The sequence below is a fragment of the Chelonia mydas genome, chromosome 2, assembly GCF_015237465.2.
Source record: "Chelonia mydas isolate rCheMyd1 chromosome 2, rCheMyd1.pri.v2, whole genome shotgun sequence".
NCBI classification, from domain to species: domain Eukaryota; kingdom Metazoa; phylum Chordata; order Testudines; family Cheloniidae; genus Chelonia; species Chelonia mydas.
The window spans coordinates 237,885,094-237,957,182 of NC_057850.1; the positions used below are offsets into that span (position 1 = coordinate 237,885,094).

The 72,089-nt window shown below is 40.8% G+C and overlaps 1 long non-coding RNA gene across 1 annotated transcript; it reads left to right on the forward strand.

Annotated features, from left to right (window-relative positions):
* Positions 1–20,693: 20,693 nt before the first annotated feature.
* LOC122464767 lies at positions 20,694–45,479 on the forward strand. Its single transcript, XR_006289116.1, has 4 exons — positions 20,694–20,832; positions 33,268–33,380; positions 37,189–37,314; positions 45,340–45,479. It is a non-coding gene; the product is annotated as an uncharacterized LOC122464767 (long non-coding RNA).
* Positions 45,480–72,089: the final 26,610 nt, after the last annotated feature.

Here is a 72,089-nt window from a genome sequence, read left to right on the forward strand (position 1 = left end):
GCCCAGTTTTTAAATGGGATTTAGGCACTGCTTCACTCAGCATTGCAAGGCCGAAGTGATTTAGATGGCTAAAGATTTTTGAGAATCTAGGCTTTAGTGTGTCCTAAGTGCCTAAGTCATTTTTGAAAATGTGATAAGTCACTTCGGCCTTTCAATGCTGAGGGGTAGTGCCGAAATACCTTTAAAATGGGACTTAGGATTCTAAGTGTAACAATCTTGGGATTCATTAATTAACAAACCAGTGAATGAGAAGGGAATAAAACTTAAATAAAACAAACTGTAAAGTGTTTCTAGTGAACTGGATGGATAATTGGAGGGACCTGCTTGTTTATCCAGATCAAAGACCCCAAACTAGAACAAGGATGGTCTAAACTTTTCATTGTGTGCTAGTTCTGAGTTGATGCTGTTATGAATTTGTGACCATAGAAGAGACCCCTCTGTGGGGATATGAAGGACTGCTCTTGCCAGACCCCATGTTAAAGCTTATCTCTGGTAAGCTTATTAGCATGTGTGTAGGGACTATTATTGTTTAATATGTTTTCTCTGTAGTACGTTTACCAAAGAATAAATAAGCTTGCATAGAAAAGAGCTGTGTGGTAGCTTAACTGGGGACAGCTGCATTGCTGTCAGGCTCTAGAGAGAAAGCAAGCAGGTCTGCTTACACAGACTACCTTTTGGTGGGAATAACCATCAGGGCAGGGAACTGTTCTGCTAGGGAATTCTGGATCAGGAGGAAGAGTGACGTGCGTCTCCACCCAAGAAGGCCAAGTGCCATGGAGCCAGAAGCTGGACAGTGGGTGCCCTTGCTGAACATTTAGGCTCAGACTAAATGTATACTGCAAATAAAACCAGTAAGTGGACCAAATTATATATAAAAAAATGCCACCGTGGCTAAACAGAGGAAAAGGGGTGGTTACAGGCAAAAAAGGAATACTTTAGGATTTGACTTCCAGTTTTTACTGAAGAAAATAGAAAGGTGCATAAACTCTGGCAAGTCCAGTGTGAAAATTTTAGACGGGCCAAAAAAGAATTTGAAGAGCAACTATCAAAAGTCACAAAAAACTAACAGCAAAAAAATGTTATGTACCTCAGAAGCAGAAAATTAGCCAATCCATGGGATGGGATGATGATTGAGGTGCTAACGGAGTGTTGAAGGAAGACAAGGCAGTTGTGGAGAAACCAATTTAATTCTTTGCATTGATCTTCACTGAAGAGGCTGTGAGGGAGATTCCCACAGCTGAGCCATTCTTTTTTAGGTGACAGATCAGAGGAATTGTCCCAGACTGAAGTACGAGTAGAGGAAGTTTAGGAACAAAATTGATAAATTAAGCAGTAATAAGTCAACAGAACCAGATGGTATTTGCCCAGGAGTTCTCAAAATTCAAATATGAAATTGCAGAACTACAAACTGTTGTATGTTGCTTAACCTATTGCTTAATCAGCCTCTGTACCAGATGCCTGGAGGATAGCTAATATAACAATAAATAAATACAAAAATTTAAAAAGGATCCAGAAGCATTGCTGGAAATTAGAGCCCAGAAGGCCTAACTTCAGTACCAGGCAAATTGGTTGAAACTATAGTAAAGAAAAGAATGATCAGATACATGGATGAACACGATATGTTGGGGAAGAGTCAACATGGCTTTTGTAAAGGGAAATCATGTCTCACCAATCTCTTAGAATTCTTTGATGGGGTCAATAAACATGCAGACAAGGGTTATCCAGTGGATATAATTTACTTGGACTTTCAGAAAACCTTTGACAAGGTCCCACACCAAAGGATCGTAAGCAAATTAAGCAGACATGGGATAAGGTGTAAGGTCCTTTCATGGATCAGTAATTGGTTAACAGATGGGAAACCAAGAGTAGGAATAAATGGTCAGTTTTCATAATGGAGAGAGGTAAATAGCAGGGTCCCCCAAGTGTCTGTACCGGCACTTATGCTGCTCATCATTTTCATAAATGATCTGGAAGAGGGGGTAAACAATAATGTGGCAAAATTTTCAGATGATACAAGACTATTCAAGATAGTCAAGTCCAAAGGTGACTGCAAAGAGCTACAAAGGCATCTTACTGAACTGAGTGATAGGGCAACAAAATGGCAGATAAAACTCAGTCTTGATAAATGCAAAGAAATACACATTGCAAAACAATCCCAACTATACATGCAAAATAATGGGGTCTAATTTAGCTGTGACCACTCAAGAATACAGTGTATACAATTAACTTAGGCTTGAATAGAGACTGGTAGTGGATGGGTCATTACACAAAGTAAAACTATTTCCCCATGTTTCCCCCCCCGCCCCCCCCCCCCGCCCCCATTCCTCAGACGTTCTTGTCAACTGCTGGAAATGGCCTACCTTGATTATCACTACAAAAGGTTTTTTCCCCCCGGCTCTCCTGCTGATAATAGCTCACCTTACCTGATCACTCTCGTTACAGTGTGTATGGTAACACCCATTGTTTCATGTTCTCTGTGTATATAAATCTCCCCACTGTATTTTCCACTGAATGCATCCCATGAAGTGAGCTGTAGCTCACGAATAGCTTGCCTTATTCCTTCTCCCAGCCCCGTTCCCATCCTGCTTTAGCCTTGTTTCCTTATGCTCAAATAAATTTGCTTATGCTCAAATAAATTTGTTAGTCTCTAAGGTGCCACAAGTACTCCTTTTCTTTTTACATATTTGTGTAGTTCTAGGTATAATCTGATGATTTTCATACCTGGCAAAAAGCTTTTTACAGCATAGTCATAGCATGCTGTCATAGCATGACTTTGTTCCCCTCTCTCCATAGAAGAACCACAGAACACAAAGGGAAAGCTTTCTTCCCAATTTTAAAAAGTTCTAGCCTTCTCATTGGCTCTTTTGGTCAAGTGCCTTTTCTTTACCTGTGGGACTTTTTAACCCTTTACGGGTAAAGCAAGCAGCCACCAAGAGGGACTTTATAGCTAACTGGCTGGCTGGGTGTCCATAAAAAGGAGCTACCCCCTCCCCCACTTCATTTATCACAGCACCCTCTTCATCCTGAGACCAACTACATTCACAATCCAGATTCACCAAGTCCTAGACAATGCCAGCACCCAGACTGGTAGCTCCAGGCAGAAGTCCATTGACATGGTGGCCCCAGGCCGAGGTGGAGTGGGCAAGGGCTGAATTTCACATGGGAAAGGGTTGGTTTGGGCACAGAGGTCACAGGACCAGATGTAAGTTGCTACCAAAGTGAAGACTGGGTTGACCATGAAGTACATACATGTGCCCCTTATAATACAGAATTCCATTATGAAGAGTAAAGGTTGAGGCATTCTGGTCATTGACATTGTCTAAGGCTTGGTGGATCTGGATTATGAAAGGATTGTTGGGCAGCAGGGAATGCATGGAGGGTAGTAGCAGTTCAGACTGTGGTACCCAAAATAAAATTTGATGGTTTGAGGATCACGGATGGAGCCTCTTGACCAGGTTCACAATGCCCCTCCTTCTGGGATAATGCATCGGCCTTCCCATTTCTGGTCCTGGGGTGGTAAGTCACTATGAAGTTGAACTGTGTGCAGAAAAGGGACCAGCAGGCCTGTCACTGATTCAGTTGGTGTGCAGTCTTCAGTAATTCCAAGTTCTTGTGGTTCGTGAGAACTTGGATTGGGAACCTGGTGCCCTCCAGGAGATGCCGCAATTCCTCAAAGCCTGTTTTAATGGCCAGTAGCTCTTTATTGAGGATGTCATAGTTTTGCTCCACTGGGCTGAGCTTGCATGAGCAAAAGGTGCAAGGTTGAAGAGGTTGAAAGTCTTTGGAGGGGGAAAGGGACCAACCCAGGCCAGAGCCCCTTATTGGAGCTGGGCCTTGATACTTCCCAACCCCAAAGCTGGTCTGACCTTTGCAGGATATCCCAAGGCAAAGTATCCGCTGCCGCACTGCCCCCCAATACAGACACAGCCTCAAAGTTCAGTGTCAGTATTTCTCAGCCCTAAACAGGTGTGGGCAGGCCTGGTCAACATACATGGTTTCTGGAGTGGGGTTCACGGTTGAGGGGTTTGAGGCCAGGGAGTCATCAGTGCTCAAGGGTCTGGGTCACATTCATGGTGATGCTTGGTGAGATGGTCGTAAACTCTGACACATAGGTCAATCAGGTCATCAGGATGGGGCAGTGGCTTGACCAATGCCACTTCATTTTTAATATCATTCAAACCCAGGAGCGTATCAACAGGAGGAAGCAGCCTTGGTTTAGGAAACCTCAGAACTGACCATTAAATTTGTCTGGGAGTGGGGCCTTTGACTCCCAGTAGGCTGGAGCCAGGGTAGCTGGTGTAGCTGACTGGGCTTTTAGGGACTCATTCTGTGCTTGCAGAGTGGGCACCTGCACCTGCAAGTGCTGTACAGCCCCCACCAGGGAAAAAATGGCCTGAGTGGGATCTATGCTGGCAAGGTGGGCCCCTAGCATTTATATTGGGCAGCTCAAACTGGAGTTGTCTGGTCTGTGGGCCATCGCTCCTACCAGTCAGAGTAGGGTCCAGGAATGAGCCCAGGGTCAATACTGGAGGGACGGAAGCTGAATGCCTGAGTGAGAGAGTAACTAGAGTTGTAAGCCAGAGGCAGTGCAGAGGTTAAAAGCCACAAGTTTGAAGGGAACAGGGCTGGAGCAGGTGGTAGGTAGAGCGAGCAGCTTTGGAAACAAGGCTAGAGCAGGATGGGAACGGGGCTGGGAGAAGGAATAAGGCAAGCACAGCTGCAGGCATGGTACAAGTTGAGCAGCCGATGATTTGTTGCAGGCACAAGGCTTCAAAGCAGGGCGGCTAAACCAGCACCAAGGCAGGTTCTGTGGCTACTGACACCTCAAAGGCAGTGCAACTGAGCATATTGGTTGTCCAGCAGCAAAGCTAGCCAGGGAGCAGGCAAACTGCTTATCTTAGCTGGCACCACAGTAGACAAAAGGTAGGTGTGTTGTTCCCTCCATTTTATAGATGGGAAAATAAGCAGTTTTCACTAGGAGCTGGGCAGCTAACTCCCTTAAGCACTTCTGGAAATCATAGTCTAACTGACTTGCTCAAGGCCACACAGGAAGTCTGCAGATGTGGGAAATGAACCCAGACTTTCTAAGCCTCAGGTGAGTATTGTAAGCACAGCACCCTCCTTCCCCTCAATACAAGCATATCTTTTAAGCAAGTATGTGTATGTAAAAATGATAAGGTGCAAGAAATCTTCTGTTCTCCCCTCTCTACTACAGGAACTATGCACAACACCACCTTTGCACAGAGGGAATGCAGAATTACTGCCACAGCTGGTCCTAGCCTTTCCAGGGGGGGACAGTCCATACAGGACAACCATGTGTTTCCTTGTTTTCTTTAGAGGGCTTCTTTGGTAGTTCTGGTCCGCCAACGTTGGTAACATCCATCTATGCCCAGCCCCGGTTTTGCTGAACAGAGGTTAATTTTCTATAAAACCCAAATATCTTCTACTGTTTTCAGCCGTCTCCAGTCTTCCTTCTGTGCACAGTAGTTTGTTAATCACCTGTTCTCTGAAGGATCACATTTTCTTCTGTTTCTTGCATATATATTTATTTGGATCAGAAGAAAAAGAAAAAAATAGGCACCTATTGCAAGTTTGAGGCACCCATTGAAATTATGTATAAAAACTGAAGCAAAGGAAAGAAAAACCAGCAGCAATTTCCACCATGTGCAGCACTAACTAATTAACTTTTACTCACATACACACACCAAAGAAAATACTCACCCTCCCTAAATATTACTTAAATATCAGGTAAGATCCCCTGCCCCGAAAGTGAGTAGATCTGGGTCAATTCAGACCAGCTAGGGAGCAAGTTCTAAGAGCTTCCTGAACTTTGCCCCTGGCAGGTGGCAACCCCCTCTCTTAGGCTTGAGTGCCTCCACTGTATCAGTTGGCACTATAATAGACTTGCATCCTCTGTGATGTATTGAAAACCGTTAAAATTGTGACCCATCACTTTAAATTCTCAGGGGGTTTCCTAGTCCAGCTGCATACAGGGATGTCTGCAAGTGTGCAATGGCATCTGTGAGCCCACAGGCAGCCTAAGGTAATAGATGAGTTGTGCCTCTGTTTTAGGGAGCAGCCTGCTTTCTCTCTCTGTTCTTCGATTTTTGTGTGTTATTGTTCTGCATTCATAAGGGAAAAAGGAGTGTTCCATTTCAGCCTTCCACCAAGGGTACTTATGTTTTAAATCTAACTTCTTTGTGTATGTGCTGTGAACATACTACTCCTGAACAGGGACCGAAGGGGATGCAGAACACACTGACCATAAAAGAACACTGAAGAGGATACAACATTCTCTGCTTTTTGTCTGCTGAAGGGGGCACAGGGCTATTTCCTAGGCCACTAAAAGAAAGTAGTGCATGTGCTTGGAGAAACACAATGGTCAGGAGGGTGGAAGTGCTCCCTACCTCTGCCACCACTGCACAGAATCCATTTCTAAGGGACAGCAGAGCAGTGCTAAGTTAAAAGATTAACATGCAGTTGTCTTGTAGGAAGGCAGTTGCTGCATAATTAAAGGTCACATTTTCAAAAGAGCTCAGGTCCCAGCTAAACGCAGTAGGCAGATTTTCAAATGTTCTCAGTACTCAGCAGGTGCCATTAAAACAAAAGAAACTGGTGGACACTGAGCACATCTGAAAATCTGGATATTGCATTTAGATAACTACTTGAAAATCAAGTCCTATAAAAAAAAAAGAAGTGAACAGTGATCCTTCTCTCTCTTCTGGAGTGAAAAAAATATCAAATTTTTTCTGTGGCTTAAAAAATAAAAAAAAAAAACCTACAATTTTCCAAAGCTCGCAATCAAGGGGAATTGGAACTGTAGTCTCAGTACTCCAGATACTTTTTTCCAAATGATAATTGTTAATTATCATCAGCTGTTATAATTTCATTTAATACGGTGCTTTGACTAGCTAGTTCACATCTGAGAAACTAAACACAGTTTATTCTCAGTTCACCTCTTAGCAGTTCAAAACAAATCTCATAAATCCTGGGATATTCATGTCCAAAGAAGCTGATGGAAACTGAAACCTTTTGATTTTAGGCAAACTATTTCAAAGTGGTTTTTTCTCTCTCTCATTCTTTCAGATGGTTCTGAGGTTTGCTGGTAAACTTGGTGCCATTTTTTAACTTTAATGCCTGACTCTCTGATAACAGAAGAGAAAAGCTGCAGAGGCAGAGTGGTCTGTGGATAGGTGCCTGGACTGGGAATCAGGAGACCTAAATTCTGTTTCTATTTCTGGCTCTGCTACTGACCTGTATTTTGACCTTTGGCAAGTCACTTCACCCTGACTATTGAAACAAGCCCTATCCTAGACAGTTTACCATCTCTTAAAGTCTACATATGGTGCTGAACACAGTGTGGCTCTGGTCTTAGTTGGGGCTTTAGGTCCTATGATAAAACAAATACATAGTAAGCAGAAATGGGATCTGTGCTATAAAGTTGTATCTGAATTTTGAACCACCCAGAGATAGAAGGTGTTCCTACTGCATCCAGTGTTTTAATGATAAAATAAGTAATGAATACCACTCACACAGCATATTACAACAGTGGGTAACTATTTTAATTCCTCATTTTAGATATGGGGAAAACAGAGGCCCAGAGAGGTTAAGGGACTTGCCCTTCTTGGTTTGGTCCATTACAGAGAAAAGCTAGGTGTGCAGTTCATCTCCATTTGTGAAACCCCTCATACTAAAAGGCATTTTTTCCAGAGAGCAGAGGATGGTTGGGTCTAGGGTTATAACTCAGACTCTTAGGTCCTGATCCTGCACCATTAAAGTCAATCACTGCTTGGTCATTGATGCCAATGAATGTAGGCTCAAACCTATATATGGTGAAAGGCCACTAGGTCATCACTGAAGAGCTAGGATCTGGAGTCTTTACATAGACAAAAAATTCCCATTGGCTTCAACTGAAGTTACTGGTGCATAAGGTGTGCAGGAGGAAGCCTGTCCTTCCTTTGAACTTGGTCTTAATGGTGAAGTAGCTTTAAATTCAAGTACTATGTTTCATTTAAGATTAGAAACAATTAGGAAAATTAATTATGATGTATACAATTCCATCATACCTTGAAAGATTCAACTGGTTCTAACAGGAAGATTTCAGCATTGGTCAGGATCAGGTCAAGCTGATGAAGGGACAACCAGGAGGATGTTAGAGAGAAAAGATGGATGTGGGTAGGAAGGAGGGAGGCAGGTTAGGAACAGTGAGGTCAGTTTGCAGGTTATTAGCATAAAGATAGTAGCTGAAAGCATGTGAATGGATGAGATCACTCATAAAGGGTATCAGGTGAGAAAAGGGCTTTAATTAAAATGCATACAATTAATGGTGCCATCATGCACAAACATGTAGATGCACATGTTTGGGTCATATAGGGTTTGATCCTGCAAAATGTTCAGCTCTCTGCCCCAGCCCAGCAAAACATTTAACTGTGGGCTTAACTTTAAGCCTGTGCGTAGTCCCACAAAGTCTGTATTCAATGAGACTGCTCCTCTGCTTACAGCTGAGTGCTTTGCTGGCTCATGGATGGAAGCTCTGGAGAGGATTGAGCCCTAACTGTATTTATTATGAGAATAGAAAAATCTCCCTCCAACAAGGGAAAGGAATGGCTAGACCATCTAGCATGTAATTCACCTCACTACCAGCTTTGAAGAGTTAGAGGCTCTTCAACAATTTGTGAGAAAAGAAATACTATTTATGGTACTGAATGGTATGGGTAACACAGACCATCTATCCAGCTACTTATTGTTGGAGACAGAGGCACCTTGATTAAAAATTCACTGACATGCAGACAGCATACCTTTATCTTGTTCTTCATGTTGTTGCACTGCAGTGATGCCTTTTTCATTATCCCTTTTGCCTTTCCCATTTACCTTCACAGAACAGCACTTAGAGCCTATAAAATATCTTGCTATCTCACAGCCAGTGTTCTTTGTTTCGTTGTTTTAAATTCACTTGATAATTACTCAATCCCTCCAATTTTTGGCGGTTAGTGTGCTAATTTGAGACTTTGCACTACACAAGTGATTAATCTCAGCCAATTTGAGCACCCAAAGTTGCACAGTTAGGGGTCTAACTCTGATTTGTATAAGCAGTTCTGAGTTTCAGGACAGGCACCTGATGCTATTCTTGATAATTGGACCTTAACTAGTATCAGACATAGAAGAAACTTGTCATGTACATGTTCTGCCATTACAGAATGGTAGAAGAACTTTGGGAGCCTCACTATCATTCATATTAAGACCCCTTTACATAGTGTACAGGGCCTAAAGGTGTGTGTAAATATTTATGCCTACTTTAGGGCCCTTAACACTGTCAGAGTAGTGTATGTGAAGAGTCCTTAGTGTGAATGAAAGGTGAGCCTGATTCTCTGCCGAGTTAAACCTTCCCAAGTTTCATTTATTTTAACTTACACAGGAAGTATAGGTCATGTTTGGTATTTAACTGTATAATAATTTCAAAAATGGTCAAAGTACACAAAGGCAGACCATCATGATCAGCTGTGCTTAGGGCAATATTTGAAACAAACTAAGAAAAGTTGTGTGTACACATCCAGAGTGAATTGGAAACTATCAATTTCTAGTTAGAAACTATTATAGCTTTGCTTTACAAAAGTATTCAGCAACCTGTAGAAATCTATAGCAGGGATATAATTTTTATTAACTTGAATTTTAAAGTTTTATAGAAAGGACATACATCTTTCGCATTTGATAAGTAGTAGAGTAATTTCTATAGAAGTCTATTTAGTATGTATATTGCTCTGTTTGAAAAAGCCCCTAGAACAAGAAAAACTAAGGCCCAGCTCCCTTCAGCTTTCAATGAGAGTGGAGTGCCTAACTGCCCTTTGTGCTTTTGAAAATCTCCCCCGAAAATGCAACTTTTTTCCATGTGTTGATAACTGGTTAACAGAATAGGAAGTAAAGTGTTTCTATAGATACAAATCAAACTGATTTATTTCAATAAATGTTGCTATGACTCCAGTCATATTTTAGATGGAAATGGTGATTTCAAATATGAAAGGCAAAATTTACAAGTTGGGTTTGTATTTGATATTATCCTGTACTTCCCATACCTCCCACTATAGCAAAATACATTCGAGTAGTAGTACCACCAATATACACCCCTCCACCCACCCCCCAAAAAATCAAATCAAGTCTAGAAATGAAAGGCAACTCTCCTGTATCATTGGCAAGATACATGGCCAACACTTAATACATACAGAATAAAAATCTGAAATATAGTTCAGACTTGAAAGGTTCTATTTCTATGCATCATTTATTTTCTCCTAAATAAATCCTGGTTGTTAGCTCCTGTTACTGTATTTTCTGTAGTACCATATGCTTTAAAAAAAGCAAGCAAAAGGAGCATGAAGGAACACATTGGACTTATCTACATACATGGATCCAAGAGGGTTTATTTTTAGGTCAAATGCATAGATCACATCAAGTAGTTTTGTTCCCTCACACAAGGTAAGGTAACTTCCAGCTGTCAACGGGCTGCTAATAAAATGTACTGTTCATCCAAACCGGACAGGTACAGGGGCTCTACCCTACATATTCTGTTATTTTAAACAAACAACACACACCAATGTAGTTAGAGAGGTAAGTCTCTCAGAAGTAAATCCTGTAATGGAATCCACTTAGGTGGATTTTTGTGCCTGCATAGATGCAGTAGCAAGATAAATCCCTCATGAAGGTGATAAGTAGAGGCAGGCAAATAATTGATTTTTCAGTTCTAAAAAATAATAAATACATGGTTTTGAGTTGAAGAAAATGTTGCATTCAGTTTGAGAACATTAAACTGGTTTTAAATAAAGCCAAATGAAATTTAAGATACGGGGCTGGATTCATAGAATCCCAGTGAGTGTGGTGTCCCTCCTCTTCCCCATACCTAATAGTTTGATGCTTAGAGCACTCACCTGGAATGTGGGGAAACAGGATCCAATCCCCTGTCTGGAGCAGGGCCTTGAATGCTGCTCTCTAACATCTGAGACAAATGCTCTAACCAGCAGGCTATTTGGTGTTCTGGGCGGGGGTCTCAATCTCTCCTGTTGAGGCTGTTCCACTTCATATGAAATACTTCAGTATTCATTGGGCCATAGAGAATATGAAAATGAGGCTCTAGTCTGGTGGCCAGGGCACTCACAGGGGGCCGGGGGTGGGGGGGAATACCTATGCATATTTCATTATTTATACAGAGTAGAACAGCTTCAACAGCAGAGACTGAAGGAGACACACACCAGAATACCCACCTCACCTGGCATGCTGGAGACCCAGGTTCAAGTCCCTGTCCTAGAGCAGGGATTTGAACTGAGAGCTCACCTCCCACATGGGCACCCCAGTCACCAAGCTATTGGGTGTAAAGTGGATGTCATAGGAAAGGAGCATCTCCCTAGCTTCTAAATAGTCACTGCCACACCCAGTCTCCTTTAAGAAGGTTTATTCTCTTAACACAGGTACATAAAGCAAATGAAGACAGTCCTTCAGCTCACCCCTTTCTCTCAGGCTTCAAGGCCACCCCTCTCATTCTCTGACAGTCCTGCTCCTGGCAGCCTCCCAGTTGTAGTCAGCTCAGCTCTCTTCCTGGAGTAATAACCCCAAAGATGCTTCCCTGAGCACCTAGTCCCTTACTCTAGGGATCCACCACAGGCATTAGCTCTGCTCTGCTCCTCTCTTCTTTGTTCCACTATATCTTCCCCATATGTAGCCTGTCGGAATTACTATCTTCTGCCTCCTTATTTCCTGACCTCCAGCAACCCTTTATAGGCCTAGATGTAGCCCAGCCCCCTTTAATTAGCTGTATTTGGTTTACCTGCTCTGACACAGGATGCTGCTTACAGGGACCAACTCCCCTACGACAGGGGATACTACTATCTACCCCTCAGTTTTGCTAACCTAGTCTGACATTTCTGAAATTTTAGTTTTAGTTGACTGAAACAATTCTCTGAAATCGACACAAATTTATAAAACGTTTTAGTCAGCCCAAGTCTGCTATTTTTTGGGGGGTGAGGGAGAGAGTTTTGCCTAAACAATGTCACTTAGTTCTACTGGTAAGTGCCTATAAAGAGATGAGCAAAGAGCCCTCAGCTTCCATTAAAATCAATGAACTTGGCAGGTGTTATTGCATCGCAGGAGGTGCTCAAAGTCTTTCAGGTGCAGAGCCTTAAAACCTGGGTTCAGCAAGGTATTTGGGCCCCAATTTAGCAAAGCTTTTAAGCACATGCTTAAGTCTGTCAACTTTAATGGGAATTAAACACATGCTTAAGTGCTTTGCTTAATATGGATGGATTTAACTGTGCATCCATGTTTTGCTGAATTGGGGCCTTTAGTACATTCCTAACTTGGTCCATAGGTTTACCAGCTGCACCAATAACATGCATATATTATATTGTAGGTGCAGGGGCAAATTCTGCTCTGACTTACACCAGTGAAAATCCAGAATAACTGCTTTGAGTTACCCTGATATAAAACAGAGAGTGAAATCTGGGCCACAGTGTAATGATATATTATAGAATATGTGGTTGTTGTTTCTATAATATTTTGTTAGACCTGTTTTTGTGCACTATGTAATTAATATTCTTTTATGAAATATAACAGACATATGTAGAAATGAAGTGAAATCAGATGAAATGAACATCTGTGTGGGGACATTTTCTAGCAATCACCCTTCCCACACAATGATATTTCTATTGGTTCCCATGTTATTAGCAGAGGTGTACATAATTATATGGTAAATATTGGTTCATCACAGATCACAATAGGCTAATATAGTGCTTTTATGATTCATAGGTCTTTTCAAAAGGTATTTATTGCATATATTATAGAGATAGCATTGAAAATGTGGATCACCAGACTCTGTTATTAAGTAAGTAATTTTTACTGCTCTTTAAAACATTTAAGAGACCCGACCTTACCACAGAAAACACAGTATAGGCAGATTTTTTTGAAAGCCCTTATCTCTGCATTTGTACATACAGTTCCATATGTCCTATAGCATGCAATTAAAAGATACAGTATGAGGGTATAATCCTATTTAATCATGCAATGGAACTCCCATTGGCTTTAAATAAAGTTTTGCATGAAGGATGACTGCTAGAGTTGTCACTAGTGATGTTCCTCCATCCTGCAAAGACTAAATCATGGTAAAAGAAATATTAGTTTTCAGTACTCATTTTCACATATTTCTTACTATGTGCTTACACACCAAGAGTTAGAATTTCAGCCTGGCATAAATTGGGTTACCTCTATTTCAACAGAGCTACAACAACTGAGGATTTGGTCCCAAGTTCCCTATTTGGACTATGCATTCTAATTTGGTATGCAGCAATTACTCTAAATAGTACTTGCATTAGTTCAACTTATTTAACAAGATTACCCCCAAAGAAAGGCAACTTTGAATATGGATAGTAAAAACTCTACTGTGAATTAGTGGTAAATCTGTATCAAAAAGAGCTTGGAGGTTCCATTTGCAAAAATCCCCAAAAGGTTGATTAACCCTATTCAATTTTTGTAGAGCCCTATTGGTTTCAACCATATTAATGTCTAAATCAGTGGTTTTCAGACTGTGGGTCGCGACCCAGTAATGGGTCACGGAATGTAAGCACTGAGTCGCGGTGGCTCTGATCAGCACCACTGACCGGGCCATTAAAAGTCCCATCAGAGGTGCTGCCATGCTAAGGCAAGCTAGTCCCTACCTGTTCCGACACCGCGCTGTGCTTCGGAAGTGCCAGCAGCAGGTCCGGCTCCTAAGCGGGGATGGGGGAGCCCCTTCCTGCACCCCAAACTCCTCATCCATGGCCCCACCCCAGAGCCTGCACCCCCAGCCCAGAGCTCTTCCCCCCCTCCGACACCCCCACCCTCTGCCCCAGCCCAGAGCCCCCTTCCACACCCTGAACCCCTCATTCCTGGGCCCACCCTACAGCCCTTACCCCCACACCCCAACCCTCTGCCCCAGCCCTGAGCCCCTCCCACACCCGAAACCCCTCATCCCCAGCTCTGTTGGGTCGCAGGCATCAACCATTTTCTTCAACTGGGTTGCCAGAAAAAAAGTTTGAAAACCATTGGCCTAGATGACTTTTCCATTAGAGGGCTTAATCATTAAAAAAAGTATATCACAAGCTTCTTTGGAATACAAAATGATTTGTGGTAGTTCTCATCTAATGTATATTTTAATCCCTGATAATAATATAACAATGCCAGAGAGATACTCACTTCTGAGGCTGAGGTTCCAGAACTAAGCGGTGAAGTAATATGGGTATGTGATTGGAGCTGGCCATAATTACATGACTGATGCTAACCATGGAATGAGAATAGCTTTTCAGTAGGTGTAGACGGTGGATGGCTCAGCACAGCAAAATAGATTTAATTGACTTGAATGTCCATGACTCATTTGCTTCAAACTCTGGTTTAACAGAAGTCAGAGAATGAAGTTTGAAAAAGTTCTTCTTTCATCTCATTTGCAAATATCTTTTTCTTTAAAGTTAAGCAGAACTTTTTTTTGGCGCACCTTCCAACTTTCATGATGCATTCATCTTCAGCGCTTATCATTATAAGACTCACTATTGAATTTCACACTGAGGTTTGATGTTTGCATAACCACACCATAACTTTGTGGTGGTCTTCCTCCTCCCAGCCCAAACACAGCTCTCTCCTGTCTCCTCCCTGTCCATCTTTGCTTCTCTTTTGCCTATCCTCTTCTTCCCTTGAACCTCTCCCAACCCTGTGACTTCTTTACATTTAATGGTATCCCAACTCCTTCTAAATCATGCAAAACCTTGGATTCATATGGGCTAGATTTTTTCAAACTCAAGGAGGCCTAAAGTTCGTCTCCCAAATCTGAAACTATCGGCATGAGTTTTTTCTGCTAGGCAAGGGGAGTAGGAAGTTGGCAAAAACTTGAGAATTTAATAAAATATAACAAAAGTCTGTGTCTTAAAAATGGTGGATTATCCATGACTGAAGAATCTGGACCTATACTAGAAGTCTTTAATAGCTCCTTTAAAGGGGTGGCACATTTATATATTTGAGTAAATTCTCTAGCACTTAGTTGCGAGGTTTGGGTAGGACCTGATATATCAACTAGTCATTACTGTTTTTCTTTAAAGGCACTCTTACTCCAAATACAAGACCTTTACAACAATCATGTTATGCAAGTATCCTCTGTTACCAATGTTCTCCTTCATATGTCTATCATTCTTCTATACATATTTCTGTGGGTCTGCCAGGAGACTATAACCTTGGCTATTGTTTAATACATTTTTCCCTTGAAACATCCAAAGACTGCATCATTTCTTTCTAGAACCTGCACTTTAGTTCACACAATTTATTGTATATATCTGGGGAGATATATACTTTTTCTTTAAACATTACAGTTTATCCTTTTACACTTCAAAGTTTATTTTGACAAGAGCAAAGACACAACCAATCCCCATTAGAAAACTCTCTTCAAGAGCAAATTAAGAGGCAATGTCACTCTTCATATTCAGGTTTACAAGAAATTTTGACTCACCAATCTGAACATAGAGCTCTTAACACCCTTTGACCGTACAGGTTCTACCTTTTTCCCAAATTGACAACTAATATTTCGAGGAGAGATATTATTGAGATTCTACAGAAGAGGACCACTTACAAATTGGTCCTTTTATTGCTAAGCTTTTAACTGTCAACTTGCAAATCAGATTTATTTTCTCAAAGTGTTCCACTTACTATAGTTACAAGTAACATCAACAATTAGCAAAAGTGAAATGAGGTAGCAAATAGTATTCTCTCTTTTTCAGTTTTACTGTGTGCAATTGAAAAACCATTATTATTTATTTATTTAATTGCATTTAGTGCATAGAGACCCTATTTGAGAATGGGATTCCATTGTTCTAGGCACTATATAGATATATAATAAGACAGGCTGTACCCCCAAGAGCTTAGGACCAGATCTTCAGAGATATTTAGGTTCCTACCTATGACGGGTGTCCCCTGGGATGCCACCTGGAACTGGGCTACCATCGAGCCCCTGACCCACCAGTCTGGGCTCCCTCTCACACTGTGCTGCTGTGACAAGCTGCAAAGCCCTCCAGCCTGCATTTTCCATAGCATTCACACAGATAGGGACACACCCAGCTGCAGTTACACACAGGATCTCTAACTACCAGCTTCCCAGCCTGGGACCCCAAAGCAGTACCATCCTGCCCTGGTCAAATCTGGCCAGTACATGGGTTTAATACCCAGTTCACCTCTCCTTCAAATGTGAAGAGAATAATGCACACTTGTGGTAACCAAGGAGAGATTTTCCCCAAGCACTCCAGTCAAATTTCACTGGTTTAGATTAAACAAAGATAAGTTTATTAATTACAAAAGATATATTTTAAGTGATTATAAGTTTTAGCAAACAGATCAAAGCAGATTACCTAACAAATAAACAAAAATGCAAACTAAGCTTAATATGCGAGATAGATTGGATATGAATTAGTAGATTCTCATTCTAAGAGATGATACAAGCAGACTGAAGATTCTTAAGGGGCAAGCTGCACTTGCTTTACAGCTTGGAATCCCCAGGTGTTTCATACACAGGCTAGAAATCACTTTAGCCTGGGTCCAGGACTTCCCCTAGTTCAGTCTTTGTCTTTCAGATGTTTCCAGGAGTCCTATAGTGTGGGGAGTGACAAACCCCAGATGATGTCACTCCCTGACTTATATAACTTTTGCATATGGCAACAACCCTTTGTTCCAAAGCTTGGTTCCGAGACCAGTCTGTGGAAAAATACTGACATCCCAAGATGGACTCCAGCGTCTTGTGGCCTGGTCACATGTCCTTGTATAGTCATAGCAGCCATAACTCACAGGCTGTCTGTAGCATTCTCAGGAAGGCTCACCAGGTGTGAGATAAGCTTCTCCTAAGGCCTATTGTTTTCCATAATGGCTCATTGCCCTGACTAGGCCCTTCCCAATCAGCTATCTGGACTGACAGCATCTTGTCTAGTGGCCATTACCCAGGTGTAACTACATTTGAAATACAGATACATAGTCAATATTCATAACTTCAGATAAAAATGATATATGCATACAAATAGGATAATCATATTCAGTAAATCATAACTTTTCCAGTGACTGATCTTTACAAAATGCATCAGAATTATGCCATAATCCTATCATAATAATATCACTGTGAGGAATATGGGGTGCAGTGTCACACTACATTCTACTGAAATCAAGTCAAAGGAGGGGAGGGGAAGCAGAGGAATAGAGAGATGAAGTGATTTCCTCAGGATCAAACACAGCAGCCGGAACAAAACCTATGTCTCTAGTCCTAAGTATCTGGATAGTGTTTAACCCACTGGACCACAATGTCTCTCACATTTTTTGAGCACACTTTCCTTTTATAGTCCATTTGCCAATTTCTTCCTGGCTGAAAACACTGTCATAAACATCAACAGAAAATAAAAACCCTTCATTTTTTTTAAATGGGTAAGTCATTTGGGGCCAGATTTTAAAAAGGATTTAGGTGTCTAAATAGGCAGAGACCAGACACCCAAGTCCACCAAATCCCCAAGGTGCCTATGTTTCTTCTGGTCAGCATTTTCAAAGCAGTCTAAGAGTTGCTGCCAACTCAAGGCAAAGTGCTGCTCTGAGCGCTAGTCAGAGCCCTGGAATACACTGGTGGCCACTACCACATCCTCAGAATACTGGATGTTTTGGTAGTTCCAGAAACAATGTGGGACCTTGCACTCACGATGCCTGCAAATCTTGCTGGCAGGGGCAGAGCAGTGATCTCTTCAAAATGGTGTCCTCCAGGCTAGATACCCAACAGACCACATCCAGTTCTGTATCAGACAAAAGCAGGACTGTCTGGTTTAAGCTGGACTAATGACCTGTCTATCTGGAGGCCTCAAAGCAGGCTTTTTAAACACTGGGACCCAATCCTGTAAATGTGCCATGAGCACATCTAAGACCTGGTATCTGTCAGATCCTACACAAGCAGGGCAGGATGCATACCACAGAGAGGGGACAAGGTGGACAGCATAGGACCCACACAGACATCTGGGGGCACAGGGAAATGTAGGGTGAGCATGAGGGAGAGTTTAAGCTGCTGGGCATGGGCTACCTGAGCAGCTGACCTGGCTTCGAGGCCTAATTCCAGGAGAGATTTGCGGCCGAGGATCCCGAACATCAGGAGGTGCCTATCTCTGGACCATCAGCCACTTATTAGGCCTTGTCTACACTACAACGTTTTGATCGCAAAAGCTGCCTTTTGCTGACAACACAGGGGAGGTGTACACACTACAAAACTACTTTTTGTGGCAAAACAAAACCAGCTCAATGAGAGGCATAAAACCTTTTGCCGCAATGTTAAAGTGACAAAGTGTCAATGTAGACACCGCTGTTTGTTTTGTCGACAGAACTGGCTTCCGCCAGTATCCCACAATGCCCGCTGTGACTGCTCTGCTCACTGTTTTGATCTCAGCTGCCCTGCAGGCATGCGCCCCTGACCCCCTGCCCTTTCAAAGCTCCAGAAAGTATCTGATAGATGAGCTTGCTGCTCCATTTGGGGAACAAAGAGCAAATCGTAGGAATGCTCCTATCCTGCCCTGCATTAGGAACACAGTAGCTGGCAGACGGCTGCTGCAGGCGGGGAGGAGTCGGGAGGGGAATGGGGCGGGAGCAAACAGACTGCCATGCTGCTTTGACATTTCTCAGCACCGAGAGTTCACAGCTGCTCAGAATGCCACTCCCTGCAGCTGAGGAGGCTGCAGGAGAACTCGGAGGGAAGCACAGACCATAGGCGGGCAGATAGAGCAGGCTGCTTCGGGAGAGACTGCGGTGCGGAGCAGAGCTGCAAGCTGATGTGTGGCTGTGTCCCCCTGCCTCAGGATAGGTCGGTCAGCCTGCTGTCTCCCTGCCCCAGGCACACCACTCTCCTCTCCCTCCCGCCACACACTTCAGTTGAAAAGCAGCGGGCAATCTAGTAGGATGTCCATGGAACTATGCGGGTGAGAAACCTGCATCACGTGACGCTGTACCTGCCCCATGAGGCACTGCAAAACCCCTCCCAAAGAACCCTGTGGCCAGTTGCATAGTGGGATAGCTACCCACAGTGCACTCGCTAGTGTGGATGTGCTCTGCCGACACAAGGACCTAGTCTGGATATGCAACAGCGATTTTAATAAAAGTGGCATAACTTTCGCCGACAAAACTTTTTAGTGTAGTCATAGTCTTAGGAACCTCAGCCTCTCTACTTGGGATTTCAATCCAGGCTAGTTTAGGCAGTTATTTGCTCAGCTGACTGACTTCTTAAAATCCCTTAGGAGTTTAACTATCACCAAGCACTCTCTAGGGAGCATAGGTGCATAGCCACCTAAATTTCCAGAAGCAGTGAGCCATCTGCAAGTTAGGTGTTGCTCACCCCAGCCATGTAACCCCTAAATCCCTTGGAAAATCTGTCTCTGAATATCTTTGAGCCTCAGTTTCCTATCTGCAAAATGAGGGACAGTGGTGTTTGACTGAATCCATTAATACATACAAAGGACTCAGACACTATGGTGATTTAAATAGCTACATAAACTCTTGCTGCTGGGATCTGGACCACCTATAATGTGCAGTTGTCTTGTAATTCTGTGTTCTGGCCTCTGTCAGTTTGTTCCTTTCAGTTATAGTAAATCTGGGAAAATTAATTATGAATTATATATACACATACACGTTCAGAGTCAGAACCTTTTGGCTGAAGTAATACAGAAAAAAATGTTCATACATTTAGTCATTACATTAATCATAATGTTCTGAGTGTTTTTTTTAAACTAGATCTTGAAGACTGGCAGTCCAGAAGTATAAATTTTTGCTATTCTGAATAATTAGTTGACAATCAATAAGGAGAAAAAAAGTGCCTCTAATTATTTAGAGTAAATTCTATAATATCGAGGGTGTCATCCATCAGCCTAATACAAGATACAATTTAGGACTTGACAGGATTGGGAAATTTTTTAAAAATTATTTACTGTAAAGACAAGTATCCCATCCTTATAACTGCACTTGAAAAGCTAGGTGAGGTGAGTATTGAGAAGTGGCTGTTATAGAACAGGTGACCTATGATTGGTAGTGTTGTCATTTTATAGGGCATAACTTTGTAATTTGTAACTAGCTGGCTGTCCCAAAAGAAACAAGATGCACTGGGAGAAACTATACAGTAATAAGCAGTATTCATAGGCATCAAAAATGGAGACCAGGTTTGCAAGGAATGTCACTAAAGTTCAAACAAGCTTTGCATTTACCTGCATGTTTTCATCATTGGGGGTTAACCTGGTTGTATGCCTGACAATTTCCAAAACAGCCCTCTTTGAGGTGTTTTCATTTTTCACTCTTCCCTTTTCCAGTCCCCTGTCAGTTATTGCCCACCTATTGCACTCTCCTTTCTGAGCTAGCTATGGTTAATGAAATGCTGATTGGGGATTCTAGAATATACTTGCTGATGATTATGTGTTATTTTAACAGGAGAATGACAATAATTTCCTGTAATGCCACTTGTTAAGGTAATTATGCTGTAATTGCCTTATCAAGGTGTCATAGAGGAGAGGGGAGAAACTCCTAGATTTCACAGCTGCTGTCATGCTCTTGTTAAGTGTTATCTTGAAAAATGTATTATCAGGCATCAAGCTAAATTTCTATCAGTTGTTCTAAATCAGAAAGGATCTGTCCTGGGTGGGGCATATGGCCTCTGCATTTAATGTTTCTCATTCTGATAATTATAGAGGATGGATTACCTTTGTTTGAACATGGAAGCCATGCAGCATATTTACATAGGTGGGATAAATAAATGCAGATTTATTAATCTGTGTTTGGGACTTGTGTGAGGTGAGAGAGCTGGTTCTGAAAAAAAGGTAGATTTAAAAAAGTGAGTTGGGTTTTGGAGTAAATATGCCTACTAATATTTGGTCATTGGTTCTGCTCTAGAGAGGGAAAGAATGGGATAGCACAAAAGGAGAATGAGACAGTCAAAATTAGAAAACTGATAAACTTGTTTTGTCTAATTTTGCCTGGTTTAAATCCAAGGTAAATTCCAGCACCAATATCAGATCATGGAAAGAATTAGTAGAGGGGGCAGGAAATGGTTTTCCATCTGTATGAACATTTCGGAGACTTAATATTGTTTTGTATACTGAATTGGGATGAAAAATTGAAATATTATTTTTGTGAACTGAAAATTCAAAATGAAATTGGATCAGATTAATCAAAATGTTTCATTTTGAGACTTATAAATCATTTTGATTTTTTTAAATTCTTTTTATATTTACTATAAACTAAATTTCAAAACAAAATTATTTTGGACAAAAAAATCTGAACTTTTCCTTCAAAAAATGTTGAAATGGAACTCTTAAGAATTTCAAAACAGAAAATTCATCTAAACCAAACTTTTCCCACGAAAAGTTTTGTTTTGATGAATCTGCATTTTTGATCAACAACTCCTCCACCCCCACAACGTTTTCTTGAAAAATTCTGAACCAGCTCTAACAATTAGTTGGGAAACTTATAGAAACCATTAATATTCAGTGTGGATGGCTGCATTTCATACATATGCACCTGAGTCTATTGCCTGGCAGTTTGTGTTGTCCTTTGCACCTGTGCAAACCTAAATGTGTGAGGAAACAGCTACCATTTTGATTTGGTGGCATTTGACACTCAGTTTGCACAGATGAAATAACAACACAGGGTGGTGCAAGGCTGTGGAGAATCAGGCCCATATGACCTGATCCTGTGAGGCATAGAGCCCCATGGTTTTCACTGATCTCAGTGAGAATTGAGAGCACCAAGTGCCTTACTGGACCTAGCTCTATAGAGTGTATGTTGTTTTTAGAAATGTTAAATAAATGTGCACATGTCTGGATATCTGCAGTTGTTTCAAACATGAGAGATGATGCAGCATACCATGCTGATGGTAGCATTAGCAATGCACAGATAGAGATGCTGATATGATAGCATCACCTCTTCCACCGAGACACTGTCCCAGTTAGAAAACTGAGGCTATGTTTACACTACCACAGTAAGTCGACCTAAGTTACACAACTCCAGCTACGTAGCTTAGGTCAACTCACTGCGGTGTCTACGCAGCACTCGATTGATAGGAGATGTTCTCCTGTCGACTTACCTTATTCCTCTTGTTCCTGGTGGAGTACTGGGGTCAACCAGAGAGCGCTCTGCTGTTGATTTAGTGTGTCTTTACTAGACCCGCTAAACCGGCGCATCGATTGCGGGAGTGTCCATCCTGCGGTAGTGTAGACATAGCCACTGAAACTAAATTCAGAGGAGAAAATATCTTTTCCCCTATTTTGCCCCCCCCCACCACACACACTCCCTCTGCCCACTCCCAATTCTGTGCTTCATTCAGAACTGTGCATTTATCAGCATAACTTTTTCAGGGGAAGGATCCATGCAGAGAAGCTTCTCCAGTGCAGCAAGAATTCATGGTGCACACTCCAGAAAAGAATTTCAGAGCCTCACCAACACTTCCAGTTTACTGAACAGTCTGGCAGCTGTAGCTGAAGAGAGGTGCACTTTCAGAAATGCAGCCAGGTCAAATTACTGAAAATTGTGACCCGGAACTACCACAGTGTATGGCCTTGTTGAATCATTATTATAATATCACTTACATAACATCAAAGGTGTGCTAGGCAGTTAGCAGAGACAAGCTCTGCCTCAAACAGCTTATAATTTAAGCATACAACATGCAGATGGAGGAAACAGCAAAGCAGCGAAACAGCAGTGATGTTTAGATTTTGTCTTGCTGTTTCCATTATTTTCATTTCTTTCTATTGTTTATTATCTATTTGGTTAACACTTTCTGCTGGGAGGGACTGGGGTTTGTAGGTATCATTGAAGAAGTGTGTTTTAGAAATGGATAATGTATTAAGAATTCATACAATATATAAGTGCAATACAGTGAAATGTAGACCAGCAGAGTAAAACTTCTTCTAGAAAACCTTATCTTTCTAACACAATATTTATCCAGTGATTGCCGTATTACCACTATATTTCTATTACATTACAGATGACAGTTATGCTGATATAAGGCTATTCATTCATTTACTTGTCTTGCTTTTGGAATATTTAATGTCCTTCGTGTATGTCAAAGCAGAAAGCAATAACTCTTCCAGGGTTATTTTCATCACTTTGAATTTATTTTGTTGCTTTGAAGCCTCACAAATACATTTCAAGAGTCAAAGGTTTTAAGATGTGAGGGATAGTGGCTGTGGTGGTTGTAAAATAGACAACTAGAATGTGGATATTTTATAACCAGAAGGATAGAAGACCATTAGGTTACTCAGGTTCCTAGCATCAGAATACCGTCGCAAAAAACATCCCTGGGAGATATATGCTCTCTTATAGTAGAAAAGGGCTAAAAATACACAATATCCCAATGAGAACAACTAACAAATACTGACAGGGCCTAGTTTTGTTTGAAGGAAAAACATACAATGATTCATTTCTACAGAAACCCTTCTCTGTGTGTTAAGTGTCTGAACACTAATAAGATTTAACATCTCCTTGTGCAGAGCAATGTTCAGAAAAATACCTATTTTGATTTTCCTTCTGTGCCAACATATGAGATTATAGGTGCATAGTTCAAAGGCCTGACATGGTTCAGGGGGGAAAAGGTGCTACGCATGTTTTTGCGGCAAAATAAATGTCATTTCTCACATACCCTGTTTTCTCTTTCTTATCTAAGAAGAGACTGACCACCATCATTCATCTTCTCCCAGGACTATTAGAGACAGCAATAAATATAAAACCATGATTCTAAGCTATGCACATCTGTTAACTAAACAAAACAAAAACTGAGAGGGGCAGAAAGTGTCTACAACAACCCAGTGTGTTGCCTTAGGCTCAATGAGTCAGTATGAACAGAACTGCTATACTGACCTCCCAGAGTTTATATGTCTTTGACTTCACCCTTGCAGTGAATAAAAGACATTTAATCTCCTCCCCATTAAGATTTCACTTTTCTCCCATTGTGTATCTTTGTTTCTAAAGTCATATTCAGAAATAAAAAACCAGAGAAAATATCTGGCTAATGTCATTTAAATGTGGAGAGCTAGAGAAGAGATTGCAGTAGAAGTCTGAAAACAGAATGTGTTACCACGCATTATGGCTGAGATTTGCAAAAGAGACTAATGATTTTGAGTGCCTTAGTGTTTAGGTGCTCAATTTAAGTGACCTTGAAGGGACCAGATTTTGAAAGGGCGAGTGCTCTGAAAATCTGGACCTTTTAAGACATCATAAGGTGGACCCAAAATCACCAGTTGCTTTTGAAAATCTTTGCCTATTACTAGAAGGCGGCCTTAACGAAAACCCCAGCTTGAACCCCTTTGAATTTGGTGAAGTCCAGAAGCAAACTCTTTAGGTTTTTGCCCAACCTCTAATATAAGGCTTGAACATTCTTTCTATTCATTCGTTCGTCACTCCTGGAAACATGACTGAGGTTTATTTTAATGAAGTATTTGGTGTCCAATGAACATACTCGTGTGCAACCTCATAGTAGGAAACAAATTTTATTTTGCTATAACTAACACTGATACACCAAATAGTGAGGCTCCAGTGTAATTTTTGTGACCTCTGTATCTCTTCTTATGCCAATGAGGTTTATATTTATTAGAGTTATATTTTAGTTTTCTTATGTTAAAGATGATAGCTCCTTTTTAAAAAAAATTGGTGGTGTTAATGGAAATGCTTCTTCACCAGCAGCCTGCAAGATCAAGTTCCTGAAGCCTTCAAAATGGAAACAAGTGCTACTTGTTTCAAGGGAGATGATGCTTAGGTGAATGTTAGATATGCCAATATTTAAAATGTAGCATGTGGGCTCACGAGTTCCAACGCAGCAAGGAAGAGTTTTTGAATGGAGCAGTGTTCTCTGGGAAAATTATTCGCTACGTCTGCCTAAAGGTGTTTCTTTTAGTTAGACGGCCGACTCCCATCCACACCCACATATACAGGGAGAGCAGAATTTGCTATGGGTCTCCAAGACACACCCACTCAAGCCTGTTGACTTCAGGGGGATTGCATGGGTATAAATGGGAGCAGAAGTTTGCTAGGAGTCTGTATTAACTTATGCCAGGTCGCCTGCTCATGCTGGGTGCATTGTGTAGAGGAGCTGGAGGGAGCTGTAGTAGGAGGAGTAACTGGAACCACAGCTCTGGGAGGAACCATATATTCCATGGACCAGTGGTGTTGGGCATCTGTGTAGATGCCAGTTTCTTACATGGCAGGGTAAATTTCTTCCGCTATGGAAAACTCCTAGGGAACTTTGTTAGCTGAAACTCAGAGTTTCCTGTCCCTTACATGGTTATTCCCATTTAAGGGAGAATGGGACTCATGTTTAGCAAGAAACGGTGGCAGAAATAACAACTGAGCAGTGAACACCCTTGTAAGAAATGACATTGTCCAAGACTCCTAAATTCCTAGGTGTTTTGCAGTCATTTAGTACACCCTCATATGGTGACATTTTCCACTGAGAATAATTTAGTCTACTTTGAAGTGTTTAGAGGCATACAACATGACTGATGTAAAACAAATGTGTACAGTATTTTAAATGTGTTAAGGCTTAAAACCAGAAAGTTAATTAGTAAAATTGAAAAAAAAAACCCAAATCTTGAATAAGATTAGGGTAGTTGAGTTTTCTGGCAAATAGAAGAGTGAAATAATTCATGAATTGATTTCATTAAATGTTGATGATACACCCTACCGAGAGCATTCCTCCAACTCAGCTCTCAACACTACACTCGCCCTCTAGTTCTCAGAATTCAACTAACCTATCTCCTACCTTATCCGCCCCGTCCCCCACACATTTTCATGTGTGATGAGAGGGTGGCTGGATTTGTTGGGGAATTCCCAGGACAGGTTTCATTTCCCCTCCTGATCAATCACAGCTTAGTTTGGTGTCAGGCTGTGCTAAAGGTCACGAATCTGACTCTGAAGAGCCCTCTCACTGGGCAGGAGCTGTACCCACCCATCCACACTTAGACTGAGCTGTAGAGGAGCAAGGGACCATTCAAGCTCTCCTGCTGCTGCAGCAAGTTTTTCTCTCCATGCTAATTATACTCTTCAGGGGTCACAGGTTTTGAAACCTGGTCCCCACGGCACTTAGCAGCTAGTAAGTTCTAACCTATGCCCACGGACCTGTTACTAGTTGCTAGAACAGAAACTGAACCCCAACAGACAGAGGACTCCAGTCCTGGAATCTGACTGGCAGAATGCTGGGGTTGCTGACTGGTTCACAGATTCTGTATAAACCCAGAACAGGAAGAGGAAGTTGTCCATGCAACTGGGTTCTCCCTGCTATGGATGGCTTCCCCTGCGATACCTACTCCTACTGCCGGCTGCTGATCTCCTGATCCTGCCTGCCTCCTGATACCTCACTCTTGAATTGCGCTCTGGCCTGTCTCAGACTCTGACCTCCTGGCTCCTGATCCCTCCTGACTCCTGATCCAAACACTAGATCAGACTACCCATGTCCTAGTTGTGATGGCAGACCAGCATTTAGGGCCAGTGGACAGTCGTTATCCTCAGGAGAATGTACTGGTCTTTAATTTTAGAATGCATGTTGTGATATTGAATAACCACTGAGTTATCTTTTCTGTTCAGATGAATCCACTGAGGTTTTCACATATTCCACTACATTGTTTCTCAACTTGGGGGTGGATGTAGTTTTTGCTGGTGGGTACATGGATTCTGTTGTTTGGGCTGAGTTGATAAGTAGGCAGACATGTATGTATCTCCCAGAATTGCATGATTCATGTTTTAGCTGGGACCAAAAGATTCACTTGCAGAGACTGCCTGGAGTCTGTCCCAGCAATGGCTCCGACCCTCTCTGAGGGACGAGAATGTGGCTCAGTTCAAGCTGGGTGTGAAGGTGGGAATGGGCTGCATGGCCCTGCTGGTTGGCTAGCCTTTTTGACTTTGGGGTCTGCCAATCAGGAAAAAAGGCAGTTCACTCTTGGGCTGAGGGGCTACAGCTACCCTCTGCTGCAAAGACTATGTTAATTTCCCTCCCTCATTTCTTTACGTTCTTGTTGTTTGTTAAAATGAAGTTGCAGCCTTTGTGCCATAAGCCGTCCTTGGAGGGTGAGGTGTCTCGTTGAAATTCCCTGTGCGGTATGTTGACTGGCATCACAGAGTCGAACCAGAATGTGGTTCATTCTGGCTGTGCCTACTTCAAATTTTTTTTTCTCTTAAATCAGTGGTTGTTGTTAGGGGCTTATTCCTTCACCCACTTACTTCCCTGGTCCTTCTCACATGAACAGAGAGCAACAATACCCAAAGTCCAAAGGTGCAAACAATTTGATGTTTATTGGGGTGAACTTCCAGCAAGCATGATTCCAGTTTCCTTCCTTAGTGTCCCCCTTCCCAGCTCTGACACCACAGAGCCTTACCTGTGTCTCTGTTCCCATTCCTGCCCTTAGCCAAACATGATTCCAATTTCCCCACCCCCATTCCCTGTTCGCATTTCCCCCTTACTTCCTGATTGACTGCAGACTATATAGTAAAACTTGAGTTCTGCTTAGCTATACCTTAACCAATCATTTTACTGAAATTTAACTAACCAATCCTAACATATTGTAACATGATTATGTAACCAATTATATCCCACCACCTTAATTAGTTTACACCCAGCAAAATTAATTATACAGCAGACAGAAACAATCACAGAACCAGACAGAGATTATACAGACAAACAATAGGGAAATGGGGACTACAATGATAGAACAACACAGAAATGAGGATTTCACAACTACATCTATAAAGACAAGGGTTTCCCAGCTGTTTCTATTGATAAGTGAGTTCTTGCCAGACAGGATGCTATCAAACTAAGTTTCCTTTTACATCTTCTAGGCACTTCCCTTTCTCCGGAGGCGATAGGCATTATCAGAACAGGATAGTATTCCTAACAGCCCAATAGCACCTTATTTCAATGTGACTAGTTTGGAATGTGAGGATGTGACCGTTCGCTTCCCAGCTTGTGGCTGCCTCTGTTGCTTAGCCAAAGGCCTTAGCCTAAGAACAGGGCCTCAGACTGTCACAGTGAGAAAAGGCCTTATACAATCAGACAGTGATTTTGATTCTCTCTTTTATACCTCTATAACTAGCTAAGTGATAAGAATACACCTAAATTAGAGTATAGGCCTTTACAGACAGGCCTGAATATCTATATCCTAACAGGTGTAACCGTGGGAGGGCCAAATTCCAAGTTAAACAAGGAGCAATGAGTTCTGTGTAGTCACCAACCCTCCAGGACTGTCTGGGAGTCTCCATAAGTTAAAGCCTCACCCCTCTCTCACATACGCATTTAAGTCCAGGCTGCAGGGAGGTGCCTATGCCTGTCTACAAATTCACGAATGGAACCTGCAGGCTGGAGTCAGGCAGCTTAGATACCTAAGTCACTTTTTGAGGGAATGTGTGAGGTGCCTGCCTTACTTCAAGCAAAAAGTCCAGTACAGCAGGAAGGAACTCACCTTATAATTTTTAGATCAACGGTTACAGCACTTATCTAGAGTCGGGAAAGCCAGGTTGAATTCCCCCCTCTCAGGTGTTTGTGTGAGGGGCGTAAAAGGATTTGCACTGGGGTCTCCCACCATTCAGGAGACTTTTCTAACCACTGAGCTATAGGATATTCAGATGTGGGGCTCCTGCAGGCTCTTTTGATAAAGCTGTTTCACTCTGAATAAATAATGAGTGAGTGGCTGGAGCAGGGGGACTGGACTGGTCTCTCACTCCCTAGGTGGGTGACCTAACCAATTGGACTACAGAGTCATTCCCATTCTCTCACTCTGGCCCAATGACTGGTTAAGCATTTATCCACAGTATTTTAGATACACCATCAAAAAGTGTTAATGCTTTGTGTTTATATCCTGCTTTTATCTTCTCTAGGTCTCTAAAGCACTTTACAAAAGGTGTCAGAGTAGCAGCCGTGTTAGTCTGTATCCGCAAAAAGAAAAGGAGTACTTGTGGCACCTTAGAGACTAAGAAATTTATTTGAGCATAAGCTTTTGCCAGATTTTGGAGTTGTTCATTGAAAAGAGGCATTGCCATGCTTTTTCATTTTTTTCCCCTTTCCGATTCATGTCTAGTTTTCAAACAGCAATGTGGTTTTTTTTTGTTTGGTTGGTTTTTTTTTTTTTTTTTTTTACAGATCCTGCCATTGAAAAGTGGCCCTTGCATAGCAAATGTCTAAATCCACCTCCCTTGTGTTTCAGATTTTGTGATGAGGTTTCCTTGAGAGGCTAAAAGGACACACAGATACAATAGATACTGAAAAAAAATTATGTTCATAGCATACACACAGAGAAGTTAGATAAACACATAAAATACTCTTTCTGGAAGGATGTGATATAACACTAATTAATATTTTAGAATCCAGAACCCTAACACACAAGAACCTAACAAAGAGAGAGAGACAGAGATAAAGCAGGCTGCTCCCTAAAGCAGAGAGGCACAACTCAACCCACCTTGCTTCTAGGTTGGCTCAGACTGACTGTTGAGGTCTCATATTGCACACCTGCCTGCAGAGGCCCCCTAGCTTGCAAGCAGGACCAGGTAACCCCTTAGAACTTAAAGGGATAGCTTGTAATTTTAATATAGTTCAATACCCCACAAATTATTATTTATTTGCATTACAACAGCACATAGCAGCCCCAATAAAAGCCTCCTTGTGGCAGATACCATACAAACACACAGTAAAGAAGTCTCTGCTCCCATGAAATTAAAATATAGGTCATGACAAGACAGAAAAGGGACAAACAAACCAAGGGGAGGATAAAGGTAAGGTAGCAGAACAAAAAAAAAAAAACATCATCAGACAGTAAGCAGAGGTTACAGCTTTCGCTGTTTAGCCATTGACAATTTTTTTTTAAAAAAAAAAAGCCATTTCCAAAAAAACTTTAAAGTTCAGAAATTAAAGAAATACTTTATTCAGCATGCTCAAGAGCACCTTTAATTGCCAGTGGCCAGTGACAGTTAACCCTAAACAAGTTTTTTTTTTTCCATTTACAAGTAGTTGCAACATCAGTCTGAGAATGGTGCCTGGGTCATAGTCAAAAATATGGAGAGACCAGTGGGCTGCATATGGAGTAGGACTCACACTTGGCTTTCTGCTGGCTCAGGATTGGAAACTGTGCTAGGTTGTCATTGTCATCTTTCATTTTCTTATTAATTTCATTTATATTAGATTGGAATGAGCCAGAAGTCTGGAATATGGTTACCAGTAGAGTGGTCAAAATGAACCCAGGGTTTCCTGCATTTGTAGGAAAGATTTTTTTTTTCCCAGTAGCAGAAAGTTAGAGGAGCTTTGAAAGTTCTTCTTGTAATCTTAATAGTCAATCTCACTTTTGAAGAAGAATAAACATCATTAAATAACTCTCTAAATGTTCCTGATTTCTTCAGTTGGAAAATTAATAAATCCACTTCCACCCACAAAATAAAACAAACAAGTACAATAAATATTGTCAAAGAAAATCCTTTCTACTGAAGACTCGTTCTCCAGAATGTTCTGTCTTGTTAATGCATGTGGGTATTTTAAATTGCTCAGAAGAAATGAAGGGGAACTAGTTACCAAAGGATGTGTCTCTTTTTTCACTTATAATTTGTCAGCGGCTCTATACATAATTAGCGATTGCTGATGCAACGATTATTGAGAAACAAAAGGAGCTTGATTGCTACACTCTTATACCGTGAATGAGGGGGAAATTAATTTGTCATTATTGAATTTACTAATAAATATTTAATGGAATATTCTGTCCTAACACACTTAAACAATACACTACATGGGGGGCAGGGTTATTGTTAACACACTTAACAATACACTACGTGGGGGGTGGGGTTAAACGTATCATACATCAAGTTTTTCTTAACTGCATGCCATTTTTTTTTTCTTTAATTGGACTTCAGTTGTATATATGACTGAAGTCACAAGTGCTTTACTGTGAATAAACACGTCTCTCCAGATCCTAGCTCATACACTTTGATTTGTGGGTTTTGAATGGTGGTGATTTTTCACAGCATCCTGTTTGCTGTAACTTAATCAGTGAGTGAAACACAAAATGGTTCATTTACTTTTAAATGTAACTGTTTTTCTCTTTACCATGCTAATATTATCTTTCAGGATCAATGATAATTAGATAAAGGAACAACACATTAGAGATACAATTGTTTAAGCCGCTCTTCAGGAGAGCACTATGCATGTGCTTAACTTTAAGCATGTGTTTGTCTCCTGTCAATGAGACTTAGGCATGTAATTAAGGCCTCTCCTGAGTAGCACTGCATTCCTGAAGCAGGGCTTAGTTTTGCTACAAGTTGAAAATATTTGCCTCATCTCTTAATATTTAAAGAGAAACTATTTTCTTCGTTTCCTAGCTAGCTGTTTATTTTTGCAGAAGGGCATGTCTGAAATTTTTTTCCATCAAACAATACTTAGAGAGGGCAAATTTAGGGACTTAACATAGAGATTGTGAAAAGAGTGACCCAGGATAGACAGGGATGGAGGATCCTTGTTCATGCATGTTCGGGGCACAGGAAGGATTCAGATGATTGAAATTAAAGCAACTTTATTTGGTGTTTCCAAAATTAATTTCTCTTGGCTAACAGTGCATTGAAAGGGATAAATAGTCAATGGAAGCATTTGTATTATGTTGTTGCCAAGGCATCCTGATGTTCCATCAGAGGAACGGGAAAATATCCCAACTTCATGGCATCAAGATAAATGTTTCCCTTTTAATATAAACAACTGTACCCATCAATTAAAGATGATTCTTCCCTCTTCCTACCTTTATGAGACATCTTGGATTAGTTTAAATAGTTGTAAACGGTGTGATAGAAATTCATGCCAAACTAGGGCACAGTTTGTTCTAAGAAATTATATACTTGGTGCATCATCTTGTCACATATTTACAACAATTAAGAAACATAAAGCTATGTACTGTCAGGAGTGGTACAAGTTGGAAAATCTCAAACTATACCTGGAAATCAATATGAGAAAAACTAGAGTACCTTTGATTGTATAGAAAATTATGTTTATTTGAAGGGAATAAAGACAATTTGGACCTGATTCACCTCTCACTTATGTTGATGCAAATCAGGAGTCAAATTCATGTAAAATCAATGAGGAATCCAGTGGCACCTTAAAGACTAACAGATTTATTTGAGCATGAGCTTTCATGGGTAAAAAACCCACTTCTTCAGATGCATGGAGTGAAAATTACAGATACAGGCATAAATATATGCTGGGACATGAAGAGAAGGAAGTTACCTTACAAGGGAGAACTAGTGTTGACAAGGCCAATTCAGTCAGGGTGGATGTGGTCCACTCCAATAATTGATGAGGAGGTGACAATGCCAAGCACTACACTACAATCACTACAAAAGCAATTTTCCCTCTCTTTTGGTCTTTAATTTGCCACCAGACCCCTCATTGTTTTTGTGGATACAGACTAACACAGCTACCCCTTGGATACTTGTCAAATCAAGAAGAATCAGGGCCTTTTTAATATGTATTTACATTGTCACTTTGCGTTTTAAATGGTTGGGCAGAGCTAAGTGTAACAGCCACAACAAAGTTATTGAAATTTCCTATTAATACGTTTTACCTTCCCGTCTTCCAAATCCATGCCACTTTACATCCATTAAAGTATTTTCCAAATATACCCTGAAACCATCCTTAAATTTCACCTCAAAGACTTTTCTTAATACAAATCAGTAATTTTAAATCTTTCCTAGAATCTCTCTTAAATATTGGAACCATGTTCATAGTTTTCCAGATTACTTGTATTTCAGTAGGATCTGTTACCAATTTTTTTACCAGCAAGGGTTTTAGTTAGGTTTGAATGTATTTAATAATTTAAGAGACCTCAGATAAGTTAAAGTAATTGGATTTATTTAGATAATTTAGTTAATTAGACAGCACATAACAAAGAGTATAGTTAACACTGTCTGTGAGAACCAATCTTATAACCAGTGATGGGTAGCTTGTGCTTTTTGTCTAGTTCTGATACTTACTTATAATTTATAGTCAGGTTGTTTACAATTTCATTAATTCTTTTTTATGTTATTGATAAAAATACATATTTTTCTGATAGATTTCATAACGTTCCAAGTACATTATTTGGACCCTTGCCGCTCACACATGCCCTTATCATTAGCATATTATATTTGTATATATTTCTGTTTATTGCAGTTAAAACACTGCTCATTAAGTCAAAACAACAGTATACTGTGTTAACAATTACTGCATCTTTCTCCTACTTTCAGCAAGCTGCTATTTTTCCACTTCTTAGCCTGGTTGCAAAGCATTACCTTACTCACAAACAAGTTAATAGGCTGTGACAGTGGCACCCATCCAATTACAAGCAAAGAAGCTATAAGTAAGATATTCAATAACACTAATTTTTTTAAAAATTTACATAAGGGTCAACAAATAAAGCATTTGTTTAAAACTTTTGCTTTTTAACCACATATTTTAAGTGCAAAACAATATTAACACAATAACAGCTTTAACTACTTGTAACACAATTAAAGCCTTAAAGGTTATCTTTATCAAGGTGTGTGAAATTAATATGTCAAAGTCCCCATTATGTATGTATTTAGATTTTTTTCCTTTTTCATACTATTGCCAATTTGTCTGACATAGGTATTTTTTCAACGTAATAGGTTTTTAGATTTAAAGTCAAGGGTTTGATATGTACATTAAAAATAGGAGAAAGAACGAGGAGTACTTGTGGCACCTTAGAGACTCACGAATTTATTTGAGCATAAGCTTTTGTGGGCTAAAGCCCACTTATGCTCAAATAAATGAGTTAGTCTCTAAGGTACCACAAATACCCCTCGTTCTTTCTGCTGATAACACGGCTACCACTCTGAAATTAAAAATAGGGACGATACTGAGTTTGTTCTGTTGGTCTGGTTCACTATTAACTATAGACACATTATTAAATACTGGAATAGGAGTCACAACTGTTTGTCCCATAACAGTGTGTGCCTGTGGTATAAAACAAAATTTGGAGTGGTGACATCATTTGTATGGCTCCCATAAATCTATTCGTCTCAGTTAGTAACCATGCAGTTCTGTCTATTTGTTATAGGTTGCTCTTTCCACTGGTCACCTCAACTTGGTTCACCTCACTAGACGTGGAACAGTCGCAGCTAACTCATTTATCTCACTGAGCTGGTTTAGGCAGGCATGGCCACACACTGGTGTGTCTATGTCAAATCCCTTAGTGGAACAGCAAGCTGTGTGTGGAAACCTTCCATGACTGTATTGTTATGATAGACCAGTAACTGTGGTAGGTCCAAGCGTTGCTTGTAGATGTAGTTTTCCAGGTAGCCTGTTGAATGGACAGGTGCCCGTATTTCAGACTCTGCAGTGTCAGAGTCCAGTATGAGCAAAGATGCAGTAAATGCATAGGGGAGACTAAGGCTGTACGTGATGTAGTGGAGCCTTTATTTGGCTGTGGTGTTACTGATCCCAAATTCCTAATGGTGCTAAAAGACATTTTTTTACAGGATTGTATCCACTGATTTCTTTCTTTATAAAAATTGGAGGCGCACTGTGGACAATACCATTTAAGCAGTTGTTTATCCTTAATAATATCTAGGATTTCCCCTTGTTCAGTATGTCTCACAGTGCTGGTTATAGTGGTTAATACATAACTCCCATAGCCAGAGCAAAATTTCTTTTCCCACGTCGTGAGGTTTTGCTTTTTCATTATTTGCACTTCATAACTCTTAAGTTTCAACAGTGCAGCAATAATGTGTGTATCAGAAATAGTGTACTTTTCTCCTGTAGGTAACCCTTCCATTCCTATTGTTATGGGCTGTAAGACCTTATTTGCCTGTTCATGTTCAAAACAACCAACATGTCTTTTTGTACAGGCATGTTTCACATCAGCCCTGTTCCAGGTAGACATTTCTGAACTAAAACCCCTGAAATACAGCTAACAACCCCATCTAACTTTTCAATTTCCTACTTCTAAAAATTCCTGATTTTGATATAATTTCTTGCCCTGCTATTGGGTCTCGAGCTCATTCCTAATAGGATGCTACTACATCTGTTATCAGAAAAATATACACAATGATACATTTACTGTCATGTAGCTGAAATTCAGCCATATTTCAGTGAGAAAGATTTAAGACAACAGGTATATGCATAGATTGTATATTATTGTCCCAAATATTGAGATAGCAGTTAAATCACTTGTTGGCTTTATCTCAGGCTTTATGTCAGGGCATCTTTAAGGAGCAGAACAGTGCCAATATTCTCTAGTGTAATGGGTGTGGGCAGGGTTCATGAGTTGGAGAATTCCCTTACTACTAAGGTGACCAAGCCGTATTCTGTACACATGTCATGGATTGTATGACCATCAACTACAGAGATTGCTAAGGTTACATTATACAGTCCTGCATCAATAATGCTAATTGCTTAAACAAGGGTTGTGATAGCAGAGACTGAGCGCTCACGGTATGTGAAAAAGTTTACCGCTTCTCCACTGGAGCACTTTGTTTTAGCAAGAGAATTAGCTATTAAATTTTTACGTACTTTTTTTTTTTTTTTTTTTTAAGAGTTAATGTGTTTGTTACAGCAATTAAACTTTTGTTAATTTTATAAATTTTATTAACAATACTTTAACATACCATAAAAGAAAACAACAAGTTTGTCCTCAGAGTGTTTATATAAACTCATTAAAATGATGTTTTATTTTGTTTTAATTTTTATGACCCTCGTTTATTCTCGGGAGATAAAGATAGAAATCTTTTGAAGAAAATTTTCTGGTTTACTTCAACATTTTATAACATAAGTAGCTAAATAATATATATTGCTTTTTATATTTTTGAACATTTTGGCTATAACATACAGCTATATTTTAGTATTTAATAAAGGTGCATAAAAATTTACAAAACTTAAAAAAGAGGTTATTATTTTATTAATATCATTTTGCATTAATATTGAAATATTATGGGAGGCACATTCTGTGGCCAGAGTGAGAGATTAACATTGCCCCCTTAAATACACCCCTATTGAGTGGAGGATTTTGTGGTAAAAAAAAATGAAGCCAATTAAAGGTCCTTTTAAGACCTTGCTCTTTACTGAGGATTTAATTGAGGTTTTCCCTAGATCATCTGTGTTTGAGCTGATTGCAGCTAGAAGAGTCTTATAATTCTTATTTAAGCCCTGAAATTGAAGTCTGTTATTGAACCAGGTTTTATTGTTTATCACCATATTCCTGGTAATACCAAACACTTATTTTTCCAAACATTTGCTTTCTACTATTTCAATGATCTCATTTCTTTCCACTTGTTCTTATTAGTATCCACAAACAGATCATCTGTGAGGGAACTGTTAATATTCTCCTCATCAAATAAAGATATTAAGGGACTATGTACTATTTCCACCATTTCTTCTGCAGTAATAAATAATTGCTTACTTGCTGGCCTAAAAATAGTCCCAGCGTTTTTCTTTTCTTTAAGTCCTCCAATATATTTATAGAATTAGTTGTCATTTATCTTAATATCCTTAGCTACTTGGTCTTCATTTTGTTTTTGCTGTTAGAAGTAACTGTAAAAGCTAATTCTGGGTTGTTGGGGTTTTTTTGTTTTGTTTTTTACGGCCATGCTGCAGTATTTTGCTCCTCGTAATTATTTAGAGTTGCTTTTCCCACTAACATTTAAGTTAAGGTATCACTCATTCCCATTAGCTTTAAAATGTATATCTTTAGTTGTGTGTAAATTTACAGTCCTCTGAGCCAACTCCACCACATCTGTCATCTGTAGCTCATTTTAATTTACAGTAGCTCTTGTTAACAAACTGTTTCAGCAGTGTTGTTCATTTTAAAAAGTTTAACTTACTTTTATTTGTATCTGGAATTTTGATATTTTCAACTTTATTAAGACTGATTCAGCAAAGCATTTAAGCATACGATTAACTGTAATCCATGCCTCATTCTATGCCTATTCAACAAAATATTTAAGCTCATATTTTGATTAATAGGGCCTACATTATGAATACTTTGAACCAAAACCCTCCTTCAAACGTCACTTATATCTCCTTGTTTGAATTTGTCCCCTCTGGTGGCCACCAATAGGTGCAGCTATCACAACTGATCCCTCTATATTATTAGTAGTAGAACAAAATGTACAAGGACTCCTCTCTCACTCACTCTTTTTTTTTTTTTCCAGGCACTTGATGATTGAATATTCAAAATGACCTGTGAGAGATTAGTTAGGAGTGTGGCTTCTAATCTAACAGCATCAGTGTTTCCTAAGCATTTCAGAAAATGCTTCATCACCCTGGTTCTGAGAAAGGTAAATACCATATATAAAGGCATTTGGCTCCGTGCCCCACAATATCTCATTATCAACAGGCTGCACATCAACTGTAGGTGGCTTATCCGTCAGGAACAATTATTGCAAATGGAAGCAAAAATGAAGCCTGTGAACCTGTTATACAAGCTGATATGTGAATAAGAGGGAGAACTGCATGTCACCAGTGGATGTGTATTTTTGGAAATGTGGCATGTAGCTGTCCTACCATTTGGAAAAAGGACCTCATTTTTTATCCCTTTTGTAAAGGAATCCTCAAGAGTGAAAGGTTACCCTAGGCTTGAGAACAAAAAGAACAGTCTTTTTGTTCTCTGTTTGTACAGTAGCTAGAAAAATGGGGTCCCGGCCCAGGATGGGGCCTTCTAGGTGCTACAGTGAAACAAATAATTTTTTAGTGAAAAATCCAGATTCAGCAACAGTGAAACATTTTGAGAATTCAGGTAGATTTCACTACGTTGTTTTGGGGGGAAATATCCTAAACAAATTCTGGAAAAAAAAACACCAAAACTTTTATTTTAACATATTTTAGATGGTATTTTTTTTTCAGTTTGAAACAACTTTTCACTAAGGAATATCCTTTAATTTTATTTTCATAGATACAAAAACATTTAAAGATACTCAAGGTAAACGAAATGTTTGTTTAGTTTTTTGATTCACTGAATTTTTTTTTTTTTTTTACAAATTTATTGTTGGCCCAACTTGAAACAAATTATTTTTCCACTCTTCAAGGTTGCTAACAAACTAAAAATCTGTTATTGACCCAGCTCCAATAATAATAATGGACACCATACTTCTACTCTCTGGTACAATCCAGAATGCAGAAGGAAACATTATGTCCATTAATTATATCTTTAATAAAATAGTAGACATTTTACGTAAAGTCACCGCAAGTTGCTCTGTCCAAGGTTGATCTGAAGAAGCAAGCTCCTTTTAGTCTGCACTCTGAGGGTATGTCTACACTGCAAAGTAAGCCTTTGCTTGAGCCCGGGATCAAGCCTCATCCTCCCTTTCCCGTACACTGCAATTGCAGTAACCTAGGGCTCGAACCCAGGACCCTGCAGGTCTGGAAGGTCTGAGCTCGAGTTAAACCAGGATCCAGGGTCTAAGCCCTATTGCTTTGTAGAGTAGGCACAGCCCTGCTTGACTCAGGTCCTGAGATCAGCTAGAAATATCCCACAATTCCATGGCACAAGTTCCTTAGTCCTCTGTATCCCAACAATCTGCAATCTATTGAAAACGGAAGCTGCCCCAGCTTTAAAAATGGCAGCAGCTCGGGTCAGAGTTAACCCGTTCTCTTATGACCATTGGTCTGCAAGCACACTGTCAGAGAGCTTCCTGGGTTTGCTATGCAGAGTGAACGGATCAAGCCTTTTGCAAAGCAAACTTCTTCCTGGTAATGTGCAGGGCAGGCAGTAAAGTTTTACCAAAGTGCGAGGGCTAGAGTGGCCACATTTCAGGGTGGCGGGGTGCTAAGGACGCTGGGATATGGTTACTTTGTCTCGGGTCTGCATATTGCAGCATGGACATCAGAGCCCTAGGTTTGAGCATAGATTAGGAAAGTCTTAACATAGGGTTAAAATACAATGTAGATGCTCAAGCCAGGGTTACCAAACATGGGTCAGCTGACTCAAGTCCCACTAACCCTGGGCTTATATTGCAGTGTAGACATACTCTAAAGGATCTTGGATAGCATGACCAGGAGTTCTGCTTAGATGCTGAAATTGATAGAGTTTGCCACAAACAGTGAACGGGCATGCTGTTCAACATTTTGCTAAAGTAATGTGACACCCTCACAGCCAGAAGAGAGAAGGTGGTATTCCTCTAAAATGATGATTGATAGATTTTTCAAATACTTAGGAAATGTGGATCATCATAGTTGTTTGGTTTTTATTTTAGAAACCTTGTGCATATGAATTGGGAGAGGGGGTTGTTTTTGAAAATATATGTGAGGATATGAATGTAGCTGTGGTACATGTTTGACTTGAGGATATAAATGTGGTTGGGTTCATACATCCAGCTTTGAAATGAGCCAAAAGGAATGTTTGTTGTTGCTGACTGCCCAGTTACTGGCAGCTCCTATTACTATGGGTCCACACTCACTAAGTGTGGGTCACAGACAGTATGTTAGATGTGGCTCTTCGTGGGCTGGTCCAATTTGGAAATGGATTTGGATATTTTATGTGGTTTTGTGTTTCTGAAGTCATGCTGCCAGTGCTGCTCTCTCTTGGTCTCTGCCCCCATTTTCCCTTTCAGGACTAGAACTCCATGGCCATTTTCTGGCCTTCCTGACACCCATGCAACCTCAGTGAATACAATGGATTTGCATGAGAGTAACTGAGGGCAGAATTTGGGCCTGTGTTTAGACTGATATTTTTCCTACGTGTGAATCAGCCAATATGTGACACTCAGATTCAATTTCTGTGGAGCAGATTGGAACTTTATGGCCTGCCCTGAATTATCATATAGCTCTAGTGTCCCCAGATCACCCAGAGGATGAACTATGACTCAGTTACTATTCCTCCTCTGCTCCCTCCTTGCTCTGGGAAGTAAGTAAGTTTCATCATCTATACTCCTCCCTGAGCTGGTGTTGTAGTAGCCAGGCAAGGTACTAACAAACTTCAACAGGACTTTATTTTTTAAAGTGGAAACCTCTTTTCCAAGCTGCTGCTTCACCCTCAGTAGCTCTCCCTCAGCCTCTTCAACTCCTCCCTGCTCCTTCCTGTTTCCTGTCCTTTCAGAACTCCCAATTCTAATAATTACAAGCAACATCTAAACACCACAGCTGGTGAGTAGTGGCCATGGCTCCTCCTACACTGCTCCTCAGCCCAACCCCTCCCCATCCACTTGCTGTCAGTGGTCAGTGTCAGGAAAGTAGCCCCTGAATCTTCTCCGTGTCTGGAGTCCCTGTCTGAGCATGCGCTGCAACAATCTAGCTCTAGGTTTGTTGAATTCAAACAGAGCTGAAATGCAAGAGAGAAACTTTGATGTTTCATGGCACAGTGGTCGCACGTAAAAAGTTACAGATTCCAGTTGCATTCCCCATTCGAATACAGGAAATATCTCACACCAGAATAATCTTTGTAAACAGAATAAACTTTAAGCAGGACCACTGTATCTGTTAAGGTAATACAAGATATCACCATACTAAATTGAATCCAAATCCAGCCAGGTGTCCTACTTTTGCTTAAGGTGTTTTTCTGCAAAATTTTCACATGATCTTCTGTTAAAACAACAAGAATGGGGATTTTTTTTCTGCCTCTTTTGACCTTCCTGCCTCTCACAGATTGCAGAGCCCACTTGATATTTAAAATAATGCCTTGACATCATCTACACCATTATTTCCAACCAGTTAAGTGGGTACATCAACACCGAGGTTTTATCTTTGTTCTGTCATTTCGATAGCAGAGTTCAGCTGGTTACTAGTGACCTCCACTACTCTGTATTCCTGTCACCAAATCATCAGAAGATCACAACCTTCTCATTAGCTCATCTTAAAATTCCAGTCCTCAAAATTAACACGTGAACAGAATTCCATGACATATATTGGTTCAGATAAATTAAATTAATAGAGCGGTATTGGCTTGTGCCTGCTTTGCACAGATTGGCTCAGCAATTAACTTAGCAACGGGTCTTATTCATTTATCGAAAACAGAATCTTTCTCACCCTATTTTTATTCTACTGTGGGGTTCCAGAAAAGTGAATTTTAAGCAACAGTATCTTGCTTTTAAATATCCTATTATCTGTGTTATGAGAAAGTTAACCAATATGTGTTTTATAACCTAAATGAAATTAACTAGATTTCTCACTGTTCTTTGGATCGGTTTTCCTTAGTTAAAGAATTATCATAAATGTATGAGTTTTAGGGGCCAAAATATATTTTAAAACAAACAAGAAATTATAGAAAGTGAAATAAAGATGATTAGATGATAGCGTTTACAATGTAAGAAATTGAACTTAATATGGGATGTTACAGTTTAAGAGGCAATAAATTAGTTCAATTAATTCAAGATCTTATCACAATCTTCTTAAAAAGGCAAACTTTTATCCCATTTCTATATTAGTGTGGGCAGGTGATTTTGGAATCAGCGTGGAACTATGGATCCTTAAGTATAGTCCTTATTTACTTCCAATCAAGTTTATATGCAAATGGAATTATGAGACTGCTCACATAGTTGAAACAATTCTAAATGGAATTTGGAAATTTAGACAAATTAATTAACAATGAATGTAAATTCAGGTCAAAATTACGTTGCCCCTGTTATATTCAGCACCAAGTTTTGCCACCTAGTCATGTGTGCATATCACACATTCAAACCAAAATAAAATATGCAGGCAAAATGTTGAAGGTATTCTAATTTCACAAGTTCTGTAAGCTCGTGTCACTTTAAGCAAAAGTTCTAATAGTGGTAAAATCTTTGACTTACAAGCAAGGGGTGAAAGTAACAAAAAGATTTACCAGTATGAGGGAGTGGCTCTGGGGTCCCCAGAACAGGCAGGGCCTTGGACAGAAGGGGTGGGGCTGGGGGGTCAGCCTCCCCCAGCCAGCCCTTCTGTGCTGCCTGGCCTGCGCCGCCCAGACTCGAGCGATGATTTAAAGGGCCCAGGTCTCTGGCTGCTCCCATGGTAGCAGTGGGAGTGGCCGGGAGCCCTGGGCCCTTTTATATTGCTGGGCAGCTGCCCCTTTTGCCCCCACCCCAGCAGCACTTTAACGTTGGCTGCGTACAGGCCCGTACCAGCAGCCACTTCTTTCCTGTACGCCGTACTGGCCTGTACCAGCCCATTTTCACCTCGGCTTACAAGCCAAAGAAGCTGTCAACTCTCTTGACCACAAAATCTGTGTGATTTTTACACTGAGCTCTGAAAAATTAAGGGTTCTTCACAGTAACTTTTGTGAAGGGATGCATAGTTTCCTATTACAAATAGCATTAGGCTTTGTTTATTAGTCCTTTGATTCATTTATTTGGTTCATCTTCAATAGGCTACATGATTAATGAAATAATACACAACAATTGTAACCACCTTTGTACCAGTGCTTGATTATACCCTCACTTCAGTGATAAGATGAATAGGATCCCTTCATATGGAAAACTCTGTGCAACTGCCAGTCACACAGGCCTTATGATTTTATATCATGGTTCACCTTAAATGCTTATATTTCACATTGGCTTCTCAATATACCATTTGACTGTCTCAACTTCTTTAATGCAATATAAATACCTTTTTAGATATACCTTTGTTAAAGATATATATAATATCATATATATAAATGATCATATTTCTATGTAAAATAGACTGCATGGTCTAAACTATTTGCACCAACACGCTGCTCTGAGCGGCGTGTTAAGGGTGCAGGGACGGGGCCGAGGGGTTGGATAAGGGGCAGAGGGTCTTGGGGGGCGGTCAGGGGACAGGGAGCAGGGGGGTTGGATGGGTCGGGGATTCTGAGGGGTCAGTCAGGGGGCAGGAAGTGACTATTAATAACGGAAATGCTTGAAGCCAAAGCAAATTCGATATAATGTGGTTTCACCTATAACGCGGTAAGATTTTTTGGCTCCCGAGGACCACATTATATCGGGGTAGAGGTGTAATTTGTAGTCAGGTTACCTCAGCAACAAAACTTTCTCAAACTGAAAGGTTTTATTACACAATGCCTTTAGATAGCTTTAATTTTCTGATCTAGTTTCTTAAATCATAACAGCTTTTAGATTTTATCTAGTAAATAACATTATGCCTTAGGATGTGGTATCAAATATCTTAGCATGATCAGCTGTATCTCTATTACAAATGTATTTAGCATAAAGCATATAAAATAAAAGAGGAAGACAAAAGAGAAAGCTACTTCACAATTTAGCAAGAGTTTGTGGTTAAGTCTACCTACAGGTGACAGTCTTGAGCCAAAGTTTTGAAAATACTGATGTATTGGCAACATAATTATAAAGATTTGATATAGAATATGGTGATAGTTCAAAAGACTAAAAACATATCTGTAATTAGCATTAAGCCAATAATACTTTGTTAAATTTTACCTTTTTCTGTTAGCAGAAGGTTGTTATTCAGCTGATTAGTTATTTGAAATTATTTGCAAACTCCATCATTCTTTCCCCAGTATAGATTGTATAACTCTAGACAGCTTTCAGAGTAACAGCCGTGTTAGTCTGTATTCGCAAAAAGAAAAGGAGTACTTGTGGCACCTTAGAGACTAACCAATTTATTTGAGCATGCGCTTTCGTGAGCTACAGCTCACTTCATCGGATGCATACTGTGGAAACTGCAGAAGACATTATATACACAGAGACCATGAAACAATACCTCCTCCCACCCCACTCTCCTGCTGGTAATAGCTTATCTAAAGTGATCACTCTCCTTACAATGTATATGATAATCAAGTTGGGCCATTTCCCGCACAAATCCAGGTTTTCTCACCCTCCGTCCCCCCCCCCACAAACTCACTCTCCTGCTGGTAATAGCCCATCCAAAGTGACCACTCTCTTTACAATGTGTATGATAATCAAGTTGGGCCATTTCCAGCACAAATCCAGGTTTTCTCAGCCCCCCCCTCCAAAAACCACACACACAAACTCACTCTCCTGCTGGAAAACCTGGATTTGTGCTGGAAATGGCCCAACTTGATTATCATACACATTATAAAGAGAGTGGTCACGTTGGATGGGCTATTACCAGCAGGAGAGTGAGTTTGTGTGTGGGGGGGGCGGAGGGTGAGAAAACCTGGATTTGTGCTGGAAATGGCCCAACTTGATTATCATACACATTGTAAGGAGAGTGATCACTTTAGATAAGCTATTACCAGCAGGAGAGTTGGGTGGGAGGAGGTATTGTTTCATGGTCTCTGTGTATATAATGTCTTCTGCAGTTTCCACAGTATGCATCCGATGAAGTGAGCTGTAGCTCACGAAAGCTTATGCTCAAATAAATTGGTTAGTCGATAAGGTGCCACAAGTACTCCTTTTCTAGACAGCTTGTTTCAGATAACTGATCTTCAAAGCTGGAAATCTACGATGTGTTGATTTAGTCTCCTAACATCCATGGTATTGTTTCTGTCCCTGACTGATTTCTTTAACAAATACGTGTTCTTCTCAAATATTACAATCAGATATACAGGCTAAAATTCTCTTCCAGCAAGTTCATTTAGGATCTGCTGTGTTGGAGGGTTATTGTTCATAAAGCTCGACTGCTCCAATGTTTGCAGGAAGCAAACATGAAGGATCATGAACAAAGTCAAATAGAGATTCATTTTCAAATTGAAATGAATATTTCACACATTGTTTCCACATTTGCTCAGCTTTGTTGATGTTCTGAGTCCTGGATTCAGGACAGTATCCAGTACCTCTAGGCTTGTTTTTAAAATATGGCTAAAAATTATATATATAGTAGATTGGTCACCTTAGACTAATTTCTCAGAAAGAATGTGTATATACATGTGCATGCATGTGGCAGTCTTCAATGCCACTGCATTTGTATGTACCTCAAAAATATTGTTATTGTATTTTGTAAAGCTAAGTCAATAAGCAGTTTTGCAAAGGAATGATGTTTTAAAAATAAGTGGGAAAATCTACTCATCTGGACAAGGTTATACTTGTTTTGATATCTGTGTATCAGGGTGCTCTAAAAATATGGCTTGAAAGACTCATGTACAACAGTAAATTTTTGGAAGTCTCTTTTGCAGATGAATTGCAAAGCTACCGCAAACAAAGGCTTTTGGTTGTCTGATTAATGGTTCTTTTGACATGTAAATGTTTTTGTTTCCTATTTTGAAATGCGTTTTGCTTTATTTATCTTTAAATGTCCGTTTCTTAGTTGGGTGGTGGTACTGGAGATATTACTGAGCTGCACCTCTCTCCCTTCTCCTAGATGAGAGTGGGAGGAATAGTGATTCTTTGATTATGAAATAGTTGTAAAGAAAGCTGTATATGTTTGTCTAGGTCAGGAGGCTGCTAAAGTAGCAACTGCCTCTTTGTCAACTATTCTTTTATTTCATTACATTTCAGGCACAGAAATTAGGACCTGTTTCTGCTGCCCTTACAATGAGCAGAGCTTGCCCAGGAGGAGTCAATGGGACTGTTTGCTTAGACCTAATAAAAAATTGGAAATTGCTTCACACCTTGAATCTGGACAAAATTAAAAAAATCAGAACTTTTCACAGAACAAAAATATCTGTAAAATGTGATTTTTAGAAATGTCTAACCACTTCATTTCAACCTTTTTTAGTTGAAATGAAACCTTCTGATATTCACAAACTGAAGCACTTCTTTTTGGAATCTTTCTGTCCACCTGAGCCACCAGAGCGACTCATAGGATTTGCAGTTTCAGATCCCTCATGTCCTTTCCCTCTTCCATGGATCCTTCTCCCAGCCAGGCCTACATCTCCCATGATGCACCACAGTGCCTCCTTTTGGCTGTACCACCACACCATGCACACAATGGGAGATATAGTCTGGCTAGGCAACAGGGCCCGCAGGGAAGAATGTGGGTGTGAGGGACCTGGGACTTCCATGAGATACCATAATAGGTCAGGTGGAGATTAATGTTGACCCAACTTGAAACAAAACATTTAGTGTGAGACTCACAAGGGGGATTTAGATGCCTAACTGCCATGGTAGGTACCTGAGTCCAAGATTTATATTCTCAAAACCCCATATCACCTGCCACCTAATTGTATAGGTACCCAAAGTCCCTAGGCATCTAAGTTTTTATTGGTAAAGTCCCCTAAAGTTTCTGCTGGTGATCATGCCCACAGTCACCTCAGACCCAACACAAGTGAACAGATTAGCACCTTAACTCATGGAATCACAGAATATCAGGGTTGGAAGGGACCTCATGAGGTCATCTAGTCCAACCCCCTGCTCAAAGCAGGAACAATCCCCAACTAAATCATCCCAGCCAGAGCTTTGTCAAGCCTGACCTTAAAAACCTCTAAGGAAGGAGATTCCACAACCTCCCTAGGTAACCCATTCCAGTGCTTCACCACCCTCCTAGTGAAAAAGTTTTTCCTTATATCCAATACTCCCAATTTTCCTAATACTCATGCCTAAACCCTAGGGGGATTTATAAAGTTTCCCTCTCCTATCTTACCCTGATCTCGTAGATGGATCAGGGATTTGAACCAGGGTCTCCCCCTTTTTAGGAGGGTGCCCTACTCACACAAATGAGCTATAGAGTCAGTTTCTTTGTCAGTGGTCCAATAACTATTTAAATATTTTGTACGAAGTGGAACAGCTTCAGCAGGAGAGATTAAGAGAGGGCCACCTCAGAAAACCCTATAGCTCAGTGGTTAGAGCACTCACCTAGGAAGTGAGGGAGAACCACATCAGGCTGAGGAGGAAACTGAACCCAGGTCTCCCACATCCTGGATGAGTTCTCCAACTACCAGGCTAAAGGTTAAAATGGGGGAGGTCAGGGTCCTCCTTCCTCTGTTTCTCTTGAAAAAAAAGAGATCACCTGGCTTACATGCCTAAATCTGGGAGTGGGTTCCCACGTGTGACTCCCAAGTGGAGGATGGTGTCTCCCTTCAGCCCAGAATTAAGTGCTTAAATATTTTTGAAAGGTGGGGTTTAGGCCACACCCCTCTCCTTGGCATTTTCTAAGTTTAGGTGGCTCCCTGATCAGCATTCTGGCTTTTGTGAATCCCATTCTTAGGCACCTAACTCCGTCCATGCATTGTATAGGGAGCCTGGCCACCTAGCTTGGGGCTACGAATTCCCCTGGGCAGCAGGGCATGGAAAACTTAGGTGCTGCCATACTCTATCTTCGTGCCTCTTGTGAATTGCCCCCCTTAGTTACTACAGAATTGATTGCTTCCTTCAGAAAACTTTGCTTTCGATGAAATCCCATTTTTGATGTGAAAATATTTCATTCAAACTTTTTTGACCAGCCACAGTAACTACTACTCTGTATGAGGAGAGATTAATAAGATTGGGACTTTTCATCTTGGAAAGAGAGATGACTATGGGGGGATATGATTGGTGTAGAGAAAGTAAATAGGGAAGTGTTATTTACTCCTTCTCATAACACGAGAACTAGGGGTCACCAGGCAGCAGGTTTAAAACAAACACAAGGAAGTCTTTCTTCACACAACACACAGTCAGCCTGTGGAACTCTTTACCAGAGGATGTTGTGAAGGCAAAGACTATAACAGGGTTCAAAAAAGAACTAGGTAAATTCATGGAGGATCGGTCCATCAATGGCTATTAGCCAGGATGGGCGGGGATGGTATCCCTGGCCTCTGTTTGCCAGAAGCTGGGAATGGGTGACAGAGGATGGATCGCTTGATGATTACCTCTTCTGTTCATTCCCTCTGGGCCACCTGGCATTGGCCACTGTGAGAAGACAGGATACTGGGCTAGATTGACCTTTAGTCTGAGCCAGTATGGCTGTTCTTATGAGTAAAGGCTGTCGGACCTGGACAATGGATATTTATAATGCAGTGTAGTAATTACAAAACCCTTTACATTACATTTCTTTAAGGGATGTTTGCTTTTCATGAGACAGATTTTTTGAGCTCTCCCAGCTCTACTTTTAGATTAGCATAATACAAAGTGTGGGGAAAACCTAATATGCATTTCTATGTAGCAATAAGTAGTTAGTATTGGGTAAGAAGAAACACCTAATAAACATAGGTCCATTCCTACTCCCATTGAAACTAGGGGAAGTTTCATGATTAAGTATAATAAAGGGACCCTGGCCTTTGTGAACATCAATCTACATTGGTAACATCAAAAAAGACATTGTGGTAAGGCAGGGAAACAGTGATCGAATGATATTTAAATAGGTGCTGCAGAGTAACACACAGGAAAAGAGAACTTGTAATCATTTCCTTCATAGCTAATAATTTGGGACAATGCACCAACAACATGTTGTAATACACCGGATCTGTTTTATCTAATTTATTCAAGAGAATTTTGATTTTAAAATAATACTTTTGGGTTGCAATTTTTATTCCAAAGTCAGTGAGTCTGGGGCAATGGAGGGATGGATCAACAAAGGTTCTTGCGAAAGGAAATGGCCAAGATTTTTTAGCCTCTAATATTTCTCACTGCTGTACATGATGTAGATTTTCCTGCTCGTTAAAAGCTTTAAAACTACATTGTCAGATGGTGAACTTCTAGCCTTTAAACTTAGCAATTTAGGATAAGGTGACCAAGTTCACTTGAATGATGCAGTCAGTTTCAGAGATACCTGAGGATTGCCATGGTAACACAGTAATAAATGTGAGAATTTAACTTAGACAAATTTCACACAGGTTTCTAAGGGAACTGACGTACAGTGGGCATTACTAATCCCACAGAAAGCAGCATCTGTGACTGCTTGTCCATGGAAATGATGCAGGACTCCCACTAAAATACATCATAAGCTGATAACTGTTCAGATGGGATGCTATGACCTTGGTAGCAGACTCATAATAAGCCATCAGGGTGTGGCCTCCCACAATTAACCCCATTCCAGGAGATCTCACTTAATTGTTCTATATCAGGCTCGCAAAAAGAAAAGGAGTACTTGTGGCACCTTAGAGACTAACCAATTTATTTGAGCATAAGCTTTCGTGACCTACAGCTCACTTAATTGGATGCTCACAAAAAAGCTCACGAAAGCTTCTGCTCAAATAAATTGGTTAGCCTCTAAGGTGCCACAAGTACTCCTTTTCTTTTTGCGAATACAGACTAACACGGCTGCTACTCTGAAATATATCAGGCTCATAATTCTTACTCATGGGTATTGGATTCATGAGTATTAAACATGGTCATACTGCATATACTTAGTATTTCTATTATTAACAAAAGGGTTGCTTACTTAGCTAAATAGGAGAGAATTTAAAAAGGTCTTTGTGGCCTAAAACTCCGTGCAGCTAGAGAACAGAGCTGGTTTGTCAAGAGAGACAAGTCTGCTATAGGAAGTTGTGACAGGAGACAGAAAACTAATTCATCTAATGCTTTTATGCTTGGGAGCTCTGAAAAGCAAAGCCCAGGGAGGGTACTGACAGGGGGCTGTTACAGACCACCACATCAAACTAGAGAAGAGGGTCAATTACTCCTTAAGCACCTGTCTGTAATGTGGGGAAAGATAATTTGCATTATTATGGGGGACTTCATTTAGGGAGATACATGCTGGAGGTTTCATGCAGCCAGTAGCAATCATCATTTGAGTCTCTAAAAGGTATGATTTTCTACCACAAAAAAATTATTGCAACCAGTGTTCCCTCTAATTTTTCCCACCCATGTGCAGAATGAATTTTTTTATGTGCACCAATATGGAGGTGATGTATGACACATCACCTTCATATTGGTGCACAAAACAAAATTCATGTGGTGGGGGTGGGGCCCAGAGGTTTGGAGTGTGGGAGGGGGCTCAGGGCTGGGGAAGAGGGTTGGAGTGGGGCGGGAGGGCTTTGGCTGGCGGGAGAGGGCCCTGGGGTGGGGGCAGGGATGAGGGGTTTGGGGTGCAGGAGGGTGCTCCAGGGTACGGCAGGGCGAGAGGACTCTCCCCGCAGCAGCACCTGGGCTGTGGGGGGAGAGGCACCTCTCCCCTCTGCAGCAGCTCTGTGGCTGGGGCCGCAAGATAGGCGCCCCTCCCCCAGCTCCCGCAGATCTGGGCCGGGGTTTGGGGAGAGGTGCCCCGGCCGTGACAGATGCAGGTTGGGGCTGGGTTCGGAGAGAAGTGACAGGTCTGGGCCAGGCTGCCTGGGTTTGGGCTGGGCCACCCTGGCTGCGGATGGGGCCAGGCTCCGCTGCACTGCCCCGGCTGGGTTTGGGCAGGCTGGCACAGCTGGGTCCAGGCCAAGCTGCCCAGGTTTGGGGCCGGGGCCGGGCCATGGCATAGTTGGGGCCACCCTGGCCGGCCGTGGCAGGTTGGGGGCTGCACTATGTTGGGAAGGTTCCCTTAGCACCTGTGCGATGCTAAATAGGGTGCTGCGCGGCCACACAGCTTGCAGGGAACTTAGATTGCAACCACCAGGAGGTAACTATTTTGGACCTCATTATGTCAGAGAAAGATGAACTCAGCACTGGAGTAGAAGTTGATGGTTGCCTAAGGACCAGTGATCATGATCTGATTATACTCAATATGACAAACAGAGACAGAGCGCGGGCTTCTCATCCTGGAATACACCCCCTGTGGTCAGGCATTTGGTAACAACAGTCTTGCCTCAATTTCACTTTTATCCATTCAGAAATGCGGCCTGTGGCTTGGCCTCTCTTTATGACTCCAGCCCTCTGGCTAGGTTGTTTGAGTCCCTCCCCTTTTGAGATGGTAAGGGATATCATGACAAAGTCCTAAGGATCCTGTGATCAGCTTCCAACTGCTACCCTTGGGGCCCAATCTCTCTGTCCATTATTCATCGGGGAGCAATCAAATATAGTCCAAGTGTCTTGTATTAAGACTACCACAGTGATGCTGGAGCTTTGACTGTCTCTGCCCCCTTCTTTGTGGAGGGGAAGAATTCTAGACTTTCTGCCTGTGAATGATGGTAGGGGATGTAGGCCCACCCTCCCCTCTGGATCTCTTCTCAAGGACCCTGTGTTAGGCTATCAAGGACTGTTTGTTCAGATCTCCTGCTGCCTCCCTGGGCTGCTTCTTACCAATGGCCTTTACAGCATCTTCTGCATAGCAACATTCCCTGGATCATTCTACCTTGGAGTGCATCGCTCTGGCCGCACCTCTTCCCTGTCTGCTATTTTAGAGTTTATCCTCAGCAATTCTTAGTCTCTGTAGCAGACAGCCTGCTCTTCTGGGGTGCAGGTTTTTATCCCAACTGTTCCTAGCTAGTTTAGATGCAGCTGGGAGAGTGATTTGTTCTCTTCATTAACGCTTTAGTGTCTGGCCTATACACCCCTTCTGAAGAAGACACCCCCAACCAGTAATGTGTATATATACTTGGTGCTTCAAAAAGGCTAAGAAAATTTCCTGAAACTGGAGGGAAATTATGAGGGAAATTGATTTTTTTTTTTTTGGGGGGGGGGGGGGGAAATATAGCTCAAAGACTGTGAATGAAAATTGGGAGTTCTTTATTTAGATGGCCAAAAAATCCACAATGTCACAATGACGAAAGAGGAGAACTTTGGCTAAAAACTCATACGGGTCCAATGGTGAAGTGAAGGCATCAATTAAAATAAAAATAGAGTATATAAAAATGGGGGTGGGAGCAGGAAATAGCAATTTATACGTTATGAAGTGTAGAAAATTGATAAGGGACTATAAAGACATCAGGAAAAATCCATATCTAGCAGAAGGACAATAAGGGTTTTTTTTTTAAGTATACGAGGAACAAAATAAATCCTAGCAATGTCATAGGCTCATTACTAGATCAAGATGGTAAAATTGTTACTACTAATGCAAAAAAAGCAGAAGTGTTTAATAAATATTTCTGTTCTCTTTTTGGTTAGAAGCAGGATGATGTTTTTGTATCACATGAAAATCATGAAGTTCTTTCCAGTCTGTTAGTAACTAAGGAGGATGTTAAACACCATGTACTAGGATAAACATTTTCAAATCAGCAGGCCCAGATAACCTGCATCTGATTGTCCTAAAAGAGCTGGCTGAGGAGATCTCTAGCTTACTGGATGTTATTTTTAATGAAACTTTGAATATTGGGAAAACTCCAAGAAACTAGAAGAGTGCTAATGTGCCAATATTCCAAAGGGCAAGTGGGATGATCTGAGTAACTATAGGCTGCTTAGTCTCACATCAGTGCCAGGTAAAAAAATGGAAAAGATTATATGGGATTCAGTTAATAACCAGTTAAAGAACAGGAATATATATAATGCTCGTCAACCTAGTTTTACTAAAAATATATCTTCAAGGAGAATACAAGCTTGCTGATTAACGTAACTGTTTATGTAATATATGTAGACTTTTAAAAGGTGTGATACTCTTATTAATAATTGTCACTATACAGTATGAATAAAGCACAAATAAAAGCTCAAAGTAGTTATCAATGGGGAAAATGAAGGGTGACAAGGACAACCAGAGTGACCACGGGGAGGCTCCTGCTGTCCCTGTGGTGCATGGGGAAGGATGCAAGTAATGTGCCAATTATACTGACATGGTACCAAAATAAAGGCACCAAAGGAGAGTTGTTGGAGAGCAGGACAAACTTTGGCCATCACCACACAGAGAATTGTAACCAATCTCCTTGATGACGGGGTCCACCCAGCCCTTATGGAAGTGGTGGGACCCTATCTCCCTAGTACCCCTCCGTGGGCATGGGGAAACAGAATCAATGAGAGTCCAAAGACCAGTTTGGATAGGTCACAGTATATTCTTTAACCTTTTAGTACCTCTGGGCATCCCTCATTTACAGCGAGCCAGGATGGTGACCTCCCTGCCGGTATGGAGGAGGTGTCATGTTATTAAGATAGAAGGCGTTGCATACTCTGAGGTCGCTGGGAGAGCATTGTATCCTAGTGAATGTTGTACCCACTCTGTTAAGGAAATTGTGTACGTGCCCATATAATATTCTAACAAATTTGTCTAGGTTCAAAGTGGCTATCACTGAGAAACTGGCGCACACGAAGCTGGTTCAGATAAATGGTACCTACTAGTGTGTGACTGCCCTAAACCACTCCATTGAGCTAAACAGAAAGCCCTGCCCCTCAAGGCATCCATCCCTGTGCATGACGGTTCCCCGAAGGGCAACCCTGACTGTTGATGGGACGCGGCTCCACCGTGCTCCGCCAATGATGGGTAACCTTACATAGGATCCGGAATGGCACTATGGCAGTAAGTACCTAGAGGAGGGTCTACAGGTCCTGCAGGTGAAGATCGGGGAGTTGGTGGCCGAGGCCTAGAGGCATATTAGGGAAGGCTGTCTGAGGTACATCCTGATAGGGGAAACCGTGGACCAGGCTGATGTGAAGTACTCGAAGGCACGGAACCAGGCAGTGGAGGTCCCCTGGGGATGGATCTGGGTGCGATTTTGTCAAGTTATGTGGGGAGTGTCTATCCTGACATTCCTAATGGTATTGGTGCTTTACCGGTGACTCCGAAATAGACTGGGTACATTCAAATTGGTATATTTGACCTGGTGGGTTAGGAAACCCTAGGGTCAAGAGGAGGGACTGAAGGGTTAAAATCCATTGCTGATGTAATAACCTGATATATGTATTTGTGTAGAGGCCCAAAGTCCAGCGTTTGGTCAAGAAGTCAGAGGCCTAGCAATAGCTAAGAAAAAGCAAAATAACCAAAAATAACCTTGCTTTTGCTAAGATATGCCTGGTCAGCAAAATGCCAGATGTTCGGGGCAATACTTGTGTCTTATTCAAAGTTGCAAATAGAACAAAGAAGCCCTGTTTCTGTTGTGATCGTTTCTTCTGGAGGGAGATGTTCTTCCCACACATCCAACCTTGAGTTTATGAAAAGTTCAAGCATGTCAGTATAAGATATGGCCTCCTCCCACCTCCCTTTCCCAGGGACCAATGCCTGCCTGAAAACACAAATAAAGCAACTTGAAAGACAATCTTTGTTGCCATATACTTTCACTGTTTCTTTGCTTTTACTTCTAGATATGTATCTGTTGGACAATCAAAGAAGCTTTACTTCATTCCTATAGAGTCCAAATCAGAATTCAACAAATATATTTTACACTAATACATTAAAGTACTAATTAAATGTTAAATGTTAATTTGTCAATTTAAGACCATGGGCGGAGACATTATGTAATCTGTGACCATGATAGCTACTGTGCTATCATGTCTTGCTGCTAGACCTATCCGTGGAAGTGGGACTGCGTACCCCATCACTTTCCTCCGCCCATGGAAAATCCATATATTCCATTGTAATCAATTAATTAACAGTGTCTCTGAGCCTAATAAGCAAGGTGACACTCCGTTAGTGCTGTACATAATAAACTCCTGTGCTTGACCTCTACATAGTGTAAATTTATGTCCTTCAGTAAACATCAAATGGGAGTGCTTCTAATGGGTGCGGCAGGGATCAATAACAGTGTTACCCAGGGTTCTCTGAACCCAAAACTCTTGGTAACTTTTACCCTTGGAGAGGGGGTGCCAGGAATTAAATAAATGGGGACACAGCTGTCCTATAGATAGATGATTGCAACAAATAGTACAATAAAAGAGTGCTCTCACTTAGAGCTACACTTTATTTAGTCTCAAGCATTTATAATGGTCTGCAACAGGTTAGTAAAACACCCTCACCCTCAAATAATTACCAAAGTCTGGAGCGGTTTTTGAGTGGTACAGTGACAGACATCCAATGGCCCATCTTCCATTTGTCATTGGGAACCCTCAGCTGTGTCCATTAAGTGATCCAACTAACCCAAACTTCTCACCTTTTATATATCATTAGTATGGACAACAACATGTCAAACAAAAAACAAAATAAAACAAAAAAAACCACACTTGTTAAGCAAGCAATTTCAAAGATTAAGCAAGAGGTTTCCTCAGACTGTTAGACAGATGTATTTTTACAAAGTCCTCATGCTTGAGGGTCCTGAGAAACACATCTCAGAGGACAATTCTAAAAAACACATCTCTCAGCCATTTCAATCGAGATCTTCTTAGGAAGGAACAGGAAAAGGCTCCTGTCAAGTTTCCTTCCCCACTCTGAACTCTAGGGTACAGATGTGAGGACCTGCATGAAAACCCCCTAAGCTTATTTTTACCAGCTTAGGTTAAAACTTCCCCAAGGTACAAACTATTTTACCTTTTGCCCTTGGACTTTATTGCTGCCACCACCAAGCATCTAACAGATATGTAACCGGGAAAGAGCCCGCTTGGAAACGTCTTTCCCCCAAAAATCCTCCCCAAACCCTATACCCCCTTTCCTGGGGAAGGCTTGATAAAAATCCTCACCAATTTGCATAGGTGAACACAGACCTAAACCCTTGGATCTTAAGAACAATGAAAAAGCAATCAGGTTCTTAAAAGAAGAATTTTAATTGAAGAAAAAAGTAAAAGAATCACCTCTGTAAAATCAGGATGGTAAATACCTCACAGGGTAATCAGATTCAAAACATAGAGAATCCCTCTAGGCAAAACCTTAAGTTACAAAAAAACACAAAAACAGGAATATACATTCCATTCAGCACAGCTATTTTATCAGCCACTTAAACAAAACAAAAGGAGTACTTGTGGCACCTTAGAGACTAACCAGTTTATTTGAGCATGAGCTTTCGTGAGCTACAGCTCACTTCATCGGATGCATAGCATATCGTGGAAACTGCAGAAGACATTATATACACACAGAGACCATGAAACAAAACTTCCTCCCACCTCACTCCCCCGCTGGCAACAGCTTATCTAAAGTGATCCTCAAGTAGAGCCATTTCCAGCACAAATCCAGGTTTTCTCACCCTTTCCCCACCCCCCACATACAAATTCACTCTCCTGCTGGGGGGGGGGGGGGGGAAGGGTGAGAAAACCTGGATTTGTGCTGGAAATGGCTCTACTTGAGGATCACTTTAGATAAGCTGTTGCCAGCGGGGGAGTGAGGTGGGAGGAAGTTTTGTTTCATGGTCTCTGTGTGTATATAATGTCTTCTGCAGTTTCCACTATATGCTATGCATCCGATGAAGTGAGCTGTAGCTCACGAAAGCTCATGCTCAAATAAACTGGTTAGTCTCTAAGGTGCCACAAGTACTCCTTTTCTTTTTATGAATACAGACTAACACGGCTGTTACTCTGAAACCTGTCATTAAACAAAACAGAATCTAACGCATATCTAGCTAAATTACTTACTAAGTTCTAAGACTCCATTCCTGTTCTGTTCCCGGCAAAAGCATCACACAACCAGAGAGAGCCTTTGTTTCTGCCCCCCTCCAGCTTTGAAAATATCTTGTCTCCTCATTGGTCATTTTGGTCAGGTGCCTGCGAGGTTATCCTAGCTTCTTAACCCTTTACAGGTGAAAGGGTTTTTCCTCTGGTCAGGAGGGATTTTAAAGGTGTTTACCCTTCCCTTTATGTTTATGACAGCTCCCTTCTTGTGATTGCTCCAACCCACTCCCTTCCTGGCTTAGTTATGCTAAGGTTGCTGCATGGGCTGGCTAAAGGCCTGCTGACTTGGCTGTTTCTGGCAGTAAGTATGATAATCGATAGTCCAGCTACCAGTAGTGGTCCAGGCAGTTTACTGATCCACCAAGATTTCCCCATGCAGAACACCTGATACCATTCAACATTTTTGTCAAGGATCTGGAAATAAATATCATGTCATTCTTGACACACAGACTGGTAAATAACAATGAGGACAGGGCAGTCAGACAGAACGATCTGATGAGCTGAGCCCATTCAAACAAAATTCATTTTAACATAGTCAAATGCAAAATTATATGTCTAGGAACAAGGAATGTAGATCATACCTCCAGAATGGGTGACTATCCCCTGAAAAGCTGTGACTCTGAGAAGGATGCAGTGGTCAGTGTGGATAAGGAATTCAACATGACCTCCCAGTGTGATACTGCGTCGAACAGGGCTAATGAAATCCTTGGATGTATTAACAGAGAACTACGGATTAGGAGTAGGGAGGTGATTTTGCCTCTGTATACAATCGCTGGTGACCCTGATATTGGACTGATGTGTACAGTTCTGGTGTCCACATTAAAAAAAATGAACAATGGGAAAGGGTGCATTCAAGAGTCGTAAAAGCAATTCAAGAACTGGAGAAAATGCCTAACAGTGAGAGATTTAGAGAGCTGGATCTGTTTAATTTATCAAAAAGAAGCTTGAGATGATTACAATGTACAAATATCTTCACCGGGTGGAAAAACTGGGTATTAAAGGGGATCTTTAGTCTAGTGAAGAAAGGCATAACAAGAACCAATGATTAGAAGGTGAAGCCAGACAAATTCAAATTGGAAATAAAGCACAGATTTTTAACAGTGAAGGTGATTAACCATTGAAACAAGCTATCAAGGGATGTGGTGGATACTTCAGGTTATGATGCTTTTGAGTCAAAACTGTAGAGCCCTGCGCAGATACAAAATCTATATCCACAGATGCGGATATCTGTGGATGGAAATGGGGTATCTGTGGAGCTGTAGGGCTCTACTATGAACCACAGTGGTGAAAGCAGCAGCATGTCAGGCCGCCGCATGCAGGAGCCAGCACCCTGCACGGGCAGCTCCTGCGGCATGGCTGTACCGCCGCCAGTCCTGCCCACTTGGGTGGGCACCAGGCTCACATGCATCAGTCCCTGGTCATGCTAGTGCAGGCAAGCGGCTTGCACTCTCCCGGACAGGAGACGCAGACCACTACATGGACGGGACTCCTGTCTGGGAGCATGTGAGCTCAAACAATAGCATTTTTTGGCAGATCTTGGTTTGAGAAGCTGAAGGTGAATTGTACCAAGGTCAAGGCAATGCTAAAGCATCTGGAAATCTTCAATAAATACTGAAAAAGAGCTTAGATGGATGAGCAATGTACCAGTGAAGCTCACAGTTAAGTCTGACTATCAGCCAAAATATTGCAAACACAAAATTGTGCCTTATTCTCTGAAGACCCTGGTGAAAGCGGATTTGGACCGTTTAGTGAACATTGGAGTCTTGTCACCAGTTTCACACAATGACTGGGCTACGCCTATCATACCAGTGATTCAGAAGGATGGCTCAGTCTCAATTTGTGGAGATTTCAAAGTGACACTGAATCCAGTTTTAGGTGGAGATCAGTATCCCTACCTCATATTGAAGATTTGTTTGCTACTCTTAGTGGCTGACCAGTGTTTCAGTAAATTGATTTTGTTCAGTGCATACCTACAGATGGAGATTGATCCAGCATCTTGCAAATATCTCACAATCAACACAAAAAAGATTGTTACAATAGGTTCCTTTCAGTATCACATCCACAAGTGCTTTGTTCCAGAGCTTCTGAAGGGACTGAGCTTCTGAAGGGATTGAATAGAATTCAGTGCTCTTTGGATGACATCCTAGTTACAGGAAAGGATCAAGAGGATCATCTTTGACATTTGGACTCTGTCTTGCAATGTTTGGAAGACAGTGGATAGGGAGTAAGTCAAGACAAATGAGAGTTTTTCAAACCTTCAGTTCAATACCTTGGATGTATATTTGATGCCATGGGCTTAAGGAAATCACTAGAGAAAGAGAAGGTAGTTCTTCAAATGGCATTGACAGAGAATATCTCACAGTTATGTTCATTCTTAGGACAGCTTAACTACTATGGTAAATTTCTGCCTAATCTGATGACATTATTGGCACCTTTACATGAACTGTTCCAAGAAAAATATGGAAATGGACTAGAGAGCATGAATGTGCATTTAAGGAAACAAAGACACTGTTGACATCGGCCAAAGTTCTTACACATTTTGATGCTTTGCTACCATTGCAATTGGTTTGTGAGGCTTTACCATACTGAATGTGTGCAGTTCTTTCCCATGTTCTTCAGAATGGCATGGAGAAACGAATTCTTTTGCATCTTGATCACTCACCACTCCTAATAACTACGCACAAGCAGATTGAGAAGTCCTTGGCATTATCTTTGGAATTTGGAAATTTCATATCTAATGTATGGTAGATATTTTACCTTGCTGATGGATTACTTGTAAAAATGCACGGGACCTGTTTGTTTGCTGTAAAACTATCTGATGATGTTTTATCAGCATGACAAACGGAGCAGTTGCAGCCTTGACTAGTACTTAAGTTTGAGGATGTCCCAGTAGGATTTTCTGTTCCTCCAGTAGAACCTCCTTGCGTTACCACTCCTAATTTTGACAACTTGATGGAAGAAACTTTTGGTATCAGATCCAGCTGATTCCTTACCACTGACTATTCCTGGTGTTAAGGACACTTCTTATGAGGGGGACACTCACCTCTCATGAGCACCTCCTGTCAGTTGCGTGTAAACCTGCACTTTCTCTCTCTGCTCCCAGTGCCCCTATGAACAACAGTTAACAGCATGGGTTTTCAGCGGCCCAGCCCTCTGGTCAAGTCACACACAGTCAATAGGCATGAACAAATGCCTTCCTAGTAGAAAGTCCAACAGGGCCTGTCCCTGTGCCCTTGTTAAAGTCTTTAGCCCCATCTCGGGGCTCAGTCCACAGCCCCTTCTGGGCTAGCTTTAAGTCCATGCCTGCCCCAGTATAGAGCAGTGCCCCCAAGACTTTCTCTATGGAGACTCTTTGTCTTATCAGTTCTTATTGCCCCAGCTCTCCAGCCAGGCTGTTCCTTCATTTTAGTCCCCTTCCAGGGGAGTAACAGAGTTCAACAAATAGTTGGCCCACTGCAGTCTTCTGCCCTGTCCTTGAGCACTTGAAATTTCTGCACTGTGCTTGGGCTTCAAAACTAAACATGTCCCTTTCTTGGGGCTTTGGCCACTTCACCACTGGAGTGAATGGGGCCAGCCCACTACTCTGCTTGTCCCAACCCAGTGACCCTACAAATAGCAACTATGGGCTGCTTTCTGTAATAGTTGTTACTGTTATTCTCTGGGCTGCTTCTCATCTAGCCCCTTCCTCTTCACTCTTACCTCATGGCTGAAGGTCTCCACTCCTCTTCTCCCTTACCAAATGCCAGTGCCACCAGAACCCATCTTCTGGTTCTCCCTGAGCTCCAGCAAGGAGCACTCTTCCTTACTGTTCTGGTCCCAGCCAGGAACTGACTTGCTCAGCCCCTGCAGCTCCTTTTTTCTGAGACTGCTGTGCTCTGGTTGGCTGCTTCCCTGCAGCCTTTCTAGGCAGATCTGGAGGACCTACCTTCACTGCTCCTTTTCTGGGGTGGGGTGTGGTAGGAGTGTGAGACCTCCAGCAGGGGGCCTCAAAGGGCCTGGTACATCCTGTCACACTGCTGCACCACCGTCACCACATTATCCCAAAAGAGTGTGAAAAACCAGCAGGAGAGTGAGTTTGTGTGGGGGGTGGGGGGGGCGGAGGGTGAGAAAACCTGGATTTGTGCTGGAAATGGCCCAACTTGATGATCACTTTAGATAAGCTATTACCAGCAGGAGAGTGGGGTGGGAGGAGGTATTGTTTCATGGTCTCTGTATGTATATAATGTCTTCTGCAGTTTCCACAGTATGCATCCGATGAAGTGAGCTGTAGCTCACGAAAGCTCATGCTCAAATAAATTGGTTAGTCTCTAAGGTGCCACAAGTACTCCTTTTCTTTTTGCAAATACAGACTAACACGGCTGTTACTCTGAAACCTGAAAAACAGTTGCGAGCCTGCATTTATAAGTTGTTTAGTTAATGAGTTGATATTCCAGGACAGAATAATCCCTTGCAATTTAAGAGTCTGTGTTAATCCACCCACACATTTTAGTTAGTCTATATAGTGTTTCATGTTAGCCATGTAAACGATAATGTATATGTGTTTGGAAAGTTTTTTTAAAGTAGGGTGGAGGAATGTGATGTCCTGTCCCTTTAAATGTTCAGGGGGCTCTGTACTATCCCCACTCCACAGTGCAAAGCCTCACTTTTGTATTAGTTTCAGATTTTCAGCCAGAACAATAAAGCCACCAAAAAAGACAGCTGTCTGTCCATCAGCTCCCTCTGCAGCTGTCTTCTCTGCAGGTTCCAAAAATAAAACAATACCAAATACATCATCTATTTTTTTTTATTTCAGTGTTTCTACATATAACAAGATTTCTATGTTTGCATGTAGCATTGTACTACCACTATGTCTCAAACTTTAGTGATAGCATTGCTTTTAGCAGGTGTGCACTTCCTGGATTTCACTGTCAAACATTGACAGTAAGTGACTATCTTTTGCAAGATGCTACAAAGTAGCGGATAATGCATATCTGTTGGAAATATATAAAATGCATCTCTTTTTTCCTTAATATCTTCCAATGCTCTTTATGTTTCCTCAATAGATGAAAATTAAATTTTTCATAGAAAAGCAAACTGTTCCTTATATCATTGACTAGACAGACAGTATCCTTCCAACTCGACATCCCACGGATGAGAAAAAAAGACAAGAATAAAATATTGATATATAAGATTTAAACTGTATTAATGGTAAGATTATTACTATTTAGTCCCTGATTGTAGAAATATTTTTGCACAGGAGTTACTTTACCAATGTGAGTAGTCTGCAGTACTGCTCATGTGCATAAATCTTTTCTGGATTGGCACTCTACGGCTTGTCTACATGAGGATACTCAGGAAAATTCATCTGAATTAAGTAAAGGTGTGAATTTAAAGTGCAATGGTTAAATTGTATTAAACCCCTTTGTGGATACTCTCATTTAGAATGAAAGTGGCCTGAAAGTGAACTAAGATAAACAAAATAAGGCCACTTTCATTCTGAATGAGGGATCCACACAGGGATTTAATGCAGTTTAACTAATCCATTTTAAATTCACACCTTTACTTAATTCAGATTAATATTCCTGAGTGTCCTGAGTCTTGGTTTACTAATCTTTTTCTGATTCTTTTAATCATTTTACTAGCACTTACAGCAAGAAATCCGCACAGATGTGTAAGAAGCAGGATTCCTTTTTTTTCTTTTAAAGCAGCTGACACTTTAAAACTGTAAATAGCTTTATTTCCTGTTAATGGAGTAATTTATATAGGACCTACTATCTACATTGACAGCACTTTTTATCCACTAGCAAATGTGAAGCATTTACTGAATCAATTACTTGAGTTATGAAGAGGAGCACAAAGCCTCATTGCCACTCCATTCTTCTCAATAACAAAGGAGAAAACACATTAAAAACTAGCATTGACGGGTTGTTTTGAGATTCAGTCAATGAGCACTCCCAGAGTTAAAATTAAAAGGCAGTTAGGAGAAAATTGTTTCCCTGGTCATCAGTCACAATGTGAAAGGCCTTTTTCACAATGATTAATTAAAAGCAGAAAAAAGTCTGAGCTTTAATAAAGTATCTCGATGGTTTTTTGGTAGCATCATGAGTTAATGGACAGTGGCTTGCCTTGACTAAGTGTTATTGCTCTAGTCCATAATTTCATTTTGAAAATGGGTAAGGGAGTGAATCTTCCTCTTAGTAATTGAGTATTGATTTGAAAATAAATGGCACTGAAACTCCCACTGAACTGTCAGGATATATTCTGGACAGCACTGACAATAAATGGTTTCTGGTTGGTGTGAAAGTTATAGATCAGCTTGATACTTAAACACATAGAGCTCTCCTGCAATCTGTCTTCTGATTTATCAAGTTTCGGATGGTCAATATCTGACACCATATTGGAAATAACATTTATATGATTGAAACAAGGATAGGGTAACATTATGGCTTTTTTAAAAAAGTTTCCTTTTATTTGTGAAGCTATCTAAAAAAACAACAACAAAAGTTTGTTTGATACTTCAAGTAATCATCCCTATATATATATTCCACTATATATATATCCACTATATATATATAGTGGATTTAGAACTCATTTAAATATATTTTAAATGAAAAGGATGTAGGTATTCATTTTACATATTTACCTTAGTTTACAATAGCTTCTTTGTATGGAAGCTGCTACAGTACGTTCTGTGTGATCGGGCAGATCACATTCAAAGCATAAGTGCATATTTTTGTTCACTGTATTAAAGGGTATATAGCCAACACTACAAGAAGTCTTCAAACTTTCACCGGGAACATTGGCTGTGGAGAAAAAATACATACGGTGAGCTTTTCTTTGTACCTAATATGTTTAGTCTGAAATGCGCCCCTTTTAAAGTAAAGACTATTGATTGATGCTGTATAATATATCTTAGGAATTCTTTCCCATGTTATTTTTAATGTCTTAAAATAGGAAAAATTCTGAATTATAACTGTATTCTTTACACTGAAATCATATATTTTATTATTTTTAAAGACACACCTGAAAACTTTATTTCCAACTTCAAAAGTAGGACTAGATCCTCAGCTGGTATAAATTAGTGTAGCTCCTTTCATGTTAATGGAGATACCTCAGTTTACACCAGATGAGGAGCTAGTCCTTAACGCAAAAATAATAATTCCAGATTAATACTATCGTGACTTACCTTTTAGTTGTTTGGCTTAACTGTAGTTTGTTTATTCCATATGGAACAATGCTACTATCGCACCTGAACAGGTCTGTACGAAACCCCATTGACTTTACTGTGAGTTGTCCAGCTCTGACTCCGTTGTAGGGTTAGGGCCTGATAAGGCATACTTAGCACCTGAGCCTGCAAACACCTGTGCACATAAGTAACTTACTCATATGAGAAAATACTCACATGCACAGCTGGGTATCGGCTCAGGCCCTTGTACCTTGCACTAGAATTTCATGTTTATTATTAGCACTTCGAATTGTGGCGGGGAGAGGGGAAGAATTTCAGGTCTGCTATTTATATTGGTATGCATAAATGGTATTGTGAGGACTATATTGCAGCTTATCCTCCTTTCTAATTTATTACCAACCAGCACATAGCAGAGAATGTTTTATCATCAGCACAGGGGTCCTATCTAATCTACTCTTTGATTGTTAAAAAACTTGGCAAGTTGCTAGTATGTGTCAGGGTTGAAAGGAAGAGCTGCTTTACCATGTTGATTTAATGAAAAGTAAGTTACTAACACAAAATGTCTGTAAATGTGCTTTGTAAAGTACACCAGTTAATTGACTCCTGGTGATTACCACAATTAATTGGTGAGGATATAACAGAAGTTACTTTATTAATGTCAACATGCTAACAAAATAGGAATAAAATATAAACTTTAAATTCGTTTATCAGGATGACGGCTTTTGAAGTGTGTTTAACCTTACTATTGTACTTCCAAATACCTTCTAATAAACTGAGATGTTGTAAAAGGAGGACAGAATAGCAGAGATCCTCTTCTCAGAGACATATATAGGGCAAAGAGAATTATTTCTTTTGCACTAGGTATGACTTATTCTATCTAAATTACTTATAGGGCCCCCATTACCGTAGTATTTGAATGCCTCACATTCTTTAATGTATTTATTTTTATAACAGCGAGGTAGGGAAGTGCAATTATTCCCATTTTGCAGATGAGGAACTGAGGCACAGAAAGTCTATGGGATAGATTTTTAAAGGTACTTAGGTACTGAAGTCAATGGGAGTTCAAGACTAGATCTTCAAAAGTATTTAGTTGCCTAAACTTCCATTGAAATCAGTGGGAATTCAGTGCCTACCTTGTACCTTTGTTTGTATCTTATTGAAAACAATTAGGCACCGAAAATTAGGCACCGAAGTTGGAGGCCTGCAACCCGACCCAAACCCAATGGGATCCAACTACAAGAGTCAGGTCAGGTGGAAAAACAACCGGACCTTCTCAGGTTCAGGTCAGGTCACCTCGTCTCCACCTGCCCATGGGGTTGGTGCAGTGGCAGCTGACAGGAGCAGGGCACACAGCCACTACTATGCTGACCCCACAGGCAGGAGTAGAAGAGCCAGCCCTACAGGAAGGAGGCAGCGACAGTGGCACTTACTCAACTCTGAGGGGAAAAGTCACAATCAGATCAGAACATAACTAGACCCTCTCTGACTCAGATTGAGTCAGGCGGGCTTGAGCCCAGGTTGGGCCTAAAAACTAGGCCCGAGCAGACCTCTAGCCTAAATATCTTTGAAGATCTGGACTTGGGTGCTTTTGAAAATTCCAATGTGGTGCTCCTTTGCACCTAAAAACACTGCCTTAAGTGACTTGTCCAGGGTCATATAGGAAGTCTATGGTAGAACAGAGATTTGAACCCAAGTCTCCCCAGTCCTGAACTACTGATCTAAATAATAGAGCATTCCTCTGCTCTTGTTGAGGGTATTGTGTTTCATTACTGCGCTGTAACTGGCCTCTGGAAACGTCCCATAATCCCTTGAAGTCAAGTGGCCACTCTTGTCATTGTTTTGTACTCGGCAGCAGGCATGCAGATATCCCCTTTCACAGCTCCATTTCTGACAGCCGGCATACTTCTCTGCTCCGGGGTAAAGCAACCATTACTGTGGAATGCTCCTGCTGCAGAGGCAGGCATTTGTGCGTGTGTGTGAGTGAGAGAGAGGCGAGGTTGAGGGCTGATGTCAGGGATTCCCCCTTCCCTCTGCCGCTGTCTGAACTTACAAGGCAGCATGCTGACACACTCTCTGCCCCCCAAAACACAGTCTCTCCCCCCACATACACACAACACACTGCCTGTCACACTCCACCCCCAACCCCCATTTGAAAAGTAGGCTGTAGCCACTTGCACACTGGGATAGCTACCACAATGCACTGCTCTCTGTGGCGTTGCAAGAGCTCCTAATGTGGCCACACCACTGCGCTTGTAGCTGACAGTGTGAACACACTGCAGCATTTTCCCTGCTGTGGTCTCTGAGGGCTGGTTTAACCCCCAGCGCTCTACATCTGCAAGCGTAGCCATGCCCTCAGTCTCTGATTTTTAGTGTCTAACATAGTTATGAATTTAAGCCCCGGGGCTTATTTTTATGACCAACATGGTTACAAACAGACTGCAAACAAATTAGGTGTGACATTGGTCAGTTCCAATGCAGGCCTTGCTTAGGAAAGGTTTGGGTGCTCCTGTATTTTCCGTAGGCTTCTTGCATTGTCAGATGTGACCTGACCATTGAGTGTAGTTTGTTGCTAGCACAAAGAATAACCTTGTTTAATGGAATCTCCAATGCATTAAAGAAGGCGAAGGATATTGATGAAGCAATAAGGCTGTTTTCCTTTTCACAAAATGCATTTATGCATTACTTCACTGCTCACCTGCAGTTCCAAGAAGTCTGCAGTTTAAAACATTGCAAAAGTTTCAGTCATAGGTTTTATGATTATCAAATCAAGATTTTGTCACTTTCTGGATGTTTCTGTCACAAATCCTGTATATTTTTATTGTCAACATTCAGTCTTTCAGAAAAATTAGCCACCAAAAAAAGTAGTCATAAAACAACTGTGAAAGGGATTTGTCTTTACATTGAGTATATTTCTGGAAACAAATAGTTTTAAACAAGGGAGAGGAGATTTACAAGAGGATTGATTCATCCACTGGAGAGTTATTTCTTTTTAATTGTGTCTGTGAGACAGCCTAGGAATTTGAATGTTCAGTTACTACCTGTGAATTTTGCAAGTATTAAAATGGACTGGAAAATGTAAAGTGAAGCAGTTGTATCCTGTCTGAAATGAGATTATGTTTTTGTTTAATCTGTAATCTTAGTGACTAATGAATGGCACCCATACATTTTCATGCCTTATTTTTCTACATACCAACAACGGCTTATTGTCTTTTTGAGCCAGTGCAAAGTTACATATGGCAACTTTTCATTTCAGATGCTGATTGGTGCCAAAAGCAATTAGCAAAGCATTTGTCAAAAAAGGTATCTCAATTCAAGGGGTGAGCATAGTTACTGTGATGCTGAGCCGCCCAATAAAAGTCAGTTACAGTACAGAGAAGCCGTTCACTTATTAGAAATGTGCAGGTGACATGGCAAAATAGGATGCTGGCAGGTACCAAAAAAAAGAAAAAAAAAAAGAAACCCTCAGTGGTTTTCCAGGTAACACATGCCTGAAATAAAAAAAAATTGAAATGTCTTGTTTTTTGCAGAACAAATGTAAGATATGCACAGTGAAACTTCCATGAGATGAGCTTAGCAAAACTCCTAATTGAGTTGGTGGGAGGTTTCATTTAGAGCAAGAGCCTCTTTGTTCAAGCCTCAGTGGAAGTGAGTAGCACAGAAGGTACTCAGCTATTCCGGGCACCAGATGGGGAACACTGATATCTGATTAAATCTGCTGTAGTGTCTGGCCACTAGCTGGCAGACAACAGAAATGATGAGTTAACCTGCAAAAATTTTACTACCTTTGAATAATGAAATTCATACCTGTGCAGAGGGCTTCTGTGCTACTTAAGTCACTATTAAACCTTCAACACAAGGGTTAATCTAAGAAAGAATCTAAGTATTCATAAAGCACCCATTCACGGTGGCACCTGGGCAGGATATTCATTCATCGATAGAGCAAGGGCTCATCGTTTTCTCATACAAGTGCCAGGGAACCTCACTTACTGAGCAAAGAATTGTATGCGTTCATAACATTCTGGGTTTGGACAGCTGGCTCAAATACCAGTGCTAGCCAAAAATTTTCAACACAAATTTTTGTTGAAAAGATGCGGGGGAGAACCAGAAACATTTTGAAGAAAAATGTTGTACTGTTCTCTTAACTATCTCGATGAAATACAAAGGCAGCTCTCTCCCTTTACACCTGCTGGATTCTGGGGCACGCTGGATGAAAAATATATAGACATGTTTCACAAAAAAAATCACAAACACACACATACAAACACACCTAACTCACAACAGACTCTTTCAACATTTGCAGAAAATTTCTTTTTCTTTTTTCTTCTTCATTTTTTGAGTTTTTGTTCCTCCCTCCATTTCCCAGCCCCATTTTGCCACTGAAAATGGTGGAAGGGCAGGGGAGAGAGAGGGGAAAAAACAGAAAATCTAAAAACCAATTATATATATATTTCATTTTTTCCAGTATAAGATTGTTCCCTACAGTGTTTTGCTTAATGTTTTACCTAGATCTAAAAGTCCCAAGACATGGGATTTCCACCATTTTTCTTGGAAGCTATTCAGCAATTACAAACTCACTTCAAATTAATAATAGAGGTTTTTAAATAGGTCAACTAAGTTAATTTTTAATGCATTATCCATCCTTATTTTTTAAAAGGCAGAAATAGAATTTGAAGCCTGACAGTATATTGAAAGCCAATATCAAATTAAGCCTCTGGAGCCTACAAACATTAGGGCGATTCATGGGAGTACATTTAAGTCTGTAATAAGTGTTTGCAGAATTGGGGCCTAGTTCTGATATTGCTAGACGTTCTGACTTACAATGAAGTTAAAAAAAATCTGCAAAAATCAAAGCTAGAAATAAAAACCTCTGTTAGAAATGGGTAGGTATTACATGAGTGCAGAAAAACCGCTTTATGGTTCCTATTGCTCAGTTAGCCACTTGTTCAATAATAAGAACTAGCCCTCCAGTGATGGTATCAAAACCTGAAATTTCTGTGTTGTGGTCACAGCTCTGCTGGAGTAAGAACAGGCAATAATGGAAAAAGTCAGTTGCAATCTTAGGTCTCTTTAAAATATTGACAATTTGATGGGAAATCTTGCCAGGCTCTTGTGAAACAGAAGTCTTTCTGGGCTCCCTGATCTATTTGCCTGATCTATCTATTGCCTGCTTCCTCTTACCTTTATTGTCACCATCCACTTACAAAAGCAAACTGTCGACTTAATGGATTGAAGTAATTCCTGGTAGTGCCTATCCCATTCACGATACAAGCCCCATGACCTCTGACAGCTAACCAGAGAAGCACACCGGGAACCACTGGTGCACTCCATTAGACTGGAGTGGATAAGGTGAACCCTGTACCTCTTCTCCTTATGGATCTGGCAGGAAATCTATCAAAGAACTGCATTTATATTATTGCAGTCTTCAAAAGTCTGCCTTCTTAAATCCAAATGGAGTGGTGATTGCAAACAAAAAAACCTGAATTAACAGGAGGCACCATAGCATACTAATGCAGCTGTGCTTAAGATGTCTTCAGCCTGCAAAGGGGGAAGTTTCCAATTCCACATGGTTTCTCCTAGGGATATTCTGGATTAATTCACTAGTATTACTCTCCTGGTGTAACTCAGTGACTTTAGTGGTATTACATCAGGGCGCAATTTGTTCCATTTCCCCTTTATGATAAATGAGGAAAAATAAATTCTTCTTCATCTATTTGTCTTAAAGAAACTCAAATATTTCCGTCATCCACACTGACACCAGGGCTTTTCAGCCAGGGCGCAGCAAGCTCTATGCTTCTCGTGGAGGTAGATTACCAGGAGCGCTCCAGCTGCAGAGTCCAGGTGCTCTATGTGCCTTGCCAGTGTGGACACCTCAGGAGTTAGGGCGCCTGGGGCTGATTTAATGTGCTCTAACTTGCAAGTGTAGCCAAGGCCGCAGTAAAGACAGTGGATTTATGGCTCATTATAATAATCTGGAACCCACTAACCATCCTTTATCCTGCAGCTATGGAAGTGTTAACTGCCCGCTTCAGCTTGAATGGTCTCTTGCAACATGTTAACTTCTTATGTGAAATGATCTGTTCCACCTTGTATTTAGCTATGACACTCTGCCTCCCTTTCCCAGACCTGAAGAAAAGCTTGTCTCTTTTACCTACAGTAGTTGGTCCAATAAAAAAAGATATTTACCACACCCTCCTTGACACCTAATTTAGACAAACTGTAGTACATTACAGCCATCTTTATACAGAGGGGCAGACTATAGAGACCATATGTCCCAGCATGCAGTGGAGCCAGGCCACTCTGACCATATCAGAGTACAGAATGGTTTGATCTTTATGGGCCATGTATTCTATGGAAAATGAGTGGCAGAGGGCTGCAATTTAGAAATCCATGAGGCATTTGGCACCTCCGCCACAGCTTGGCTGCCAGTGACGTGAAAACACAAGGTCAAGCTACCCAGGCGCAGAATGACTCAAACATGCTGGACAAGAATATAAAATTACAAGTTGCCAAAGTTTACAAAAGACAGCTTGATAATAATAATAATAAAAAAAATCCTTTTGAAAATAGATAAAATAAATATGCTTAAAATAACTGAATGTGTATTTCTATCTCCATTTTCATTATAAATATATTTAGCAATTTGAGTATATTTACAGCCCAGACTGATAGCTGGTCACATCAGCCACAGTAATGTTGTCTTCTTCTAAAAGAAATTGTGCAGTAACTTCATGTGCTACATAGAGGTTACTGAATTATGCTTCTCACCAGGGAAAGCACATGAGAAAGCAAATCCTGTCTTTGTTGTGCTTTGACCTACAACTTGTCAAATCAAGAATTCTTGATCTGCTGTCTGATGTTGCTAGAAATCAATCTGCACTCATTCAAATGGAGAGATTTGTATGCTGGTTTCGTGATATGATAAAGCTTAAATATGCATGGCCACCAGGCTGGGGGGAGGGGGGTGGGGCGAGGAAGGTTTTCTGATCATTTGCCCACAGGCTGCTAAAACTTCAAATCTGGTTGTCCAACAAGCTAGCCTGGTTGTTCCAATTTTCAGGCTGTGGACTCATTCTCTCAAGTAAATGAAAGTAAAACATGTTGCCGCTAAGATCGCCTTAAGGCATTCCTCTGCATCATTGGGCTTGGTTTCCCATTTTTATTTTTTTGTTTTTTCTGGGTCTGACTGTCACTTGATCTTATGTGTAATTGTATCCTCACTTTAATATAAATGAAGATACCACTGCCACTAGCAGTCTGAGACTGTGCGCTGGAGTTGAAACTCTGTAATAACTCATTTCAATTTCAAGTAAAAATTCCAGTACCTAAATTAGTGTCTAATTAGTTTGAAATGCGATCATACAAAATAACACTGGCCCTACTCCTCCATAAGTGATGCTTGCTGTTGTGCTGTCATGGTGACTGTCAGTGACTACTAGAGCTGATCAAAAAATAACTAATTTTATTGCCATGAAAAATTTCCAGTGAAATCATTCCTTCCCAACTTCTGTGAGATATTTCAATTATTTTCAGTACTTTTTAAAAAATGAAACAATTTTAATCTCATTTTGTTTTGAACTGACATTTTCATTTCATTCTGTTTCAAAAAAGAAAAATGAAAGTGTCAATCAGAAATGACAGGTTTCAGAGTAACAGCCGTGTTAGTCTGTATTCGCAAAAAGAAAAGGAGTACTTGTGGCACCTTAGAGACTAACCAATTTATTTGAGCATAATTCTCAGAAATGAGAATTTCAATGTCAGTTCATTTTCTTCTTTTGAAAATTAAAAAAGTTCATTGCAAACAAACTCCTTTTGCAAAACATTTAAATGTATGTGAACCTGAATTTTCTGAAAAGCAGGAATAATGCCACTTGAATCAATGATGTAAAGCCAGTGAAAAAATAATGAGGCCACCTGGCCCTAGTATTAAAGAATACAACCTCTCTGTGGGGCACCACTAGAGGGCAATCTGACTCTAGAAATTGGACCAGGTCTAACCCCATCCAGCAGAGAGCACTATTACATACACATGAATCAGTATGTTGCACAATGGGTGTATAAATACCTTTACAGAAATTCCTTATAGTAGAGGCTTTCTTACACCTAAATGCCATGGATAGAATTGCTGTATGTGCAACATGTATGTCACCACAGCAAACAATTCAGATGTCAGTGCCTACTGCATGGCCTATCATGGAGAGACTTGGAAATGTCTTCTCTTCAGATTTGTGTGTGGATTGATTTAAATCAAGGCGATTTAAATCACCAAGTGGAAAGCCTCGATTTAAATATTTGATTTTAATAAATGTTTCTATTTGAACTTCAGTTATTTTCTAAGAATGTCACCCAATCAGAATATGCCTATCATTAAAACATGTTGATTTTACAACTAAATAGACCCTTTACAGTATATTTGGTATATCTTTTTGCTACCTAGCAGGGTACACTACATACATTTATTTAAGTAATTATATAGCTTAATATTTTCAGATTCTTATTAATTGTACATTTTTAGTATGTTAGAAAATGATGATACATAGTTTGTTTACTAGATAAACTTTTTGCTCATAATTTGTGTCAAGCTGATTAGGATAGTAACTGAAATATAATTAAACACACAAAACAGCATATGCAATTTATTTTTGTTAAACAAAACACACTTAAATGTTTTGGATACATAAACTTCTCTTATCAATACGAAAAGGAGTACTTGTGGCACCTTAGAGACTAACCAATTTATTTGAGCATAAGCTTTCGTGAGCTACAGCTCACTTCATCGGATGCATCGGTGCACTTTATGCATCCAATGAAGTGAGCTGTAGCTCACGAAAGCTTATGCTCAAATAAATTGGTT